The sequence below is a fragment of the Hyperolius riggenbachi genome, chromosome 10, assembly GCF_040937935.1.
Source record: "Hyperolius riggenbachi isolate aHypRig1 chromosome 10, aHypRig1.pri, whole genome shotgun sequence".
In the NCBI taxonomy this organism is placed as follows: domain Eukaryota; kingdom Metazoa; phylum Chordata; class Amphibia; order Anura; family Hyperoliidae; genus Hyperolius; species Hyperolius riggenbachi.
In genome coordinates, this window is record NC_090655.1 from 46,716,829 (window position 1) to 46,788,917 (window position 72,089).

The 72,089-nt window shown below is 44.3% G+C and overlaps 2 protein-coding genes and 1 pseudogene across 2 annotated transcripts; all 3 read right to left on the minus strand.

The window, feature by feature from the left end:
- Positions 1-8,371: 8,371 nt before the first annotated feature.
- Positions 8,372-9,295, minus strand: LOC137536662 (olfactory receptor 5AP2-like; annotated as a pseudogene).
- Positions 9,296-23,657: 14,362 nt separating this feature from the next.
- LOC137536663 (olfactory receptor 5F1-like) lies at positions 23,658-43,120 on the minus strand. Its single transcript, XM_068258903.1, has 4 exons — positions 42,848-43,120; positions 42,095-42,194; positions 24,265-24,848; positions 23,658-24,002 (listed from the first exon to the last, which is right to left on the minus strand). Exons 1-4 carry the CDS (start codon positions 43,118-43,120, stop codon positions 23,658-23,660), a joined length of 1,302 nt encoding a protein of 433 aa, XP_068115004.1.
- Positions 43,121-65,431: 22,311 nt separating this feature from the next.
- LOC137536664 (olfactory receptor 5AP2-like) lies at positions 65,432-66,349 on the minus strand. The gene has a single exon (XM_068258904.1). The coding sequence runs from the start codon at positions 66,347-66,349 to the stop codon at positions 65,432-65,434; it is 918 nt and encodes a 305-aa protein (XP_068115005.1).
- Positions 66,350-72,089: the final 5,740 nt, after the last annotated feature.

The following is a 72,089-nucleotide window of genomic DNA, read 5'->3' on the forward strand; positions in this document are numbered from 1 at the left end:
CTTAGGGGGAATATGACTGGTGAGTTTCGGGCCCCTAGGCCAAAGAGGTCATAGCCTAGGGTCACAAAAACCTGTTTATTTGGGCTATTTCAATGGTGGCGAGTCTGACGTACATAAATCGCAGCAATGGCCGTTAGCAACATCTGAATCTCACGAAATGTCTCATGCAGGTAGAAGACATATTGTTAGACTTGGATTCCAAAGATGGGGTCTCTACATCTCTGCAAACCAGAGTTACAGGGCTCCAAAATTGGTAAAATCCCCCATAGGCTTTCATTGGGCCTACTATTTACCGTTCCAAAATCTCACACCATTTCAAAGGGCAATGGCTCAGCAGTGGCAAAACTCACCAGTCATGATCCCCCTAAGAGTCCCTACAATGCTAGAAAATTTGCCACTGCTGAGCAATTGCCCTTTGAAAAGATGTGAGATTTTGGAAAGTGAAATAGGGAGGCAATGGAAGCCTATGGGGGATTTTACCAATTTTGGACCCCTGTAACTCTGGTTTGCAGAGATGTAGGCACCCCATCTTTGGAATCCAAGTCTAACAATATGTCTTCTACCTGCATGAGACATTTCGTGAAATTCAGACGTTGCTAACGGCCATGGCTGAGATTTATGTACATCAGCATAACTACCATTGAAATAGCCCAAATAAACAGGTTTTTGTGACCCTAGGCTATGACCTCTTTGGCCTAGGGGCCCGAAACTCACCAGTCATGTTCCCCCTAAGGGTCTCTACAATGCTAGAAAATTTGCCACTGCTGAGCAATTGCCCTTTGAAAAGATGTGAGATTTTGGAAAGTGAAATAGGGAGGCAATGGAAGCCTATGGGGGATTTTACCAATTTTGGACCCCTGTAACTCTGGTTTGCAGAGATGTAGGGACCCCATCTTTGGAATCCAAGTCTAACAATATGTCTTCTACCTGCATGAGACATTTCGTGAAATTCAGACGTTGCTAACGGCCATGGCTGAGATTTATGTACGTCAGCATAACTACCATCGAAATAGCCCAAATAAACAGGTTTTTGTGACCCTAGGCTATGACCTCTTTAGCCTAGGGGCCCGAAACTCACCAGTCATGTTCCCCCTAAGGGTCCCTACAATGCTAGAAAATTTGCCACTGCTGAGCAATTGCCCTTTGAAAAGATGTGAGATTTTTGAACTGTAAATAGGAGGCCCAATGAAAGCATATGGGGGATTTTACCAAATTTGGAGCCCTGTAACTCTGGTTTGCAGAGATGTAGGGAACCCATCTTTGGAGCCCAAGTCTAACAATATGTCTTCTACCTGCATGAGACATTTCGTGAGATTCAGATGTTGCTAACGGCCATTGCTGCGATTTATGTACGTCAGACTCGCCACCATTGAAATTGCCCAAATAAACAGGTTTTTGTGACCCTAGGCTATGACCTCTTCGGCCTAGGACTGCATTGAACGCGACCCACGCATTGTGCGCATTCTGGACAACACCAATTACTGTTTATTGTTTATTGAACCTCTCATCTGTATTACATTTATGACTGCATGGCGACAAAATGCAAATTGCTATCTGCACGCTTCTTGTCCTCATGCAAAGCCTGGGTTGTTGTGTCTCAAAGCGTGGCCTTCTCCTCCTGCGCCGTCCTCCTCCTGTTCCATCACGTGTGCTGCTACTGGTGCTGGGTTAGCGTTACCGGTCCCTTTTCCTGGAACCTCTTATCTGTAGTACATTTATGACTGCATGCCGACAAAAAGCATGTTACCTGTGCAAAGAAAACAGACATTTCCCACATTTAAAAGACAGTTTTCCCTTTGAAACTTTAAAATCGATTTTCTCAAAAACTATAAGCTCTTTTTGCTAATTTTTTTTTTCCTCTTGTACCCACTCCCAAGGTGCACATACCCTGTAAATTTGGGGTATGTAGCATGTAAGGAGGCTTTACAAAGCATGAAAGTTCGGGTCCCCATTGACTTCCATTATGTTCGGAGTTCGGCTCGAACACCCGAACATCGCGGCCATGTTCGGCCTGTTCGGCCCGAACCCGAACATCTAGATGTTCGCCCAACACTACTACTTACATTTAAATCACCAAATAATCTGGGCCCTGGATACATGAAAGAAATGTTGCAGCTGCGGAGCAATCCCCGCAATCTCAGATCCACAGGTTCTAATAATCTAGTCATACCCAGAGTCCACTTGGAAACTTTTGGTCCCAGAGCCTTTTGTCATGCTGCTCCTACATTTTGGAACTCCTTACCTCAACAGATCAGGACAGCTCCATCTCTGGACGTGTTTAAATCCAGACTGAAAACCCACCTGTTCAGTTTGGCATTTGCAGAAATATAACTTTTGTTGTGTGAATACTTCATCCTACTTCCAACTAATGAATCTGAGAGCCTAAGTGCTTTGAGTCCCATGGGAGAAAAGCGCTATAGAAATTGTATTGTATTGTATTGTATTGTATAAAGCTGAAGCTGCGCCCGGGCTGGATCTTTCAACAAGACAATGACCCTAAACACTGCTTAAAATCCACTAAGGCATTCATGCAGAGGAACAAGTATAATGTTCTGGAATGGCCATCTCAGTCCCCAGACCTGAATTGAAAATCTGTGGTGTAAGTTAAAGAGAGCTGTCCATGCTCGGAAGCCATCAAACCTGAATGAACTAGAGATGTTTTGTAAAGAGGAATGGTCCAAAAAACCTTCAACCAGAATCCAGACTCTCATTGGAACCTACAGGAAGCGTTTAGAGGCTGTAATTTCTGCAAAAGGAGGATCTACTAAATATGGATTTAATTTCTTTTTTTGTGATGCCCAAATGTATGCACCTGTCTAATTTTGTTTAAACAATTATTGCACACTTTCTGCACACTTTCTTTAAATCCAATAAACTTCATTTCACTTCTTAATTATTATGTGTCTCCTATATGATATATTTAACTGACATTTTTTATCGTCACAACCAACGATTTATACGGGAAAATCATGACAAATGACGATTAACAAGGTTGCCCAAACTTTCGCATACCACTATATGTTGAGGAGAATAGTGGGTACAAGTAAAAGAAAGTCCTCGTAGTTTTTGAGAGAATCAATTTTAAAAATGCAAAGCAATAATGGTTTTTAAACTCAGACAGTTTAAAAACCATTTTTCCTTTGCATTTTTAAAATTCATTTTCTCAAAAACTACAAGGTCTTTTTGTAATCCTTTTTTGACTTATACATATTTTCCTTAACATACGTAGCGACTTTGGTGGTAATAGCATCTATGGGGGCTTTGCTATTTACCACTGAAGTCAGCACAAAATTACGCAAAATTACGAATGATTACAATTACAGCATACATGAATTGTGATTTTTACCTGAAATTTTGTATTATGAATTTGCATTGTAATTGGGAATTTCGATGCCAGATTACATCTATGCAAAATTTGTGCTCATCATAAAATTTTGCATTAATGATAACAATTAAAAACAATGTTCAGCACTTATAGGGCTTGATTCACTAAGACAAATAGCATGCCTAATCAGAGATAACACTCCTTATCAAAGTTATCACGCCTTATCAGAGTAGCATAGGGAGCACTATGAACTTATGCCTGCTAATTGGCAACTCCACTCGTCCTGCCCTGAGCCCCTGAGGGTTCGTATCGCTCGCTATGCTACTCTGATAAGGCATGTTAACTTTGATAAGGCATGCTAACTTTGATAAGGCATGCTATTTGTCTTAGTGAATCAAGACCTTATACTTCTACAGACGTCATGTGTGATCATAGTCAATTCAAGCACAGCTGTAATGAATGATCAATTGGTGTAAGAAAAGCAAACACATTGGGCTTGATTCAGAAAAGGGTGCTAAGTGTTAGCACATGCAAAGTGGCTTTTCACTGGCGTGCTAACATGCTTTGCACGTGCTAAGTAGTTAGCACACGCAAACTACTTAGCACCGTAGTTAGCACATGTAAACTACTTAGCACCGTAGTTAGCACATGTAAACTACTTAGCACCATAGTTAGCACATGTAAACTACTCAGCACCCTAGTTTTTAAAAAAAAAAAAATCAGTGTTTATTCAACAAAAAAGGAAAAAGAACAGAAAAGGAACATATGACAGAATATGCAGTGTAGCAGTGCGCCTCCTAACTTTTCCAACAGTAACTTCAGCATCAATTATCACTGTGGAAGATGAGAGGTATTGTTAACAATAATATAATGATCGTCACATAATATATAGAGCTCTAATTGAATTAAAATTTCCAAATATTCTATCTTTTACAAGATCATAATTAGCAAGACCAGGGGTATCTAACCATGGAGCTTAGCACCCTAATTAGCATGGTGCTAAGTAGTAGTTTGCATGTCCTAACTACGGTGCTAAGTAGTTTGCATGTGCTAACTACGGTGCTAAGTTTGCATGTGCTAACTACGGTGCTAAGTAGTTTGTATGTGCTAACTACTTAGCACCCTAGTTAGCACGTCCAAAGCCTTTAGGCGTGCTAACTGGGTTAGCACCGTTTACTGAATCGAGCCCATTCTGTTCTGCGAATTTTCCTCCATGTAAAAGTCAAACAACACTGAGCCAAATTCTTGACCTGTATCGGCCACCTTGCTTGGGAAAAGTTGAACTTTCATCTGTGAATTACTTTTTTTTGCATTCTTGATAACTATACAAGAAAAAGCACATTGAAATCACGGTGATATTAAGAAGTGTTGTCTCAGTAAAGCATGTCTGCCAGCACTGTGAATGGCTGAGAGCCCTGCGCTCCAATACTGACATTATTTTATTTTCTTTATCCAGCCCTCGGGGTCCCAATTGTGATGCCTTGCATACTTTCTCAGCAATTACAGAGAATCTCTAAGGTTTCCTAATTAAAGGGAATCTGAACTGAAAATAAACTTATGATATAATGAATTGTATGTGCAACAATGGAAGAATGTTCCGCTACACCGTGGGTAGCGTATAAAAGATTTATTTGTTTTTATTGACACATCAGAAAATACACACAAGGCTCACGCGTATCGGAGCTCGTAATGGCTCCTTAATCATAGCCAACATACACAGAATCATCACAAGTTTAAGTAGTCAAGTGCCAGTCCATAAAGGGCGTGGCTATTACTCTTAAAGTGACATGTACAAAATACATATAAAATGGCGTAGCCAATATACAAAAGTAGAAAATTTATTAAAAAACCAGTGATGTTATGGTTCAGCATCAAGACATATAGACAGGTTGATTATATATGTGACATAGCTCAGATGACACAAAAATAAGACATCGTGACTGTCAAGGAAGTATGGGGATATAAAGAGTTACAGATAATGCAGCAGAGAAGAAGAAGGAAGCATGAGGCAAAGGGAAGCAAACCCTATATTTACAAGGATTCAGTTCCTAATATCATAAGTTAAATTTACATCAAGTCTCGAATTTAATCCTGTAGGTATACGTGTGCCCAGCCTCCAAATCCATAAAGCCTCCCGTTTTAATAAACATCTACGTAAATCTCCCCCTCTAGGTGAATGTACTACTCTGTCAATCCCTTGGAAGATGGGACCAGCTAGGTGTATTAGGAATGAGGCTTATGTCACCCAGGTTTCCAGCGTATTCAGACACTTTTTGAAGGAACACCAGGGTGACATGAGAAGTTTCATCTTCCAAGGGAAAGTTTAGCACACAAAAAAAATCAGTAGAAAGTGGTCTTTTTTCCTAATGTCTTTAGGATCCACCTATTAATTGCGCTGTGACTGAGTAAAGGCTGTCTTTTGTACTTCACATACCATTCTCTCAACAGTCCTCATTCAATTCACTTTTTCTTCTATTTTTTCTCCTAGGTGAACTTTTCACACCTCATCAATAAAATGTCTTTTAAGCCTCCACCAAGCAAGAAACTACTCCACAAATACACCCCATGACCCCACAAAGCAACGCATTTCACAGGTGCAATCCTGCTTCATTAGGCAGTAAATGGAGGCACTTAGTCCTCATGGTGCCCATACATGGTACAATTTTTTCATTTTTTTTCGACTAAATAATTTCATTTGATTATCCCATTAGATCGAATATACAGATTTTTCCAACATGTCTGATCAGATTTTTATTGAAAAAAATGGTATAATCATTTTTTTTCTTGATCGAAAAAAATAAATCTGATCGTTTTGGATGAATAAATGGGAAAATTGAATGTTTTTATTGTACCATGTATGGGCACCTTTAGACTGGCCTAAGCTTTTTTTTTTACTCCGTTTACTGCCTGATGAAGTGGGATTGAACCTGCCAAACATGTTGCTTTGTGGAGCACTTTTACATGTTTTTACCCTACTTTGGTGCCTTGTCTCATTGGTAAATCTGTAAGTGTATGGCCAGCTTAATACCTTTAGCCATAGACCCTGAACAAGCATGCAGATCAGATGTTTCTGACTAAAGTCTGACTGGATTAACCACATGCTTGTCTGTGTGATTCAGACACCACTGCAGCAAAATAGAGCAGCAGGACAGCGAGGCAACTAGTATTGTTTTAAAGGAAATAAAAGTGGCAGCCTCCATATCCCTCTCAGTTTAGGTGTACTTCAAATAGCTTTAACTATTAGGGGGTCAAATAAATTGTTTGCAGAGTTTAAAGAGACTCTGTAACAAAATTTTCATCTCTTTTTCTTCTATCCTACAAGTTCCTATACATATTCTAATGTGATCTGGCTTACTGCAACATTTTTTACATGCCCCCTCTGTGAAATAACTCAATGTATCTTCATTCTGTCGGTTTTGTCGCCTTCTTTCTGGAAGGGGCTGTCTCCTCAGTCAGTAATGAATACATGCTATGCACGCCCCTTCCATGCCCTCCCGTGTGGTGTATTTACATTGCACCTCCGTTCTCTTAGCTTTGTTTCTGTGAGGTAGATGAGTGAGGGAGCTGCGGAGACAGAGAGTGTGACAGGCAGAGGCTGGGAGAGCCTGTGTAACGAGCTGCAGGCTCTGATGAACTAGCCTGTCACACTTCATTGGATCACAGCGGCAGGGGGGAGAAGGTAAATACTGACTTCACACTATACGTCTGGCTGCAATACTTGTGAGGTTACAATGCATAATCTTTGTTTCACAGCCTCTGCCTGTCACACTCACTCTCTGTCTCCGCACCACCCCTCCCTTCTCCACCTCACAGAACACGCTGAGAACGTAGGATGTGTAAACAGCTGGCTCAGAGAAGGCAGCTGATTATGGTTCCAGCAGCACGAGAGGGCATACAGCACATGCTCTAACCTGAGCTCCTCTCGTGCTGAGATGTCCAGCAGACTGACCTACTTCCGGTTTTGGCGGCCATTTTTTTTTGTTTGTAAACAAACTTTATAAAACAGTTTTTTATGATGTTTAATGTGGCGGGGAGGGCCGAAATTAGGACAGAGGGGAATAGGAGATTTCCCCGAACACATAGGTATGTTTTTTTATGCTGCATTTTTTAAATACAGATTCTCTTTAAATAACTCACTATCTACTGAACCAAAAATAAATACTCGACTACAATATGAGTAGTGTATACATTTACAAACCCAGTCCCTTATTTTGCTATGTTAATGGAAAGCAAAATTTACAGGCGCAAAATGGGAAAATCTCTGTGAACTATTTTCCATGTTCATCATTTCTGCTCATCACTGGTCATTAGTGATGGTCATGTCTAGGAGAACTCATGGAGAAGCAGGTGATCAGTTTGGTCAGGTGATAGATATGTAAGTGTGTGTTTTGTTAGTCATGATCATGTGTTTAAGCAAGATGTGATCACAGCAAATAAGAGCTTTGCTAATCATCAGCTGACCAAACAAATCCCATGCTTCTCCTAGACATGACCATTACTACTGTTCATTGTTGAAATAACTTGTACCCAAGAATTATATTCAATAGCATACAGTAACCATGTATTATTTATCACTATTTTATCGTTCATTTAAAAAGAAACACATTATACAGAATTGCATATCAAAGTAGAATGATAGGTTCATTTTCAGATGTGTTAGCTCTTAAAGAGAATCTGTACTCTAAAATTCTTACAAAAAAAGCATACCATTCTATTCATTGTGTTCTCCTGGGCCCCTCTTTGGTGTTTCTGCCACTCCCGTCTGCAATCCTGGCTTGTAATTGCCAGTTTTAGGCAGTGTTTACAAACAAAAAACATGGCTGCTAACTAGAATGTGACAGGTTCAGAGAAGCGCTGTCTGTGAGTCATACACGCAGCATACAGAGCCGGCAGGGGGTGTGGAGGGGGTGTGCATAGCTTCTCCCTATCACAGTAGAGCAGCACATTCCTGCCTGAGCCGACAAAGCTGGCAAAGGAAAGAACATTAAATTATATAACAGAGATATTACAGTGATTGTGCAACAGACCACATTAGAACAAATTTTGTTACAGAGTCTCTTTAAAATATTTCAAATAACTCTTTAAAGCATTAGTAACCTCAGCATTCCTAAAACTATAAATCAGAGGGTTTAGCATCGGTATAAGTATACTATAGAAGACTGATGCCACTCTGTCCTGCTGCAGTGCATAGCTAGAGGAGGGGTGAAAATACAAAAAGAAGACAGCCCCATAGAAGATGCTGACTGTAGTGTGGTCATATGAGAGGCACATGTGTTGAAGCTTTTATATTTGCCCTGGGTTGACTGGATCATCAAAATAGCCAGAATAATGTTGGCATATGAGATAAGGATGAGGATTAGGCAGCTTGTGGTGACCAGGCCTGCTAATAACGTCAGAATAGCTACGTTCATGGATACATCAGAACAGGACAGCTTATAAAGTGGTGGAAGGTCACAGAAGAAATGATCAATAATGTTGGACCTGTAGAAGTTAAGTTGGAACATCAGTACAGTGTGCACAAGAGCATTAACCAGGCCTCCAAAATAAGCAGCAACCACCATACGGAGGCACAAGATGTCACTCATATTAATTCTATATAACAATGGACTGCAGATAGCCACATACCGATCATAGGCCACAACTCCAAGAAGAAGGCATTCAATGGTTCCAAAAGACCCAAAGAAATACACTTAACGGGCACAACCAACAAGAGAGATGGTCCTGGTTTCACTTAAAAAGTTCCTCAGCATTTTAGGGGTGACAGATGAAGAATAGGTAATGTCCACAAACAAAAGCTTGCTCAGGTACATGGGCTTGTGAAGATGCCTGTCCACAATAGTTAGAGTAACATTGCCGGTTTTACTGATCATAGTTGTGATGTAAACAAGCAGAAAATAGGACAACTAGAGGAATCTTAAGCTCAGCCTTGTTTGTAAGCCCTGTGAGGACAAATTCTGAACTCTTTTTCATCTTCAAAAAATGTTCTTCATCTGTAATAACAAACACAATTCATGCAAATATTTTTGAACAGTGTTAATCAGCCAGAATGTTTTCACATTTATACACAAAGTAAATGCTGCCTTTGGCTTCAGATCTACTGATGTGGCAAACTGATTTGCTCAACAAACTTTTATAGAGGTCCTGTGAACCAATTAATATTGCTTTTCTCCAAATGACAGGAAAACGTTTGAAACTGCCAGTTGCTTGCGTGTTTTTGCATAATTTCACCCATGCACAAATTTTTGTCATTATAATTGGTTTTGTGATGACATTTTTGGTATTACGAGTATTTTTCAGGATGAATTCTTATATAAAACATGAAATTGCGATTTCGTGTTACCTGTAACTTCGTGTGATTTTTTTACATGTGAAATTATGAATTTTCTGATAACTACAAACTACAATTTTGTGTAAAAATTGAAAATTGTGTGTCGTAATTACGAAGATGCGAAATGTTGGCTCATCATTACCAGCAAGTGCAAATTTTAAACAAAAGCTGTCTATACTGAGATACAAATGATCAAAAAACTGGTACTTCCTTAGAAATTAAACTTTATTCAGGACAACAAGAAACCCAGAAGCCGACATTTTGGACCATGACCAGTCCTTTTATCAAGGCAAGATTGTTCAATGGCACACATCTAAAAAATAGAGATTTTTCCCCAGAAACTTCCCCGTGTGTATCTCTGATTCTCCTACCAGCATTGTTCTCATTAATAGGGCAGCACGGTGGCGTAGTGGTTAGCACTCTCGCCTTGCAGCACTGGGTCCCCAGTTTGAATCCCAGCCGCGTGGGGGGGTTGAATCCCAACCACTATCTGCACGGTATTTGTATGTTCTCCCTGTGTCTACGTGGGTTTCCTCTTGGCACTCCGGTTTCCTCTCAAATTCCAAAAATATACAGATAAGTTAATTGTCTTCCCCTAAATTGGCTGTAGACTACAATACATTATCTACATAATACATACATAGACATAGGACTATGGTAGGGATTAGATGTAAGCCCCTTAGAGGGACATTTAAGTGACAAGACAATATATACACTGTGGAAGACATCAGCGCTATATAAATACTAAAAAATGAGTATGGTGAGAATTTAGTATGGTCGGCTTTCCCTGGCCTTTTCTTGGTATCTTTTGTTTTTGATATGGTTCTGAGCAACAGACAGATATCATTTTCTTGATTTCCATCACTTCAGGCATTTGGTGCTTGTAGTAGAACAGAGTAATTAGCCACCTATGAGCATGTCACTGGTTAGTTGATAGAGGCATGGTACTTTTGTCACCACATCCCTGGCAAACTGATAGTGTATCATGATGTCACGTGCTCCACATTCATTATCTATGTAGATATTTTTTTAAAGAACGTAGTCTAATTTTGTGGATGTCATTGGTGCTGGCTCTGCTTTCATGTATATCTGCATTTGTCCCACACCCCCATGGTTCCCATAGGGTCATAACACAGCAAAGCAGAGGCTTGTACAGCTTTATTACACTTGTGGTAGCACTTTCATATGATAATTTTGGTTCATATCTGTTTGTCTATTGTTATTTTCTAATTTTTGAAACAATGCAATTTAGCAATCTTGCCTTGATAAAGGGACCGGGCTTGGTCTCAAAACATTGGCTTCTGGGTTTCTCATCTTGAATAAAGTTTAAGTTCATAAGGACGTGCCAGTTTTTTTAATGACTGATTCTCACGGGAGGCACCGTCCTCCTAAATTGAGCATGTCTATCAAGTACAGTTGTAATCCCATTAGAAGGTGCAAGACATAAACTAACATTATTGAGATATAAGTGATTCTTATTTGTTGGATCTCAGTAAAAACCTACCAAGAAAGGGAGGGAGAGGTATTTTGTCTTGTTTCAGTGCAACACACTGCTTTTCATCATATAGTTGGGCTCAGTTCATATTTTGGGAGTACAAACCTTTTTTCATCTGCATTTTTGGCATTACCACCCCCTCCCCCTTTCCCCCCATTCAACTTGCTATAATCTTCCCCTTTAATGTAAGACCATTCCTGATGCTTAACCCTTGCCTCCTCCCTTAATGATTACCTCCTTACTACCAAAAGTCTTTCCCTGAATGCCAGAAGCATAAACTTAAGCTCTACACAGGACAAAACCCTTCAACCAGCATGAAACTACCTTCCTAACTAAAAAAATATATTTGACCTTAACTTTCTAACAGAGGGTCACTAGGGTTGGCGTAAACTGGTGTGGGAACTTATGGTGTCACCCATCTCCTCCCCATGGACCTCCTCCCATAACAGATGAAACAAAATCAATAATGTTTTTGTAGTAGTATTACTCATAAATTAACAAATGTAATGATAATAGTGGTGATAAATGATAAAGAGAACTAGCATCATTAGGCAGCATGTGCTTCAAATAATATAAGTTAGCAGCATATCCCTCAAATAACAGAACTAAGTAAACTTTTCCTCAAATTACATAAATAGGCAGTATGAGCATATCTCCAAAATAGTTTAATGAACATGTACCCCAAATTACATAATTTAGCAGCATGACTCCTAAATAACATCATTGGATGTATCTCCCCAGTAGTGAACCTTATCCTAGTAAATTACTCCTGGCCTGACTTACAGTGGAATGCGAAAGTTTGGGCAACCTTGTTAATCATCGTGATTTTCCTGTTGTTATGACAAAAAATGTCAATTAAATATATCATATAGGAGACACAGACAGTGATACTTGAAAAGTGAAATTAAGTTTATTGGATTTACAGAAAGTGTTCAATAGTTGTTTAAATAAAATTAGCCAGGTGCATAAATTTGGGCACTGTGGTCATTTTATTGATTCCAAAACCTTTAGAACTAATTATTGGTATTCAAATTGGCTTGGTAAGCTCAATGACTCCTGGCCTACATATGCAGGTGAATCCAATTATAAGAAATAGTATTTAAGGGGGTCAATTGTAAGTTTCCCTCCTCTTTTAATTTTCTCTGAAGATTAGCAGCATGGGGGTCTCAAAACAACTCTCAAATGGCCTGAAGACAAAGATTATTCACCATCATGGTTTAGGGGAATGATACAGAAAGCTGTCTCAGAGATTTCAGTTGTCTGTTTCCACAGGTAGGAACATATTGAGGAAATGGAAGACCACAGGCTCAGTTTAAGTTAAGGCTCAAAGTGGCAGACTAAGAAAAATCTCGGATAAACAGAAGCGACGAATGGAGAGAAAAGTCAGAGTTAACCTATCAGACCAGCACCAAAGACCTACAACATAATCTTGCTGCAGATGGAGTCACTGTGCATCTTTCAACCATTCAGCGCACTTTACACAAGGAGATGTTGTATGCGAGAGTGATGCAGAGGAAGCCTTTTCTCCGCCCACAATACAAACAGAGCCGATTGAGGTGTGCTAAAGCACATTTGGACAAGCCTGCTTCATTTTGGAATAAGGTGCTATGGACTGATGAAACTAAAATTGAGTTATTTGGGCATAACAAGGGGTGTTATGCATGGAGGAAAAACAACATAGCATTCCAAGAAAAACACCTGCTACCTACAGTAAAATATGGTGGTGGTTCCATCATGCTGTGAGGCTGTGTGGCCAGTCCAGGGACTGGGAATCTTGTCAAAGTTGAGGGACACATGGATTCCACTCAGTAGCAGCAGATTCTGGAGACCAATGTCCAGGAATCATTGACAAAGCTGAAGCTGCACCGGGGTTGGATCTTTCAACAAGACAAGGACCCTAAACACTGCTCAAAATCCACTAAGGCATTCAATTAGAGGAACAAGTACAACGTTCTGGAATGGCCATCTCAGTCCCCAGACCTGAATATAATTGAACATCTGTGGTGTGAGTTAAAGAGAGCTGTCCATGCTTGGAAGCAATCAAACCTGAATGTACTAGAGATGCTTTGTGAAGAGGAATGGTCAAAAATACTTTCAACTAAACCTGGTCCAGACTCTCATTGGAACCTACTGGAAGCATTTAGAGGCTGTAATTTCTGCAAAAGGAGGATCTACTAAATATTGATTTAATTTATTTTTTGTGGTGCCCAAATTTATACACCTGCCTAATTTTGTTTAAACAATTATTGCACACTTTCTGTAAATCCAATACACTTCATTTCCTATATGATATATTTAACTGACATTTTTTATTGTAACAATCAATATATATAATTTATACAGGAAAATCATGACGATTAACAAGGTTGCTCAAACAGTCGCATGCCACTGTAAATGGGTTATCTGCACTTACTCAAATACCCTAATAACTCACATATCTTTAGCTCCATTCACTCTCACTTGGGTGGCAGCATTAATTCACTATGGTGTTTGGCATCTCCTGGTGTTTGCCTCCCCTATTGTTCAATTACTGAGGACAAGGGGAGGAAACCAGAATATGCCATTGCCATGCACCACAGTTGATGAATGCTGACAGATTGAGCGGGACTAAGGCCGCAGCATTGCCAGAATATGCAAATATGTGTGGACACCCAATCCAGGCCACCCCAAACTCTCATAAGGTGAAAATTTAGGAGTTTAGTTGACACCAAGTCATTAGCAGGTAGACCAACAAAAAATTCAGCCAGAACTGCTGGTAGAATTATTTGAGATGGAAAGAAAAGGCCACCTATAACTTCAGCTGACATCAAGGTATCTCTACAGAAAAGTGATGTAGATGATTCAAGATGCACAATAACTAGGCAGTTGATGGCAAATGGGCTACATGGTCAAGTTGCCAGAAGAAAGCCATTACTGACCCTCTTAAAATATGCCAGTAGTAGAGTGTTGCATGTGTTAGTATCAGTAAAAGCAAAAAGTTTTGAATCAGGATACCATTTATTGGCTAACTTAGAGAAATATAAAAAGTAAGCTTTCGGTTAATATGCCTTCTTCAGACTTCCATCTTTCCTACATTAACAAGATGTCAAAACCCACAGTTTATGTACACTGGACATTCAGAGTAGAAATATTATTTTGCAAATATAAACAAATGTCATTGGACGCCCTAATTACAACTTCAGGAGGGTCTCACAGGGATGCTAGGTAATTTATGACAAATGGATAAGACCACTTGTTTGTTAAACCATCACATACCACAGACTTTATGTGATGGGGAGACATCGTAAATCCAGAGTTCAAATGTTGCTGGAGCTTAATGCTAGTGTAATGAAAATCTATGGATAAATTCATATTACCAAGGGACGGTGCGCCTGAAGTCCACAACTGGACGTGCTTCCAAAACTTTGTTACCACGCGTATCTGTGTCGACGTGCAGCAGACCGGAAGTCATGTAAGTCTATGGCCGTGTGTGTTATGTGGGTCAGTTACCTGTACTGATGTACTGATAATCTTATTCAAAAAGGAAAAAAATCCTGAAAACTCCCTTAGCGTGAACAAGCCCTTACAGAGCATCTGCTGATGTTTCCTAATTAACCACTTGAGGACTGTAGTGTTAAACCCCCCTAAAGACCAGTAAATTTTTCATTAAATTGGCCACTGCAGCTTTAAGTACACCTGACCTGAAGGTATATAAAGGCTGCCATATGTATTTCCTGCGGATCTCTTTAGCTGACGTAGGGTCTGAATCACACACTTGAAACAAGCATGCAGCTAATCCAGTCAGACTTCAGTCAGAAACACCTGATCTGCATGCTTGTTCAGGGTGTATGGCTAAAAGGATCAGAAGCAGAGGATCAGCAGGACAAACAGGCAATCAGCATTGTTTAAAAGGAAATAAATATGTTTGCCTCCTTATCCCTCTCACTTCATATACTTCTCACTTCAGGTGTGCTGTAACCAGTTCACCACTAAGGGTTTTTTCCCCTTATGGACCAGAGCAATTTTTACCCTTCGGTGCTCCTCCCATCCATTCACCAAGAACTTTATCACTACTTATTGCAACAAAATGATCTATAGCTTGTTTTTTTTGCCACCAATTAGGCTTTCTTTGGGTGGTACATTTTGCTAAGAATTATTTTATTCTAAGTGTATTTTAACCTCCCTAGCTGTATTGACGGTTATACAAAACATGCTGTGAACAGTATTGACGTGCATACACGTCAATACTCTCCTGCACGGTCGTTAGTGGTATAGCATGGAAATGGCTGCTCGATCGAGCGGCCTTTCCATGTCAGTGCACAGAGACTGCCTCCGTGAACAGTGTGCGAGCCGCCGATCGCGGCTCGCACGCATAATGTAAACACGCGGGGAAGGAATCCCCGCTGTTTACATCACACGGCGCTACTGCGCAGCAGCGCCGTGACGTAGATCGTCGATCCCCGGCCTCTGATTGGCCGGGGATCGCCGGCATCTGATAGGCAGAAGCCTATCCTATCAGGGGCAGGACGGATATCCGTCCTGCGCCGCTCAGAGGAGAAGGGAGAGGGAGGGAAAGCAGGGGAGCCCGGAAAATGCTGCGGAGGGGGGCTTTGAGGAGCCCCCCCGCAAATCAATAGTAGCCGGCGGCAATCAGACCCCCCCTGCAGGACATCTCCCCAGTGGGGAAAAAAGGGGGGAAGTCTGATCTCCCTGCCACATTCCTGATCGGTGCTGCAGGCTGTAGAGCCCACACAGCACCGATCATTGCTAAATCCCCTGGTCCTTAAGGACCTAGGGCTTTCTACCCCTTAAGGACCGGCCACTTTTTTTCCATTCAGACCACTGCAGCTTTCACGGTTTATTGCTCGCTCATGCAACCTACCACCTAAATGAATTTTGGCTCCTTTTCTTGTCACTAATAAAGCTTTCTTTTGGTGCTATTTGATTGCTCCTGCGATTTTAACTTTTTATTATATTCATCAAAAAAGACATGAATTTTGGCAAAAAAATGATTTTTTTAACTTTCTGTGCTGACATTTTTCAAATAAAGTAAAATTTCTGTATACATGCAGCGCGAAAAATGTGGACAAACATGTTTTTGATGAAAAAAAACCCATTCAGTGTATATTTATTGGTTTGGGTAAAAGTTATAGCGTTTACAAACTATGGTGCAAAAAGTGAATTTTCCCATTTTCAAGCATCTCTGACTTTTCTGACCCCCTGTCATGTTTCATGAGGGGCTAGAATTCCAGGATAGTATAAATACCCCCCAAATGACCCCATTTTGGAAAGAAGACATCCCAAAGTATTCACTGAGAGGCATAGTGAGTTCATAGAAGATATTATTTTTTGTCACAAGTAAGCGGAAAATGACACTTTGTGAGAAAAAAAAAAAAAAAAGTTTCCATTTCTTCTAACTTGCGACAAAAAAAAAATGAAATCTGCCACGGACTCACCATGCCCCTCTCTGAATACCTTGAAGGGTCTACTTTCCAAAATGGGGTCATTTGTGGGGTGTGTTTACTGTCCTGACATTTTGGGGGGTGCTAAATTGTAAGCACCCCTGTAAAGCCTAAAGGTGCTCATTGGACTTTGGACCCCTTAGCGCAGTTAGGCTGCAAAAAGTGCCACACATGTGGTATTGCCGTACTCAGGAGAAGTAGTATAATGTGTTTTGGGGTGTATTTTTACACATACCCATGCTGGGTGGGAGAAATATCTCTGTAAATGACAATTTGTTAATTTTTTTTACACACAATTGTCCATTTACAGAGATCTTTCTCCCACTCAGCATGGGTATGTGTAAAAATACACCACAAAACACATTATACTACTTCTCCTGAGTACGGCGATACCACATGTGTGGCACTTTTTTGCACCCTAACTGCGCTAAAGGGTCCAAAGTCCAATGAGTACCTTTAGGATTTCACAGGTCATTTTGAGAAATTTCGTTTCAAGACTACTCCTCACGGTTTAGGGCCCCTAAAATGCCAGGGCAGTATAGGAACCCCACAAATGACCCTATTTTAGAAAGAAGACACCCCAAGGTATTCCGTTAGGAGTATGGTGAGTTCATAGAAGATTTTATTTTTTGTCAAAAGTTAGCGGAAAATGACACTTTGTGAAAAAACACAATTAAAATCACTTTCCGCTAACTTGTGACAAAAAATAAAATCTTCTATGAACTCGCCATACTACTAACGGAATACCTTGGGGTGTCTTCTTTCTAAAATGGGGTCATTTGTGGGGTTCCTATACTGCCCTGGCATTTTAGGGGCCCTAAACCGTGAGGAGTAGTCTTGAAACGAAATTTCTCAAAATGACCTGTGAAATCCTAAAGGTACTCATTGGACTTTGGGCCCTTTAGCGCAGTTAGGGTGCAAAAAAGTGCCACACATGTGGTATCGCCATACTCGGGAGAAGTAGTACAATGTGTTTTGGGGTGTATTTTTACACATACCCATGCTGGGTGGGAGAAATACCTCTGTAAATGGACAATTGTGTGTAAAAAAAATCAAAAGATTGTCATTTACAGAGGTATTTCTCCCACCCAGCATGGGTATGTGTAAAAATACACCCCAAAACACATTATACTACTTCTCCCGAGTACGGCGATACCACATGTGTGGCACTTTTTTGCACCCTAACTGCACTAAGGGGCCCAAAGTCCAATGAGTACCTTTAGGATTTCACAGGTCATTTTTGTTTCAAGACTACTCCTCGCGGTTTAGGGCCCCTAAAATGCCAGGGCAGTATAGGAACCCCACTAATGACCCCATTTTAGAAAGAAGACACCCCAAGGTATTCCGTTAGGAGTATGGTGAGTTCATAGAAGTTTTTATTTTTTTGTCACAAGTTAGCGGAAATTGATTTTAATAGTTTTTTTTCACAAAGTGTCATTTTCCGCTAACTTGTGACAAAAAATAAAATCTTCTATGAACTCACCATACTCCGTACGGAATACCTTTGGGTGTCTTCTTTCTAGAATGGGGTCATTTGTGGGATTCCTATACTGCCCTGGCATTTTAGGGGCCCTAAACCGTGAGGAGTAGTCTTGAAACCAAATGTCGCAAAATGACCTGTGAAATCCTAAAGGTACTCATTGGACTTTGGGCCCCTTAGCGTACTTAGGGTGTAAAAAAGTGCCACACATGTGGTACCGCCGTACTCAGGAGAAGTAGTATAATGCGTTTTGGGGTGTATTTTTACACATACCCATGCTAAGTGGGAGAAATATCTCTGTAAATGACAATTGTTTGATTTTTTTACACACAATTGTCCATTTACATAGAAATTTCTCCCACCCAACATGGGTATGTGTAAAAATACACCCCAAAACACATTATACTACTTTTCCTGAGTACGGCGGTACCACATGTGTGACACTTTTTGCAGCCTAGGTGCGCTAAGGGGCCCAACGTCCTATTCACAGGTCATTTTGAGGCATTTGTTTTCTAGAATACTCCTCGCGGTTTAGGGCCCCTAAAATGCCAGGGCAGTATAGGAACCCCACAAGTGACCCCATTTTAGAAAGAAGACACCCCAAGGTATTCTGTTAGGTGTATGACAAGTTCATAGAAGATTTTATTTTTTGTCAAAAGTTAGCGGAAAGTGACACTTTGTGAAAAAAAACCAATAAAAATCAATTTCCGCTAACTTTTGACAAAAAATAAAATCTTCTATGAACTCGTCATACACCTAACAGAATACCTTGGGGTGTCTTTTTTTCTAAAATGGGGACACTTGTGGGGTTCCTATACCGCCCTGGCATTTTACGGGCCCAAAACCGTGTCAGTAGTCTGGAAACCAAATGTCTCAAAATGACTGTTCAGGGGTATAAGCATCTGCAAATTTTGATGACAGGTGGTCTATGAGGGGGCGAATTTTGTGGAACCGGTCATAAGCAGGGTGGCCTTTTAGATGACAGGTTGTATTGGGCCTGATCTGATGGATAGGAGTGCTAGGGGGGTGACAGGAGGTGATTGATGGGTGTCTCAGGGGGTGGTTAGAGGGGAAAATAGATGCAATTAATGCACTGGGGAGGTGATCGGAAGGGGGTCTGAGGGGGATCTGAGGGTTTGGCCGAGTGATCAGGAGCCCACACGGGGCAAATTAGGGCCTGATCTGATGGGTAGGTGTGCTAGGGGGTGACAGGAGGTGATTGATGTGTGTCTCAAGGTGTGATTAGAGGGGGGAATAGATGCAAGCAATGCACTGGCGAGGTGATCAGGGCTGGGGTCTGAGGGCATTCTGAGGGTGTGGGCGGGTGATTGAGTGCCCTAGGGGCAGATAGGGGTCTAATCTGATAGGTAGCAGTGACAGGGGGTGATTGATGGGTAATTAGTGGGTGTTTAGGGTAGAGAACAGATGTAAACACTGCACTTGGGAGGTGATCGGACGTCGGATCTGCGAGCGATCTATTGGTGTGGGTGGGTGATCAGATTGCCCGCAAGGGGCAGGTTAGGGGCTGATTGATGGGTGGCAGTGACAGCGGGTGATTGATGGGTGGCAGTGACAGGGGGTGATTGATGGGTGGCAGTGACAGGGGGTGATTGATGGGTGATTGATAGGTGATTGACAGGTGATTGACAGGTAATCAGTGGGTTATTACAGGGGAGAACAGATGTAAATATTGCACTGGCGAATTGATAAGGGGGGGTCTGAGGGTAATCTGAGCGTGTAGGCGGGTGATTGGGTGCCCGCAAGGGGCAGATTAGGGTCTGATCTGATGGGTAACAGTGACAGGTGGTGATAGGGGGTGATTGATGGGTGATTGATGGGTAATTAGTGGGTGTTTAGAGGAGAGTAAACGCTGCGCTTGGGTGGTGATCTGATGTCGGATCTGCGGGCGATCTATTGGTGTGGGTGGGTAATCAGATTGCCCGCAAGGGGCAGGTTAGGGGCTGATTGTTGGGTGGCAGTCACAGGGGGTGACAGGGGGTGATTGATGGGTGATAGGTGATTGGCAGGTGATTGACAGGTGATCAGTGGGTTATTACAGGGAAGGATAGATGTAAATAATGCCCTGGCGAATTGATAAGGGGGGGTCTGAGGGTAATCTGAGCGTGTAGGCGGGTAATTGGGTGCCCGCAAGGGGCAGATTAGGGTCTGATCTGATAGGTAACAGTGATAGGGGGTGATTGATGGGTGATTGATGGGTAATTAGTGGGTGTTTAGAGAAGATAACAGATGTAAACAATACATTTGGGAGGTAATCTGACGGCGGGTTTGCGGGCGATCTAATGGTGTGGGTGGGTGATCAGATTGCCCGCAAGGGGCAGGTTAGGGGCTGATTGATGGGTGGCAGTGACAGGGGGTGACAGGGGGTGATTGATGGGTGATAGGTGATTGGCAGGTGATTGACAGGTGATCAGTGGGTTATTACAGGGAAGAACAGATGTAATGAATGCACTTGTGAGTTGATAAGGGGGGGTCTGAGGGCAATCTGAGCGTGTGGGCGGGTGATTGGGTGCCCGCAAGGGGCAGATTAGGGTCTGATCTGATAGGTAAAAGTGACAGGTGGTGATAGGGGGTGATTGATGGGTGATTGATGGGTAATTAGTGTGTGTTTAGAGGAGAGAATAGATGTAAACAATGGATTTGGGAGGTGATCTGATGTCGGATCTGCGGGCGATCTATTGGTGTGGGGGGGTGATCAGATTGCCCGCAAGGGGCAGGTTAGGGGCTGATTGATGGGTGGCAGTGACAGGGGGTGATTGATGGGTGATTGACGGGTGATTGACAGGTGATTGACAGGTGATCAGGGGGGATAGATGCATACAGTACATGGGGGGGGGGTCTGGGGAGAATCTGGGGGGTGGGGGGGTGATCAGGAGGGAGCAGGGGGCAGGGGGGGTATAAAAAAAAATAGCGTTGACAGATAGTGACAGGGAGTGATTGATGGGTGATTAGGGGGGTGATTGGGTGCAAACAGGGGTCTGGGGGGTGGGCAGGGGGGGTCTGATGGGTGCTGTGGGCGATCTGGGGCGGGGGGGGAGAAAATCAGTGTGCTTGGTGCAGACTAGGGTGGCTGCAGCCTGCCCTGGTGGTCCCTCGGACACTGGGACCACCAGGGCAGGAGGCAGCCTATATAATACACTTTGTAAACATTACAAAGTGTATTATACACTTTGTATGCGGCGATCGTCGGGTTAACATCCCGCCGGCGCTTCCGTATGGCCGGCGGGATGTTGCGGCGAGTGAGCGGCGACAGGCGGAGGCGGAGGATCGCGTCACGGATGACGCGATCGCTCCGCCCATGCCCAAACAAGGACCGCCGCATTTTGTCAATACGGCGGTCCTTGCGGCGTCTGCTTCCCGGCCGCCATTTGTCTATACGGCGGTCGGGAAGTAGTTAAATGGCTTCAGCTATTAGGGGGAACATGTATTTTTGTAGAGTGCAACTAATTTATAATCTACTGAACAAAAAAAAATTCAATACAATAAGGGTTTTGTAATCCTTTAATTTGCTATTATAATAGAAAGTAGAATTTACAGGAGGAAAAAAACAGGGAAATTCCTGTAAACTAGATATTCCATGTTCATCAAACTTGCTGCTCACTACCGGGCCGGCCATAGGCCTCAATTCACGGAGCATTATCAAACGTTTATCAAACACTTTATCAAACGTTTGATCATTTACCTCATGGGTAAAATCTCATTTTAAATTCACTAAGGTGAATGTTTTACAGATAAAACGTTCAACAAATATATAACACCTTAGTGAATTCAAAATGAGATTTTACACATGAGGTAAATGATCAAACGTTTGATAAAGTGTTTGGCAAACGTTTGATAATGCTCCATGAATTGAGGCCATAGTCGAAATAACTTGTACCCAAGAATTATATTCAGTAGCATTACCCTTTATTATTTTTCACAATTTGTATCTTCTTCTTTTTAAAAAAGGAAGAAATTATACAGCATTGCATGAAACAGTAAAGTGATGGGTTATTTTTCAGACGAGTTAGGGCCGGCTCACACTATAGAGGGTGCAAAACCGAAACGGTAAGCGTTCCATCTGTTTTGCATCTGCTTGCAGAATTGACACCATCCGCTCCGTGTCTGCTTGTTCACTTCGATTACATATCCTGCATCAATCAAGTCCACCTATACACATCGCGCTCACCTGTTCCACTGTCGCTTGGTCCATCTATATTCGGCCCGAAGGCCAGCAGGAGCATGGGGCTCTCAATGAGCTGCATTGGGCCAATTCTCCCTTGCAGCAGGGGAGAATTTTAATTGATCGACCATGAACCAATGTGAATCCCCCCTCTTGCTGAAGGATTCCCATTGGTCTTTTGCAGCTTAAAGAGACTCTGAAGCCTCTTTAAAAATCAGTTTTAGCTCCTATTTATGTTTAGGATCTATGCCCGACCTAAAACACCGCTATCCCGCAGCTCCCCTATTTTTGCCCTGGGGATTTGAGGGTGATAAAACCCTAGTTCAGCCGCGGGATAGCGGCGTTTCAGGTCAGGCATAGATCCTTAACATAAATAAGAGCTAAAAACTGATTTTTAAAGAGGCTTAAGAGTCTCTTTATTGGAGATTCCCATGCTTCTGCCGGCCACCGGGTTGCGTATGATAGAATGAGCGGTGGAGATTGGCGGCGGAACACATGAATATTACTTCACAGCAGCGATCTAAATGGGCAAAGCGGAAATGGCAACTAGCCTAGTGAGAACGGACAGTGTTCATTCTCATAAGCTTTCATTGCATATGTTTTCCAATCCAGTCAGGAAAAATATGCCAAGTTCGGACTATGCTTTCCGCTCTGTGCTAGCGTTTCACAGCAAGCAGATCCATTTTAACAAGTGGAAGCAGATCCTATTTTTAATATTAGGATCCACTTTCTGCGCTAAGCCAAGTTTAACCCCTTCCCGACTGCCTAACGCCGATATGCGATGGGAAGGTGGCACCCCCAGGACTGCCTAACACTGATTGTCCTGGAGGCGTAGTTTAGCAGGGAATGTGCGCATGTGTGATCATTCCGTGCAGGGATGCAGAGCTCCGTGATCAGCCTGCCAGCCGTGGTGGCAACTGGCAGACTGTTTGGGGAAAAAAAACGTTTTTTTTACCTTTGTACAGCACTGCGATCTAGCGCAGCGCTGTAAACGGGACAGCCCTGTCACTTAGTTGTCCCTTCGAGCAGCTTGCAATCTAAGCCCTCTCATAGGCTGATGCCTATGAAAGGAGAGGGAGTGGACGGATTGCCGTCCAGGGACAATTTAGAGGGGGAAGGGGGGAGTGGGACTATAATGATTTTTAAAAAACAGTTTTTATTTTTTTTAAAAATGAACGATCGCAGCAGCAATCAGAGACCACCAAAAGAAAGCCCTGTTAGGGACAAGAAAAGGAGGTAAGATTCATTTGGGTGGTAAGTTGTATGGCCGTGCAGTGAGCTGTTAAAGGTGCAGAGTGCTGAATTTTGAAAAATCACCTGGTCACTAGGGAGGTGTAAACCGGTGGTCCTCAAGTGGTTAATAAATGTCCCGAATGGATAGGTTTTTTAAGCAAGTGTAAACCGGCCCTTAGCCTTTAAAATATTTAAATGAACTCTTTAAAGCATCAGTAACCTCAGCATTCCTAAAACTATAAATCAGAGGGTTTAGCATCGGTATAAGTATACTATAAAAGACTGATGCCACTCTGTCCTGCTGTGGTGCATAGCTAGAGGAGGGGCGTAAATAGATAAAGAACACTGTCCCATAGAAGATGCTGACTGTAGTCATATGAGAAGAGCATGTGTTAAAAGCTTTATATCTGCCTTGAGTTGAATGGATCTTCAAAATAGCCAGAACAATGTTGGTATATGAGATAAGGATGAGAATTAGGCTGCTTATGGTGATCAGATAGAAAAACAAGGCAAGCTTGGGCTCCACGTGTCAACAAGGAATACAAAACTTTATTAAATACACAAACTGACAGGTTCTCCTCAGGAACAATACTATGTCACTGGTCAATTGCCAACAATACAAAAGTTTAAAAACAGGAGCATAGCAGATCGTTTCATGCATCAGCTGTAACAATTGTATACCTGCTTCAAATGCAATACATGTATGGCGTGACAAAAAACATGCATCCGCTTATGGTGATCAGGCCTGCTAATGAGATCATAATAGCTAAATTTATGGATACATCAGAACAGGACAGCTTGTAAAGGGGTGGAAGGTCACAAAAAAAATGGTCGATAATTTTAGGCCTGCAGAAGTTAAGTTGGAACATCAGAACAGTGTGCACAAGAGAATTAACTAGGCCTCCAAAATAAGCAGCAACCACCATACGGAGGCACAAGATGTCACTCATGTTAATTCTATATAACAATGGACTGCAGATAGCTACATAACGATCATAGGCCATAATTCCAAGAAGAAGGCATTCAATGGTTGCAAGACACACAAAGAAATACATTTGAAGGGCACAACCAACAAGAGAGATGGTCCTGATTTCACTTAAAAAGTCTTTCAGCATTTTAAGGGTGACTGATGAAGAATAGGTAATGTCCACAAATGAAAGGTTGCTCAGAAAAAAGTACATGGGCTTGTGAAGATGCCTGTCCACAATGGTTAGGGTAACAATGCCCATGTTACTGATCATAGTTGTGATGTAAACAAGCAGAAATAGGGCAAACAGAGGAATTCTAAGCTCAGTGTTGTTGGTGAGCCCTGCAAGGACAAATTCTGTCACCCAACTCTTGTTCATCTTCAACAAATGTTCTTTATCTGTATTAACAAACACAAATCATGCAGATATGTTTAATAAACCAGAGACCTTCGGAGAAATGCGATGAACCCTGTTACTCAGTCAAAATTACTTACATTTTCAAATTTATACAGAGAGTAAATGCTGTCTTTGGCTTCCAGATCTACTGATTTAGCAAACTGATTTGCTCAACAAACTTCTATAGAGGTCCTGTGAACAACTTTATATTGCTTTGCTCCAAATCACAGGAAAACTTTTTAAACCGCCAGTTGCTTGCCTGCTGTAATGCTAAGCTTCTAGTTTCAGTAGAGTCCTAGCTTAGACAAGCATGCAGCTGGTGGAGTACTTGCGCAGAAGGTCATTAAGGTAGAACTAAACTTTCCTAGAAAGAAAAACAATCCCCGTATTTTTTCAATCCTCACTTAGAGAATAATAGGGCATGTTTTGAGCAGGAATCTTCCTTACTGAACTTCATTGCATTCTTCACAGCTCTAAATTAAGTCTGCACTGCACCAGGCCTAGCAAGTGCCCATTTTAAACAAAATCTGTCCAGGGATATGAACTGGGAACAAAAGGAAGACTGATATGTAAGTGATCAAAAAACTGGCACTTATATATCAACTTAAAGAAGTCTGTCAAAAAGGGAGAAAAAAATTGGAACCAGGAAACTACAGTGATTTAAGTTTAACATCAGTTGTAAGGGGCACTTTACAAATTCACAGAGCACAGAATAATTACATTACATTTAATCAACATATGTTTACTATAGATAGGTCTAAACTGATGAGCATTCACAGTGTTTATGAACTGTAAATGCAAATCTAGAAACTGGGAGAGTAGTATACTTGGACTTTGCAAAAGAGTTTTGACACTGTTCCCCATATTAACTGATGCAGCAACTAAGTGACAGAAGGCAGAGTAGTGGTATTACAGATTACAAGCCAGATGCTGAGTTTTAAGAAATGATGTTGTGTAAAACACAGCATTGATTCACTATAATAATAATATTTTTTTTTTAAATCAACACTTAAATACTTATACAGACATGTGGGAACACAGACAAATAAAAACAAGCACATTTGTAATAGCCAATTGATGTTAAAAACAAGTCTAACCCTTTCTGCGATGCTCAAGAGTGAATCATCAGAAGTCCGTTCTGTGTATATTTCTTTCCAGCTCTGTCTTCATATAAAAGTCAAAACAACAGAATCAAATTCCTGTCCTGAATCAGCTACCTTTGTAAGAGGTTGAACTTGATGGACGAATGTTGTTTTTCCAATCTAGATAACTATTTTACTGGGGAAAGTAAATTCAAATCACGGTGATATTTGGAAGTGTTGTCTCAGTAAAGCATGTCTGCCAGCACTGTGAATGGCCGAGAGCCCTGCTCTCCATACTGACATTGTTTTATTTATTTTTTTATCCAGCCCTCGGGGCTCCATTTATGATGACTTGTAGATTTTCTCTGCAATTACAGAGCATCTCTGAGGTTTCCTAATTAAGATGAAACGAATGTTAATTTTTATTTTTATAGACACAACAACAGATATTGCACAATTCAAAGGAAAATGTGAAGAAAAATACTATTATATTCATGTTCTCCAATTTAAAAAAAAATAAAAACTTTTTCACAAAGACATATTTTGAGCAAAAAAAAATAAATACTTTTTGGAGACTGTTCTCTCTGCGATTATGGAAATCTCTAATTTAAGGGAACCTGAACTGAGTAAAAGTATTTAAAATAAACACATGATGTAGCTGCAAATGAATATTACATACTTACCTCACCATCAGTTCCTCTCAGAAGCTCACCATTTTCTTCGTACAGTGATCCCTTCCAGTTCTGACAAGATTTTGTCAGAACTGAAATATACCAGTTGCTTTCAATTATATATCAGCTGCTGTCAGTTACAAATTAATGTGTAAGGTAATGTCAACGTTTCCCTATGGCCAGGGGCGCCTTTAGCCATTTTGTCACTCCAGGCGAGAAAACCTGTGCCCCCCCCTCCAAGAAAATATTAGTAATGCGGCAATGTTTCACCAGAAAATAATCGTAATTTGGCAGTGTTTCACCTGAAAATAATCATAATGCGGCAGCGTTTCACCTGAAATTACACTTTTTGTGGCAGCGTTTCACCAGATAATACAAGTAAATGCTGCAGCGTTTCACCAGAAATTCCGCGTAATGTGGGCAGCGTTTCACCAGAAAATATACATAATTTGGGCAGCGTTTCACCAGAAAATACACATAGACAGGGCTCCTCTCCCCCCCCCCTTCCCATTAGTTCCCCCTAATAGCCCTGATACCTGCCTGCACCTATAAGAAAAAAAACATTTACTTACCTGCAGATGACTCCTCTCCCGGCCTCCCTCCAGCGCGCAGCAGCTCCCTTGATGATCTTCGTATAGCAACACCAGCTGCAAAACTCCAGCGCTGACAGGCAGAGCAGGGCTACAGGAAAATGGCGTCCGAAACCCTGCACTGGAGACACAAATAGTCTCCAGTGCAGGGCTTTGGATGCCATTTTCCCATAGTCCTGCTCTGCCTGCTGAAACCCCTAGACGCAGGCTGCAGAAGTGAGCTTATGGGCTGCGGTCTATCAGACACCGCAAGCCATTTCACCACCTGGGGACACGCCATCTGGCGTAGGTCCATGCCCCCGCCCCGCACAGCACTCGTGACTGTCTCGTCACGGCAGAGGGGGATGGAAGGAGGAAGAAGGGGACAGGAAGAGGCACAGGGAGACAGAAGGAGGCACAAAGGGAGACATAAGGAGGTACGGAAGGACAGAAGGAGGCAGAGTGGGACTGAAGGAGGAACAGGGGGCAGAGGTAGTACAAGGGGACAAAGAAAGGCAAAGGGGACATAAGGAGGCACAGGGGGACAGAAGGAGGCAGAGGTGGCACAGGGGGACTGAAGAAGGCACATGGAGACAGAAGGAGGCACAAAGGGAGACATAAGGACAAATAGGGGGTCAGACATGGCACAAGGAGACAGAAGGAGGCACAAAAGGGACATAAGGAGGCACAAACAAGGAAGCAAGGATGCACAAGGCACAGAGGTGGCAGCTGCCTGCAACTTACGCTAAGTAGACGCAGCAGAAGCAAGTAATAGAACACCCACGGGGGAGGGGCTTAGTCTGGGGCTGGGCTTAATTTGGGGGCAGGGCTTAATCCAGCAGTATGGCGCCCCCCAGAACCAATGGCACTCCAGGCAATGGCCTGTACTGCCTATGCCTAGAGGCGCCCCTGCCTATGGCTTAAAATGGGTGATATTACAGTTTAACAGTGTTCAGACCAGGTAGCTGTTGTAGGGTAATGGCCATTTTCAAAATGGAGGATGGAGAATTCCATCAATCACAGTGGACAAATGGGACGCAGGAGAGGAGAAAGAGATTGATGAGCAGACCACATGGGAGGTAAGTATGATGTGGGTATGGTTATTTTGACTTTTATTTTCAGTTCAGGTTCTCTTTAAGCTTATTTTTTTTTCAAATCAGTTTTACTCATTTTTATAGACACGACAGATATAGCATCAATTCAAAGGAAAATAACTGTACAAAACATAATATTATATTCATTTATGTCTGCTTTTAGCAAAGATTGGGAGAGTTTTCACTACCCAAAAATTTTTTTTGCAAAAAACATTGTAGAAAGTAGATATCTTATCACCTGTCTTTATTATCCACCCATCAGTTGGACTGGAAGTATGGCCTGTCTGTTGCTATCCGTCTACCTCCTACCAACATGTACAAAAAATGTTGTTTCTACTTTTATAGCCACAGCAGTTGGCTATAAAAAAAAAATAGCTTCAAATAACTCACAATCTACTGTGCTACATTATAAGTTTACAGGTGAGATAGGGATCCTCAGACTTAGGGCCATATGCAATTTAATTTTTCACCTGACTTTTCTCCTAGGTGATATTTTGAAACTTGTCAATAAATTGATTTTTAAACCATTAGCAAGCAAAGAAATGCTCAAAATAATTTTGATAGTACTTTTTACCTACTTTTTGATACTTTTTCCATTGCAAAGTGCAAAATGTTATTTTAAATGGAAGATGAATTTTTTGCTCCTAGGAGAAAACTAAGGAGAAAAAGTGAATTGCATATGGGCCTTAGTGTTCAAAAAAGCCAGTAATATTTATTGAAGATACAAAAAATACATGTACATCCACAGGATCAGCTAACACGTATCGGGCCTACAATGCACCCTTAGTCATAGATACAATGCACCTGAAAGGCAGGTGGGATCTTTATAGGTAGGTGGAGACGTGCCTCTGCCCTCCCAACATAAAATGCAACCACCTGATTTAAAGAAACAGATACATGTTCAATTTATTACATATCACAGTGTGAGTAGATAAAAGCAAACTATGGGCCATATGCAATTCACTTTTCTCCTAGGAGATATTTTAAAACTTGCCAATAAAATCTGTTTTAAACTACCAGCAAGCAAGAAAATACTCAAAATAATTTTGCAAGTACATTTTCATCTACTTTTTAGTACTTTTTCATTTGTAAAATGCTGAAAAGTTATTTTAAAAAGAAGTTGAAAAATTATCTCCTAGGAGAAAACTCAGGTGAAAAAGTGAATTGCATATGGCCCTATATCTCTAAAAACACCAATATTACAAAATGTAAAAAAATGTTATAACCACCTGTCTGCCTGAAAAGAAAAAAAAATAGAAAATTAATTAAATCAAATAAGTCATGTATACATCTGGAAAAGCATGAAATAAAGATAAAAAAATAGATATAAAAATAAAATATAAAAATGAATACAATCATGCGCGAGACTCAGGTCCCCATCAGGTATTCAGACCCTCTGCAGCACGGATACACATTAAATTAATCCAGAAGGCCCCTCGGTGAAGAAGGAGCCTTTGAAGATCACCCCCTCTCATGGGGCAAAGTACCCTCTCTACTCCCTGAAAAATAAAGGTCATGTCCTCTTCATGACATAATATTAAAGCGGATCCGAGATGAAAAACGAACTATAACAAGTAACTTGTCTATATATCTTATCTAAAATTTAGATAGTTTACACAGCAAATCTAGCTGCAGACAGCTTCAACAGTTTATGATTATTTATTCCTGTGATACAATGAGAGTGTCCATGTTCTGTTTGTCACATTACACACAGGCAAGCTGATCTGCATTTCCAGCCCTCGGCCTGTGAAAACCTCACTCCCCCCTCCTCCCCTCTGCCTCTGAAATTTCTGGATAGTAACCTCCTCCTCCTCCTGGCCAGACTAAGCTCCCATAAGCCCTTGTCACTAAGGCTCAAAGTGTCAAGGCACTCTGGAGAAGCTGTGGGCGAGGCTTGTTTATTTTATAGGAAATTAGAGTATTAAAACAAAACATAAAAAGTATTTGGTTTGAGGAATGCCCTATAAACTATATGAAAGGAACACAATTATGCAATGAGTAAAAGTTTATCTCGGATCCACTTTAAATGCTTTGAAACTGCTGTTTTTTGGAAAGTTTTCCAGTTTGCTCCTCCATAACGTTCTGCGATACATGCTCTAAGATTTTTGACTTGCGCAATTCACGTATTGCAGATGAAAAAGTGTGCATGAGATTACATAAATAATGTATTCTGTATCGCAATTCACATGTGTGATGGGAAATGATTTGTTAGCAGAAAAAGAGAATACAGAAATTCCCTTCTGATGGTATCTACCATAATGACAGGGTGAAAACCTGCAGGGTAGGGACGGTCCGAAATACCCATTTCCAATTCTGCGGAAATTCTGATTTCCCCCAATGCCAATTTTCGTTTTTCCCGATTTCTGTTTTTCCAATTTCTGAGGAGTGTTTTATTAGTCATTTTTTGCATCAGAGAATGCAAAAATTGAAAAAAAAAATCGGGAAAACAGAAATCATTTGTGATTGTTCTAAAGTTACCGTGGTGATCTGGTTTTTGCTGAAAAATTCTGCATTGTCTGATTGGTCCAATGCTTCCAAATTCTGTGATTGGACTAAAATTAGTTGCCGTTATTTACTGTTCGCCCTCCAGGTGACCATGTACCCTGAAGAAAAGACATAATTCGGCTGCCAGCTATTGTTGGCAGCCAAATTATGCTGTTTTAAAGTAATTTCACAGCGCCCAAATTACTGTCTGAGTGCCGCTTTAGCCGTTATTATGGCCTATGGCGGCGTCAAATTCTCCAGTGCTTTTTTCCTTTCTTTCGCTCCTGCTGTGCTGGTTGAGGGCCAAAAATACATAAAGAAGAGAATCTTATAGAAGATACTGACTGCAATCATATGAGAGGCACGTGTTTTGTATCTGCTCTGGGGTGACTGGCTCCAGTCCTCAAGATAGCCAGGACGATATTAGCATATGAGATAAGGTATAGGCAACTCATTGCAATCAAGCCACCTAAAGGAGCGTACACACTTGTGACAAATGTAGCTCGTCGGGGACCAGGACCAATCCCCTTGGGCGGCATCGCTGGGCTAGGCTGTACAGAGCAGACACGTAGGCTGTACAGAGCAGACATGTAGTTAGCTGTGTAATTGACAATGCATTCTGTAGCTATGCATGGGGATGGAGGGATGACAGTGTGTACAAGGCTTAAGGTAAACAGAACACCTAAGTTTATAGAATGAAATAAATCTGCAAGGCACAGCCAATAAAATAGATAGTCTTGGATTCACTTAAAAAATCAGCATTTTAGGCTAGACAGGTGAAGAATCTCTTTCTATAAGTGACTATAAAGCCTAAAATAAACACTGCATGTACCTTGTTTTATTAAAAAGTTATAATGGGCCTGATTCACAAAGCGGTGCAAACTGTTAGCACGCTGGTGAAATGCCCCTTATCATGCCTAAACTCAGTTTAGGCATGATAAGTTTAGGCATGATAAGTTTAGGCGTGATAAGTTTAGGCGTGATAAGTTTCGGCATGATAAGTTTAGGCATGATAACTATAGCACCAACTGGGTTAGCACCGCAGTGCACAGCTGATCAAAAGTTTTGCACTAGCAAAGTCTGGTGCGCAAAACGTCGCATAGAGTTCAATGGCGCTGCTTTGCGCACGGGACTTTGCGATCTAAACTTATCTAAACTTATCACGCCTAAACTTATCACACCTAAACTTATCATGCCTAAACTTATCATGCCTAAACTATTATCATGCCTAAACAATCAAGAACAATATTTAAGATGTTTTGTGTTTAACTGTCAAGAGAAAGCAGAATATTTGTCATTTGCTAAATTTGCTATTAATAATTTGTCAAACAGTTCTACTAAGTTGTCACCATTTCAAATTGTTTATGGGGTCAGTCCAAGATTCTGTTCTCTCTCTGGTCCATGCTCTAAAATTCCTAGTCTGGAAGAATGGGTCACTCATTTCCCAGATGTTTGGAAACAGGTACAGGAAAGTTTAGAGGTTGCTGTTAAATGTCAAAAAACCTTTGCTGACAAGCATCGTTCTTCTGAGCCAGAATTTGTTCAAGGGGATTTAGTTTGGGTGTCTACTTGGAATATTCCACTCCGACAGCCTTCAACTAAATTATGGCCTAATTTTATTGGTCCTTATTCAATTTCAGAGAAAATTAATCAGTTCACCTATAGAGTTAAATTACCTTCTTCCATTAGAGGAGTTGATTCTTTCCATGTTTCCCTTCTAAAATCTGCAGCCACTGTTGATTTGTCAGAAACTCCACCTCCTCCAGTCGAGGTTGATGGTGAACAGGAGTATGAGGTAGAGAAAATTTTAGACTCCCATCTTGTGAGAAATTCTCTCCGGTTTCTCATTGAATGGAAGGGTTATGGACCAGAAGAGAGATCTTGGGTTCCAGCTAAGCAGGTACATGCCAATCGTTTAATTAAAGAGTTTTATGCTAAATTTCCTGATAAAACAATAGTGGGAAAACTATGGGATATCAACCCTAATAAATCTCACTTGTCTCACCTATAGGTAATAAACATATACTGTATATATATACAAGGATAGGGAGCTCTTAGTATAGCAATAAGATCAATTTATTAATTAACATGACATTTTGTAAATAACACAATAATAATAGTAAAAAAAAAACCTCTTAAAAACAATTGGAGCATAAGTTAGGGTGCTGTAGTAGTTCAACCTTGGAGTGCACTCCTTTTAAGGGAACTGAACATATATACACATTTGATTATCTTTAGGCCCAAAATTGTATAATTATGCTTCAAGGTGTAGATGCCGACCAAAGGATGGTATATGTACAGATGGCCCGAACGGTTCACCGGCGAACGGTTCCAGGCGAACTTCCGTGGGTTCTCGATCGCGGAGAACCGCGAACTTTACCGGAAGTTCGATTCGCCCCCATAGTGCACCATTAGGGTCAACTTTGACCCTCTACATCACAGTCAGCAGGCACATTGTAGTAGCCAATCAGGCTACACTCCCTCCTGGAGCCACTCCCCCCTTATAAAAGGCAAGCAGCGCCGGCCATTTTAGTCACTCGTGTGCCTGCAGTAAATAGAGAAGGGACAGCTGCTGCAGACTCTCATAGGGAAAGATTAGTTAGGCTCTTGTAGGCTTCTTAGCTTGCTCCTTGCTGATTCTTATTGCTAAAATAGCACCCCTCAACAGCTCTTTTGAGAGCTAATCTTGTTCTTGTGATCTATTTTTTTTTCTGTGTGTCCCACTGACACTTGTGTTGCATAGACAGCCTTGATAATTCATACTGTGTGTGCTACTGCCAGGCCCAGCACATTCAGTGACTACCTGTGTGTGTGACAGGTGCACATTGTAATAATACCCATTACTGCATATACCTACCTACCTGTTGTTCACAGTGCACCCACCTACCGTCGTGATTGCACGCAGTGTCACTGTGTCTGTCCGGTACCTTTCTGTGTGACAGGTGCACATTGTAATACCCATCACTGCATATACCTACCTACCTGTTGTTCACAGTGCACCCACCTACCTACGTGAGTTGAGCACACGCAGTGTCACTGTGCACGTCCACTACCTGTCTGTGTGTGACAGGTGCACATTGTAATACCCATTACTGCATATACCTACCTACCAGTTGTTCACAGTGCACCCACCTACCGACGTGAGCGCACGCAATGTCAATGTGCCTGTCCACTACCTGTCTGTGTGGGACAGGTGCACATTGTAATACCCATTACTGCATATACCTACCTGTTGTTCACAGTGCACCCACCTACCTACGTGAGTTGAGCGCATGCAGTGTCACTGTGCCTGTCCGCTACCTGTCTGTGTGTGACAGGTGCACATTTTAATACCCATTACTGCATATACCTACCTACCTGTTGTTCACAGTTCACCCACCTACTTACGTAAGTTGAGCGCACGCAGTGTCACTGTGCCTGTCCGCTACCTGTCTGTGTGTGACAGGTTCACATTGTAATACCCATCACTGCATATACCTACCTACCTGTTGTTCACAGTGCACCCACCTACCTATGGGAGTTGAGCGCACGCAGTGTCACTGTGCCTGTCCACTACCTGTCTGTGTGTGAGACAGGTGCACATTGTAATACCCATTACTGCATATACCTACCTACCTGTTGTTCACAGTGCACCCACCTACCTACGTGAGTTGAGCGCATGCAGTGTCACTGTGCCTGTCCGGAACCTGTCTGTGTGTGACAGGTGCACATTGTAATACCCATCACTGCATATACCTACCTGTTGTGTTCAGTGCACCCACCTCATCACTGCATATACCTACCTGTTGGTGTTCAGTGCACCCACATACCTACGTGAGTGCATGCAGTGTGATATAACACTCCGTGCATACCTGTTAACTGCACCTGTGTGACTGCACATTGTATTAGTCAAGTCAGTGCATACCTTTCACTTCTCCCCCCCCCCCCCCCCCGATATGGACAAAACTGACAAAACAGGAAGAGGCAGAGGTAGAGGCAGACCCAGAAGAAGGCCACCCGGCAGGTCTGTGTGAGGTCGTGGTGATGTGATTTTGTGCGGCCCTGGACCAATGTACAGTGCTCAGAAGAAGGCACGTCCCATCAACTCCCAAGATTGTCAGGACGTGGTTGACTATTTAACACAGAACACTTCATCTTCCGCAGCCACCAGCGCTACTCCAAGTACCACATACACTACATTTGACAGTTCGCAGGAGTTATTTGGTGGGGAAATCACTGATGTGCAGCCATTATTGTTACAACCAGATGAAGGCGCGAAGCAAGTTACACCACCTCATATGTCTGAGTTAGGCGACACTATGGATGTAAGGTGTGAGGAGGAGGATGATGAAGTACCTGCTGTGCAGTTTTGGAGGTGTCTGAGGCAAGCGAAGCTGGGCAGGATGATTATGATGATTATGATGATATGGATCCCACATGGGTTCCTAAGAGACAAGATGACCAAGGGGACAGTTCAGAGGGGGAGTCAGAGACGAGTAGGAGGAGACGAGTTCCTGAAAGAAGCAGGGGGAGATCGTCGTCAGAAACAGCTTGTGGCAGTGTCCAGCGCCATGTACCGCCACCTATGTACAGCCAGCCAACATGCCCTTCAACGTCAGCTACTGATGCCACCGTAGTGCCATCACCCCAGGGGGGCTCAGCGGAAATTTTTTAATGTGTCTGCCTCAGATCGGAGCAATGCCATCTGTTCTCTCTGCCTCCAAAAATTGAGCCGTGGAAAGGCCAACACCCACGTAGGGACAAGTGCCGTTCGAAGGTACATGGAGAAAAGGCACAAACTGCAATGGGAAGAGCACCTGAGCAAAAGCAGCACACAAAAGGAAAGCCACCTTCCTTCTCCTCTTCCTCCTTCAGGTGCAGCATCTTCAGCCGTTTTCTCCCTTGCACCTTCACAGCCACCCTCATTCACTCCACCTCTGCCCTTGAGCGGAAATGTTAGCTCGCCAGCTGTTACCATTCCAGCTGGTGGACTCTGAGACCTTCCATAAATTTGTGGCCATTGGGACACCGCAGTGGAAGATACCAGGCCGCAATTATTTCTCAAAAAAGGTGATACCCAAACTGTACAGTGAAGTGGAGAGGCAAGTGGTGTCATCTCTGGCACACAGCGTTGGGTCAAGGGTCCACCTGACCACGGATGCCTGGTCTGCCAAGCACAGCCAGGGCCACTACATTATTTACACAGCCCATTGGGTCATCCTGGTGACCGATGGCAAGCAGGGAGTATGTGGTTGTGCAGTGGACCAACTTGTGACACCTCCACGGCTTGCAGGCAGGCCTCCTGCCACCTCCTCTCCTTCTCCTCCTACTACATCCTCTTCGCTATCGTCCTCCTCCTCCTCCTTAGCTGAATGGCAGTTCAACTCTACTGGTGCTGTGATCTCCTCTCCAGCTACACAGCCCCATCTCCCCAGGGCCTATGCTGCATGCCAGGTACGACAGTGTCACGCCATCTTAGACATGTCTTGCCTCAAAGCGGAGAGTCACACTGGACCAGCTCTTCTGACTGCTCTTAACAAACAGGTGGATCAGTGGCTGACCCCGCACCAGCTGGAGATCAGCAACGTGGTGTGTGACAATGGCAGCAATCTCCTTTCTGCTTTGAATTTGGGAAAGCTGACACATGTACCCTGCATGGCACATGTGCTGAATCTAGTAATTTAAAGATTTGTGTCAAAGTACCCAGGCTTAGAGGAAGTCCTGAAGCAGGCCAGGAAGTTGTGTGGGCATTTCAGGCGGTCTTACACGGCCATGGCACGCTTTGCGAACATTCAGTGGAGAAACAACTTGCCGGTTAGACGCTTGATATGTGTTAGCCCGACTCACTGGAATTCGACCCTGGTCATGTTCTCTTGCCTGCTAGAACAGGAGAAAGTCGTCACCCAGTGCCTGTACAATTACAGTAAAAGGACACAATCTAGGGAGATGGGGATGTTCTGGCCCAACAGCTGGACACTGATGCGAAGTGCATGCAGGCTCATTTGAGAGGTGACCAACCTGGTGAGTCGCAATGAAGGCACCATCAGCAACTTGATCCCGTAAGCTTACTTCCTGGAGTGTGCCATGCGTAGAGTGGTGGATCATGTGGAGGAGCATGAACAGAAAAAGTTGTGGGACGAACAGTTGTGGAAGCAATTTTCAGAACCAGATGTTTCCTCAACACGGCAGCACAGGGGGGGGGGAGGAAGAGTCGTGTGGGGAAGAGGAGTCAGACTCGGATGATGAGGAAGGTGTTTCTTTGGAGGAGGAGGCAGCGGTAGAAGAACAACCGCAGCAGGCGTCGCAGGGGGCTTGTGCTGCTCAACGTTCCCATGGTATTGTTCGTGGCTGGGGGGAGGAGGAAGACTTACCTGACGTCACTGAGGAAGAGCAAGAGGAGGTGGATAGTACGTCTGGATCCAACTTTGTGCAGATGGCGTCTTTCATGCTGTCCAGCCTGTTGAGGGACCCCCGTATAAAAAAACTCAAGGGGAATGAGCTGTACTGGGTGGCCACGCTACTAGACTCTCAGGTATAGCACATGCAGAACAAGCTGGCAACTATGCATCACAATGTGTTTAAGGGTGATGCCACAGCACAACGCAATAAAGGTACCACTGCCAGCAATTGTTCTACCATGTCTACGCAGGCAAGGACAGGACACTCCAGTGATCTTATGGTGATGTCGGACATGCGGACATTCTTTAGCCCAACGCCTCGACTTAGCGCTTCCGGATCCACCCTCCACCAATGCCTGGACCGGCAGGTAGCCGACTACCTGGCCTTAAGTGTGGATGTAGACACTGTGAGCAGCGATGAACCTTTGGACTACTGGGTGCGCAGGCTTGACCTGTGGCCAGAGCTGTCCAAATTTGCCATCCAACTTCTGTCCTGTCCTGCCCTGCCTCAACCATCCTGTCAGAAAGGACCTTCAGCGCAGCTGGAGGCATTGTCACTGAGAAGAGAAGTCGCCTAAGTCACAAAAGTGTTCAGTACCTCACCTTTATCAAAATGAATGAGGCATGGATCCCGGAGGACTACTGCCCGCCCGAAGACTAAGTCAGTCCCCGCACAAGCATCTCTGCCTGCACGCTGTGTGACTGGCTGCCTGCCCCAAGACTAAGTCGCTACCCACACAGCACCTCTGCCCACAGGCCGCTTGACTGTCTTCTTCACCACCACCAACATGGTCCAGGACTCCAGGCGGATTCTTGAATTTTTAAGCAGCGGCCGCTATAATAATTTTTCTGGTGCGTGTACATGCCTGCCTAATTTTTCTGGCTGCAGTGCAGCTGCAACAACAAAACAAAAGGCATGTACATGTGCCCATTCCCCTTCGTGATCATTACCTTGCCGCGGTGAAGGGACATGCGTATCACAATGAAGCAATGACCGCCGGCTATATGAGTGTCTCGGGGGGTGGCACACCAAAGATAATAAGGTTGTTGCTTTATTGTGGAAAGACCAAATTTGATCAGCTAGACAGTCACTGTTCTGTCATTCAGCTACCTCAGCCCAGCACCATATGGGCTGGAAAGCCACCATCACCTGCACTCTCATCATGGTGTGCACCAGTCCAGCATGGCCGTCACTACACAAACAGCTGTTTGCAGTCACTGCATGCCTTTTACTGCATCTTTGACTGCACATTGTATTATACCTGGCAGTCAGTGCATACCCTTCTCTTGAATGGATGGCAGACTTGCCCTCCATAACAGATTCTCGTTACAGATAGTACAGTCTCTCAGTGTCATCTACAGCAGGGCTTTGAAAGTCCTCCTTTTGGTCACTACCTTGGGACGTGCATGCCATGCCTGCTGCCTTCCTTGGATGCATGGTAGCCGTTCCTGCTCCTTTGCCCACAGCGTGCCTGCTGCCTTCCTTGGATGTGTTGTGGAGGTAGCCGTTTCTTAGGCTCCCACTCCGGACCAGAATCGAACCAGGATTCCCCGGCCATTACCCTTGGTCACTCACAATGGCAGACTTGCCCTCCATAAAAGATTCTCATTGCAGGTACTGAACAGCAAGCAGAACAAGTATTTAAAAAAATAGATGTAAGCCTTAACAATGGTAGAGAAAGATCCATTGAAAGTTGATAAGGCAGTCAGACATTACCTGACGTCACTGAGTGAGGAAGAGCAATCTCGCCATGGTGCGCACCAGTCCAGCAGGGCCATCACTATGCAAACAGCTGTTTGCGGTGCGTTACAGTGAGTTTGGTCTGTCAGTGTGAAGCAGTACTATAATTACAGTCCCTGATTGATGTATACACATGTAAGATGTTTTTAAAGCACTTTAGGCCTGCAATTTAGCATTCAATGTGATTTCTGCCCCTAAAACGCTGCTTTGCATCCAATCCAGATTTTTCCCCGGGACTTTTGGCGTCTATCCCACTCCGCCATGCCCCCTTCCAGATGTTAAACCTCTTGAAACATCTTTTCCATCACTTTTGTGGCGAGCATAAATGTTTCTAGTTTTCAAAGTTCGCCTCCCCATTGAAGTCTATTGCGGTTCGCGAAAGTTCACGCAAATCAAACGTTTGGCGAAGGTTCACGAACCCGGTTCTCAAACCAAAAATCGGAGGTTCGGGCCATCTCTAGGTGTATGTCACCCCGTATACCGTGTTTGAGTATGCCTCTATGCAAACACATATACGCACTCATTACTGGCCTATTCAGGTCAAACCTCAATCAGCAGTGTGTATAGCCGTAAAGCTTTAGACTCACGTGACCGACAGGCAGGATCTGTTACTTGCCGCTGATGACTACTGACTGCTCCAATTGTTTTTAGGGGGGGGGGGGGTTACTATTATTATTGTGTGATTTACACAATTTCATGTTAATTAATAAGTTGATTATATTGCTATACTCAGGGCTCCCTATCCTTGTATACAGTGGGTTGCAAAAGTATTCGGCCCCCTTGAAGTTTTCCACATTTTGTCACATTACTGCCTCAAACATGCATCAATGTTATTGGCATTCCATGTGAAAGACCAATACAAAGTGGTGTACATGTGAGAAGTGAATCGAAAATCATACATCATCCCAAACATTTTTTACAAATAAATCACTGCAAAGTGGGGTGTGCGTAATTATTCGGCCCCCTGAGTCAATACTTTGTAGAACCCCCTTTTTGCTGCAATTACAGCTGCCAGTCTTTTAGGGTATGCCTCTACCAGCTTTGCACATCTAGAGACTGAAATCCTTGCCCATTCTTCTTTGCAAAACAGCTCCAGCTCAGTCAGATTAAATGGACAGCGTTTGTGAACAGCAGTTTTCAGATCTTGCCACAGATTCTCGATTGGATTTAGATCTGGACTTTGACTGGGCCATTCTAACACACAGATATGTTTTGTTTTAAACCATTCCATTGTTTCCTTGGCTTTATGTTTAGGGTCATTTTGCTGCTGGAAGGTGAACCTCCACCCCAGTCTCAAGTCTTTTGCAGTCTCCAAGAGGTTTTCTTTCAAGTTTTCCCTGTATTTGGCTCCATCCATCTTCCCATCAACTCTGACCAGCTTCCCTGTCCCTGCTGAAGAGATGCACCCCCTGAGCATGATGCTGCCACCACCATATTTGACAATGGGGATGGTGTGTTCAGAGTGATGTGCAGTGTTAGTTTTCCGCCACACATAGCGTTTTGCATTTTGGCCAAAAAGTTCCATTTTGCTCTCATCTGACCAGAGCACCTTCTTCCACATGATTGCTGTGTCCCCCACATGGCTTGTGGCAAACTGCAAACGGGACTTCTTATGCTTTCTGTTAACAATGCCTTTCTTCTTGCCACTCTTCCATAAAGGCCAACTTTGTACAGTGCATGACTAATAGTTGTCCTTTGGACAGAGTCTCCCACCTGAGCTGTAGATCTCTGCAGCTCATCCAGAGTCACCATGGGCCTCTTGACTGCATTTCTGATCAGCGCTCTCCTTGTTCGGCCTGTGAGTTTAGGTGGACGGCCATGTCTTGGTAGGTTCACAGTTGTGCCATACTCCTTCCATTTCTGAATGATCGCTTGAACAGTGCTCCGTGGGATGTTCAAGGCTTTGGAAGTCTTTATGTAGCCTAAGCCTGCTTTAAATTTCTCAATAACTTGATCCCTGACCTGTCTTGTGTGTTCTTTGGACTTCATGGTGTTGTTGCTCCCAATATTCTCTTAGACAACCTCAGAGGCCCTCACAGAGCAGCTGTATTTGTACTGACATTAGATTACACGCAGGTGCACTCTATTTAGTCATTAGCACTCATCAGGCAATGTCTATAGGCAACTGACTACACTCAGATCAAAGGGGGCGGAATAATTATGCACACACCACTTTGCAGTTATTTATTTGTAAAAAATGTTCGGAATCATGTATGATTTTCGTTCCTCTTCTCACGTGTACACCACTTTGTGTTGGTCTTTCATGTGGAATTCCAATAAAATTGATTCATGTTTGTGCCAGTAATATGACAAAATGTGGAAATGTTAGGCTGCTGGGGTACTGTTGACCTTCCCACTGCGGAGCGGACTACCTGAGCACAGAGTCTAAGTGACCACGGGTCTTCACCCACGACCCCTTGAGGGGGAAGAAGGACCACAACCCCTTGAGGGGGAAGTAGATTATTCGCTGCCTAGTGCCCACCAGGTTGCGCTCAGAATAATCCCGCAGTGGTTGGGAGAACAGCAGACACTAATGTGAGGAGAAGACAGGAGCAGGTCTTCAAGCCAAAGTCTAGTAACAAGCCAGGGATCAGGAGAGGTGGCAGACTGGAGATATCGGGGTCACAAGCTAGAGGTCAGGGCAGGCGGAGAAGATTCAGTAGTCGAGGTCACAAGCCAAAGGTCGGGGCAGGCGGAGATCAGAAGAATAGTCGAGGTCACAGGCCGGGGTCAAATCAGGAATCAATCAGGATATAACAAGAGCACTAGCACAACACCACAAACTGTCAGAACCAACAGCACTGCCATTGAGGGCAGTGCTGCTTATATACTGTGGGAGAATTGATCTTGGCGCCAGAATTAACGCTTGCGCATGCGCAGTGCGCAACACTCTAGGTGCGCGATAGACTGCGCACGTGCGCGCAACGGTTTGTGCGCATGCACGTACAGCATAACGCCGTACGCCATAAACCATGCAGAGGAACTACAAGACTCAGCGTGTTCGTGCACGCGCACTCTGATGCCCGCCAGGCCGGGGGGTATGACATTGCCCCCCCCCCCTACGGGCAACCTCCGGGTGCCTCCAGGAGCTGGCTTTTCAGGAAATCTTTGATGGAAAAGCCTAATTAGTCTTGCAGCATGAATATTTCTAGCCGGCTCTCATGAATTTTCTTCCATCCCAAAGCCCTTCCATTTAATCAGATATTGGATAGAAGCTCCCCGTCTCCTACTGTCTAAAATCTTGTCCACCTCATACTCTTCATTCCCATCCACTAAAATTGGAGAAGGTGGAGAAGTATCTCGGCCAGGAAACTTACTGGGCACAGTTTTCTTCAAACAGGACAGATGGAAGACAGGATGCACACGTAGGGAATCTGGAAGGGTTAACTTGTAGGCCACTGGATTTATTTGTTTCTCAACTGGGAAAGGGCCAATGAACTTAGGATCCAGCTTTTTAGAAGGGCAGCAGAGTCTCAGATTTGCAGTAGATAACCATATTAGCTGTCCAGGAACCAGATCTGAACCACAACTGCGATGACGATCAGCAAACTTCTTGCTTCTGATCTGAGCTTGTTCCAATGTTTCCTGCAATCTCTTGAAATTTTCTGTTAATTGGAAGAATCCTTTCCTGTATGCAAGTTACGTTAGAGCAGGTTTTAAGATCGGGGTGGAAAGTTGGGTGATAACCATAATTTGCATAGAACGGAGATTGATTGATAGCAAAGTGAACAGTATTGTTATAGGCGAACTCTGCGGTGGCTAACAGAGAAACCCAGTCATCCTGTGAGGCTGAAGAGAAACATCGAAGGTATTGCTCAAGAGTCAGATTTGTTCTCTCAGTTTGACCATTGGATTGTGGGTGGTAACCAGATGACAACGAAACAAGAATCCCCAACTTTTTGCAAAGCTCTCGCCAAAAACTTGGACGTGAATTGAACTCCACGATCAGAGACAATATCGGAGGGTAAGTCATGGAGTCTCACAATTTCTTTGAGAAAGACAGCAGTCTCTGCAGCTGTGGGAACACTCTTGAGAGGAAGGAAATGGGCCATCTTTGTGAGACGGTCAACCACTACTAGAATGGTAGTGTGGCCTTCAGAAGGAGGAAGTTCCACAATGAAGTCCAAGGCGATATTCTCCCATGGACGAGTAGGAACAGGTAAAGGGATAAGAAGGCCCCACGGCTTGCTACGAGAGCTCTTAGAGCAAGCACAGATCTCACACGACTGAACGTATTGGTGACAATCCTTTGCCATCTCTGGCCACCAGAAAGTTCTTTGAAGGAGTTCCTGAGTCTTGTTCACCCCAAAATGACCAGACAGCTTGTCATCATGGCAGACCTTCAGGACCGGGAGACGGGCCTCGGGAGGTACAAATAATTTATCGTGGTGGTAAAAGAGACTCCTGGAGGTCACTGAGAACTGTCTGCAGACTGTTTGATGAGATCAAGAAGACATGGTTGAAGTAACAAGAAATGCTGTGGAGAAAGGATAGTCTTGGGAATCTGGTCTGGAGCAGATTCGATCTCAAACATGCGGGACAGAGCATCGGGTTTAATATTCTTGGACCCCGGATGGAAGGTTACATGGAACTTGAACCTGGAGAAGAAGAGGGACCATCTGGCCTGTCGAGGTTTCAATAGTTTGGCTGTCCGGAGATATTCGAGGTTTTTGTGATCAGTGAAGATAAGAATAGGTTGTTCAGCACCCTCAAGCAAGTATCGCCACTCTTCAAGAGCTGCTTTAATGGCCAAGAGTTCCCGATCCGCTACATCATAATTTCTTTCTGATACTGAGAGTTTCCTGGAGAAGAAGGCAACCGGATGGAGGGTGGACTTGGGACCAAAACGCTGTGACAGAATTGCTTCGATGGCTATTTCAGAAGCGTCAACTTCCAGTACAAAGGGCTTAGCAGGATCAGCATGTTTCAGGATGGGTGCAGATGTAAAACAGGCCTTTAGTTGCTCAAATGCAGATTGGGCCTCTGGAAACCAATTAAACGGAGCATGAGTGCTGGTCAATTGAGTAACTGGGGCGACTATGCAAGAAAAGTTCCGAATGAATCTTCTATAGAAGTTAGCAAAGCCGATGAACCTTTGCACAGCTTTTCGGTCAGTAGGTACAGGCCATTCCAGAATGGCTGAGACTTTTTGATCATCCATCTCTATGCCTTGGGAAGAAATCTTGAGACCCAGGAAATGAATGCTTTCTTTATCAAACTCGCACTTCTCTGGTTTCGCGTAAAGTCCGTGAACACGAAGGCATGCAAGAATCTTCCTGACATGAATTCTGTGTTCCTCGAGAGAAGTAGAAAAGATGAGTATATCGTTAAGATAGACCATCATAAAGTTGTCGATAAAGTCTCTGAACACATCATTAACGAAATGCTGGAATGTGGCAGGGGCATTACACAGCCCGAATGGCATCACCAGATATTCAAAATGTCCGAACCGGGAACGAAATGCGGTCTTCCACTCATCTCCAGCACGGACTCTAACTAGGTTATAGGCACCCCGAAGATCCAGTTTTTAAAAAATCTTGGCAGTACGAAGTCTACGAAACAAGTCTGGCATAAGCGGCAAAGGATATCAATTCTTGATGGTGATATTATTCATCTCCCGATAGTCAATACAGGGTCTAAGAGAGCCGTCTTTCTTCCACACGAAGAAGATACCTGCTCCGGCATGTGAAGTGGAGGGCAGAATAAACCCCTTTTTTCAGGTTCTCCTCGATATAGTCCTTGAGTACCTTAGACTCCGGTTCAGAGAGGGGATAAACTCTTCCGAAGGGTATAGCTGCACCCTGTTGCAGATCAATAGGGCAGTCGTAGATACGATGAGGAGGAAGAACATCAGCTCCTTTCTTATCAAAGACGTCTAAGAAATCATGGTAGGCAGTAGGAATGAGATTGCTTCTCTCGGATTCCAAACAACAAAAAAGACTCCCGACTCGGGGAAAACAAAAACGGGCACAGTAACTTGAGTGGAAACTGACTTTACCCGTACTCCAATTAATCGTAGGGTTGTGTATGCTCAGCCAAGGCATACCCAGAATGACTGGAAACAGAGGTGACGGAAGTAGATCGAAACTCAGATACTCCTGATGTTCCTTGAAGATGGTTACCAATAGTGGAAAAGTCTCTGAGATGATGGGCCCGGAATGGATAGCCGACCCATCTGCCAATTGAATGGAGAGAGGACGAGACTTGTTGCAGATAGGAAGCTGGAGTTGCTGGGCCAACTGAAGGTCGAGGAAACAGGAACAAGCACCGGAATCAAGGATGGCCTTGATCTTTACGATCTCTCCTCTGGGTCCCTGCAACGAGAGGGTAAGAGGGACGTGAGAGGATGCAGGCAGGAAAGGAACCTGGTTCACCGGGACTGGAGAGTCGAGCTTACCTGTAGGTCTCACTGGGCAGTTCAAGCGGAAGTGTCCTGGGGCACCACAATAGAGACAGAGGTTGGCCGTTCGTCTGCGTAGACGTTCCTCTTGAGAGATCGCTGGCCGGGCTAAACCCAGTTGCATGGGTTCAGGCACATCAAGATCACTGGATGAGGCAGATTCAACAGAAGCAGGAATCGCTGAGGGTACAGAAGGCGACCAGACGGGTCGGAAGGTACCAGATCTCTCTTGACGTCTTTCACGGAACCTGCGATCAATCTGAATGGAGAGACTGATAAGTTCCTTCAGGGTTTCAGGTACACCCACTCTGGCCAGTTAGTCTTTCAACTGTTCAGAAAGGCCTTGTCGAAATTGGAACTTGAGAGCCCCCTCGTTCCAAATAGTATCCCCAGACCAGTGACGGAACTCGGTGACATAGTCCTCCACTGGCCTTTTTCCTTGTCTGAGGGATTGCAATGCCGTTTCTGCAGAAGCTCCCCGACCATTATATAACTCCGCCATAGCTTCAAAGAAGGTCGTGGTACTTGTAAGGGCTGGATGATGTTCTTCCACTAGTCGGAGTGCCCAAGCTTGGGGCTCCCCCTGGAGCAACAAGATTACAGCCCCAACCTTAATCTCTTCGTTGAAGTAAGTTCTTGGTAACAAAGTGAAATGAAGCTGACAGGCACTACGAAACAACCGGAACTTGGTACGGTCCCCCGTAAAACGATCAGGCAAGGGTAGTCTTGGTTCAGGTCTGGGGATAGCAGCTGCTTCAATAGGGGCTGGAACTGGAACCACAACTGGAACTGGAGCTGCGACTTGGGCGGGTACTGTCATCTGGGCACGCAGATGTTCTTGGATCTGAGTATAGCCTCTCTGGACCTCTTCCACTGAGATGCGTAACTGCGACACTAGTTCACACAGTTGATCCATCTGTGAAGGCTCTCCTCTAGTGTCCATTCTGGCTGTTGGTTACTGTTAGGCTGCTGGGGTACTGTTGACCTTCCCACTGCGGAGCGGACTACCTGAGCACAGAGTCTAAGTGACCAAGGGTCTTCACCCACGACCCCTTGAGGGGGAAGCAGGACCACAACCCCTTGAGGGGGAAGTAGATTATTCGCTGCCTAGTGCCCACCAGGTTGCGCTCAGAATAATCCCGCAGTGGTTGGGAGAACAGCAGACACTAATGTGAGGAGAAGACAGGAGCAGGTCTTCAAGCCAAATTCTAGTAACAAGCCAAGGATCAGGACAGGCGGCAGACTGGAGATATCGGGGTCACAAGCCAGAGGTCAGGGCAGGTGAAGAAGATTCAGTAGTCGAGGTCACAAGCCAGTGTTGCTTGCGAATTTTTGCCAAAGTCATTTTCACATCGAAAATCCCATTTTCGATTTCGCCAAATTTTCGCGAAAATAAGTACTATTTTCGTTTCAAAAGGCGAAATTTCGCCTGAGTATTTTCGCATTAATTTTCGCCTAAAGTCCGTTTTTTTTTCCGCATTAAATATCTAAGCCCCCTTACAAGCTAGAATCACCAAATTTGCAGGGTATATTAAGGAGATATGTGGGTACAAGAGAAAAAAATTTTTTGCAAAAAGACCTTATAGTTTTTGAGAAAATCGATTTTAAAGTTTCAAAGGAAAAAAGTTTACATTTAAATGTAGTAAATGACAGTTACTGTAGCAAACCTAGAGGTAGTGTAAAATTATTAATATCAAAATAAAGGGCCAAGTGCAAGTGCCATGGGCCAAGTGCAAACTGCCAAGTGCAAAGGGCCAAGTGCCAAGTGCCAGCGCAAAGGGCCAAGTGCAAGCGCAAAGGGCCAAGTGCAAGCGCGAAGGGCCAAGTGCAAGCACAAAGTGCCAGGTGCAAGCGCAAAGTGCCAAGTGCAAGCGCCATGTGCAAAGGACCAAGTGCAAAGGGCTAAGTGCAAAGGGCCATGAAAAGTGCAAAGGGCCGTTTAAAGTGTCAAGTGCAAAGTGCCATGTGCAAAGTGCCATGTGCAAAGTGCACTTGGCACTTTGCATTTGACACTTGCCACTTTGCATTTGACACTTTGCACTTGGCACTTTGCACTTTGCATTTAACACTTTGCACTTGGCACTTTGCATTTGACACTTTGCACTTTGAACTTGGCACTTTGCACTGGCATTTAACACTTTGCACTTTGCATTTGACACTTGGCCCTTTGCACTTGGCCCTTTCATTTGATATTAGTAAAGTTACACTACCGCTAGGTTTGCTACAGTAACTGTTATTTACTGCATTTAAATGTATACTTTTTTCCTTTGAAACTTTAAAATTGATTTTCTCAAAAACTATAAGGTCTTTTTGCAAAAAAAAATGTCCCTCTTGTACCCACATATCTCCTTAATATACCCTGAAAATTTGGTGATTCTAGTTTGTAAGGGGGCTTAGATATTAAACGCGAAAAAACGGACTTTAGGCGAATTTTCGCCTTTCGAAACGAAAATAGTACTTATTTTCGCGAAAATTCGGCGAAAAGAATATTTGCATTTTCGCTCATCACTGTCACAGCCAAAGGTCGGGGCAGGCGGAGATCAGAAGAATAGTCGAGGTCACAGGCCGGGGTCAAATCAGGAATCAATCAGGATATAACAAGAGCACTAGCACAACACCACAAACTGTCAGAACCAACAGCACTGCCATTGAGGGCAGTGCTGCTTATATACTGTGGGAGAATTGATCTTGGCGCCAGAATTAACGCTTGCGCATGCGCAGTGCGCAACACTCTAGGTGCGCGATAGACTGCGCACGTGCGCGCAACGGTTTGTGCGCATGCACGTACAGCATAACGCCGTACGCCATAAACCATGCAGAGGAACTACAAGACTCAGCGTGTTCGTGCGCGCGCACTCTGATGCCCGCCAGGCCGGGGGGTATGACATTGCCCCCCCCCCCCCCCTACGGGCAACCTCCGGGTGCCTCCAGGAGCTGGCTTTTCAGGAAATCTTTGATGGAAAAGCCTAATTAGTCTTGCAGCATGAATATTTCTAGCCGGCTCTCATGAATTTTCTTCCATCCCAAAGCCCTTCCATTTAATCAGATATTGGATAGAAGCTCCCCGTCTCCTACTGTCTAAAATCTTTTCCACCTCATACTCTTCATTCCCATCCACTAAAATTGGAGAAGGTGGAGAAGTATCTCGGCCAGGAAACTTACTGGGCACAGTTTTCTTCAAACAGGACAGATGGAAGACAGGATGCACACGTAGGGAATCTGGAAGGGTTAACTTGTAGGCCACTGGATTTATTTGTTTCTCAACTGGGAAAGGGCCAATGAACTTAGGATCCAGCTTTTTAGAAGGGCAGCAGAGTCTCAGATTTGCAGTAGATAACCATATTAGCTGTCCAGGAACCAGATCTGAACCACAACTGCGATGACGATCAGCAAACTTCTTGCTTCTGATCTGAGCTTGTTCCAATGTTTCCTGCAATCTCTTGAAATTTTCTGTTAATTGGAAGAATCCTTTCCTGTATGCAAGTTACGTTAGAGCAGGTTTTAAGATCGGGGTGGAAAGTTGGGTGATAACCATAATTTGCATAGAACGGAGATTGATTGATAGCAAAGTGAACAGTATTGTTATAGGCGAACTCTGCGGTGGCTAACAGAGAAACCCAGTCATCCTGTGAGGCTGAAGAGAAACATCAAAGGTATTGCTCAAGAGTCAGATTTGTTCTCTCAGTTTGACCGTTGGATTGTGGGTGGTAACCAGATGACAACGAAACAAGAATCCCCAACTTTTTGCAAAGCTCTCGCCAAAAACTTGGACGTGAATTGAACTCCACGATCAGAGACAATATCGGAGGGTAAGTCATGGAGTCTCACAATTTCTTTGAGAAAGACAGCAGTCTCTGCAGCTGTGGGAACACTCTTGAGAGGAAGGAAATGGGCCATCTTTGTGAGACGGTCAACCACTACTAGAATGGTAGTGTGGCCTTCAGAAGGAGGAAGTTCCACAATGAAGTCCAAGGCGATATTCTCCCATGGACGAGTAGGAACAGGTAAAGGGATAAGAAGGCCCCACGGCTTGCTACGAGAGCTCTTAGAGCAAGCACAGATCTCACACGACTGAACGTATTGGTGACAATCCTTTGCCATCTCTGGCCACCAGAAAGTTCTTTGAAGGAGTTCCTGAGTCTTGTTCACCCCAAAATGACCAGACAGCTTGTCATCATGGCAGACCTTCAGGACCGGGAGACGGGCCTCGGGAGGTACAAATAATTTATCGTGGTGGTAAAAGAGACTCCTGGAGGTAACTGAGAACTGTCTGCAGACTGTTTGATGAGATCAAGAAGACATGGTTGAAGTAACAAGAAATGCTGTGGAGAAAGGATAGTCTTGGGAATCTGGTCTGGAGCAGATTCGATCTCAAACATGCGGGACAGAGCATCGGGTTTAATATTCTTGGACCCCGGATGGAAGGTTACATGGAACTTGAACCTGGAGAAGAAGAGGGACCATCTGGCCTGTCGAGGTTTCAATCGTTTGGCTGTCCGGAGATATTCGAGGTTTTTGTGATCAGTGAAGATAAGAATAGGTTGTTCAGCACCCTCAAGCAAGTATCGCCACTCTTCAAGAGCTGCTTTAATGGCCAAGAGTTCCCGATCCGCTACATCATAATTTCTTTCTGATACTGAGAGTTTCCTGGAGAAGAAGGCAACCGGATGGAGGGTGGACTTGGGACCAAAACGCTGTGACAGAATTGCTTCGATGGCTATTTCAGAAGCGTCAACTTCCAGTACAAAGGGCTTAGCAGGATCAGCATGTTTCAGGATGGGTGCAGATGTAAAACAGGCCTTTAGTTGCTCAAATGCAGATTGGGCCTCTGGAAACCAATTAAACGGAGCATGAGTGCTGGTCAATTGAGTAACTGGGGCGACTATGCAAGAAAAATTCCGAATGAATCTTCTATAGAAGTTAGCAAAGCCGATGAACCTTTGCACAGCTTTTCGGTCAGTAGGTACAGGCCATTCCAGAATGGCTGAGACTTTTTGATCATCCATCTCTATGCCTTGGGAAGAAATCTTGAGACCCAGGAAATGAATGCTTTCTTTATCAAACTCGCACTTCTCTGGTTTCGCGTAAAGTCCGTGAACACGAAGGCATGCAAGAATCTTCCTGACATGAATTCTGTGTTCCTCGAGAGAAGTAGAAAAGATGAGTATATCGTTAAGATAGACCATCATAAAGTTGTCGATAAAGTCTCTGAACACATCATTAACGAAATGCTGGAATGTGGCAGGGGCATTACACAGCCCGAATGGCATCACCAGATATTCAAAATGTCCGAACCGGGAACGAAATGCGGTCTTCCACTCATCTCCAGCACGGACTCTAACTAGGTTATAGGCACCCCGAAGATCCAGTTTTTAAAAAATCTTGGCAGTACGAAGTCTACGAAACAAGTCTGGCATAAGCGGCAAAGGATATCAATTCTTGATGGTGATATTATTCATCTCCCGATAGTCAATACAGGGTCTAAGAGAGCCGTCTTTCTTCCACACGAAGAAGATACCTGCTCCGGCATGTGAAGTGGAGGGCAGAATAAACCCCTTTTTTCAGGTTCTCCTCGATATAGTCCTTGAGTACCTTAGACTCCGGTTCAGAGAGGGGATAAACTCTTCCGAAGGGTATAGCTGCACCCTGTTGCAGATCAATAGGGCAGTCGTAGATACGATGAGGAGGAAGAACATCAGCTCCTTTCTTATCAAAGACGTCTAAGAAATCATGGTAGGCAGTAGGAATGAGATTGCTTCTCTCGGATTCCAAACAACAAAAAAGACTCCCGACTCGGGGAAAACAAAAACGGGCACAGTAACTTGAGTGGAAACTGACTTTACCCGTACTCCAATTAATCGTAGGGTTGTGTATGCTCAGCCAAGGCATACCCAGAATGACTGGAAACAGAGGTGACGGAAGTAGATCGAAACTCAGATACTCCTGATGTTCCTTGAAGATGGTTACCAATAGTGGAAAAGTCTCTGAGATGATGGGCCCGGAATGGATAGCCGACCCATCTGCCAATTGAATGGAGAGAGGACGAGACTTGTTGCAGATAGGAAGCTGGAGTTGCTGGGCCAACTGAAGGTCGAGGAAACAGGAACAAGCACCGGAATCAAGGATGGCCTTGATCTTTACGATCTCTCCTCTGGGTCCCTGCAACGAGAGGGTAAGAGGGACGTGAGAGGATGCAGGCAGGAAAGGAACCTGGTTCACCGGGACTGGAGAGTCGAGCTTACCTGTAGGTCTCACTGGGCAGTTCAAGCGGAAGTGTCCTGGGGCACCACAATAGAGACAGAGGTTGGCCGTTCGTCTGCGTAGACGTTCCTCTTGAGAGATCGCTGGCCGGGCTAAACCCAGTTGCATGGGTTCAGGCACATCAAGATCACTGGATGAGGCAGATTCAACAGAAGCAGGAATCGCTGAGGGTACAGAAGGCGACCAGACGGGTCGGAAGGTACCAGATCTCTCTTGACGTCTTTCACGGAACCTGCGATCAATCTGAATGGAGAGACTGATAAGTTCCTTCAGGGTTTCAGGTACACCCACTCTGGCCAGTTAGTCTTTCAACTGTTCAGAAAGGCCTTGTCGAAATTGGAACTTGAGAGCCCCCTCGTTCCAAATAGTATCCCCAGACCAGTGACGGAACTCGGTGACATAGTCCTCCACTGGCCTTCTTCCTTGTCTGAGGGATTGCAATGCCGTTTCTGCAGAAGCTCCCCGACCATTATATAACTCCGCCATAGCTTCAAAGAAGGTCGTGGTACTTGTAAGGGCTGGATAATGTTCTTCCACTAGTCGGAGTGCCCAAGCTTGGGGCTCCCCCTGGAGCAACAAGATTACAGCCCCAACCTTAATCTCTTCGTTGAAGTAAGTTCTTGGTAACAAAGTGAAATGAAGCTGACAGGCACTACGAAACAACCGGAACTTGGTACGGTCCCTCGTAAAACGATCAGGCAAGGGTAGTCTTGGTTCAGGTCTGGGGATAGCAGCTGCTTCAATAGGGGCTGGAACTGGAACCACAACTGGAACTGGAGCTGCGACTTGGGCGGGTACTGTCATCTGGGCACGCAGATGTTCTTGGATCTGAGTATAGCCTCTCTGGACCTCTTCCACTGAGATGCGTAACTGCGACACTAGTTCACACAGTTGATCCATCTGTGAAGGCTCTCCTCTAGTGTCCATTCTGGCTGTTGGTTACTGTTAGGCTGCTGGGGTACTGTTGACTTTCCCACTGCGGAGCGGACTACCTGAGCACAGAGTCTAAGTGACCAAGGGTCTTCACCCACGACCCCTTGAGGGGGAAGCAGGACCACAACCCCTTGAGGGGGAAGTAGATTATTCGCTGCCTAGTGCCCACCAGGTTGCGCTCAGAATAATCCCGCAGTGGTTGGGAGAACAGCAGACACTAATGTGAGGAGAAGACAGGAGCAGGTCTTCAAGCCAAATTCTAGTAACAAGCCAAGGATCAGGACAGGCGGCAGACTGGAGATATCGGGGTCACAAGCCAGAGGTCAGGGCAGGTGAAGAAGATTCAGTAGTCGAGGTCACAAGCCAGTGTTGCTTGCGAATTTTTGCCAAAGTCATTTTCACATCGAAAATCCCATTTTCGATTTCGCCAAATTTTCGCGAAAATAAGTACTATTTTCGTTTCAAAAGGCGAAATTTCGCCTGAGTATTTTCGCATTAATTTTCGCCTAAAGTCCGTTTTTTTTTTTCGCATTAAATATCTAAGCCCCCTTACAAGCTAGAATCACCAAATTTGCAGGGTATATTAAGGAGATATGTGGGTACAAGAGAAAAAATTTTTTTGCAAAAAGACCTTATAGTTTTTGAGAAAATCGATTTTAAAGTTTCAAAGGAAAAAAGTTTACATTTAAATGTAGTAAATGACAGTTACTGTAGCAAACCTAGAGGTAGTGTAAAATTATTAATATCAAAATAAAGGGCCAAGTGCAAGTGCCATGGGCCAAGTGCAAACTGCCAAGTGCAAAGGGCCAAGTGCCAAGTGCCAGCGCAAAGGGCCAAGTGCAAGCGCAAAGGGCCAAGTGCAAGCGCGAAGGGCCAAGTGCAAGCACAAAGTGCCAGGTGCAAGCGCAAAGTGCCAAGTGCAAGCGCCATGTGCAAAGGACCTAGTGCAAAGGGCTAAGTGCAAAGGGCCATGAAAAGTGCAAAGGGCCGTTTAAAGTGTCAAGTGCAAAGTGCCATGTGCAAAGTGCCATGCAAAGTGCCAAGTGCAAAGTGCACTTGGCACTTTGCATTTGACACTTGCCACTTTGCATTTGACACTTTGCACTTGGCACTTTGCACTTTGCATTTAACACTTTGCACTTGGCACTTTGCATTTGACACTTTGCACTTTGAACTTGGCACTTTGCACTGGCATTTAACACTTTGCACTTTGCATTTGACACTTGGCCCTTTGCACTTGGCCCTTTCATTTGATATTAGTAAAGTTACACTACCGCTAGGTTTGCTACAGTAACTGTTATTTACTGCATTTAAATGTATACTTTTTTCCTTTGAAACTTTAAAATTGATTTTCTCAAAAACTATAAGGTCTTTTTGCAAAAAAAAATGTCCCTCTTGTACCCACATATCTCCTTAATATACCCTGAAAATTTGGTGATTCTAGTTTGTAAGGGGGCTTAGATATTAAACGCGAAAAAACGGACTTTAGGCGAATTTTCGCCTTTCGAAACGAAAATAGTACTTATTTTCGCGAAAATTCGGCGAAAAGAATATTTGCATTTTCGCTCATCACTGTCACAAGCCAAAGGTCGGGGCAGGCGGAGATCAGAAGAATAGTCGAGGTCACAGGCCGGGGTCAAATCAGGAATCAATCAGGATATAACAAGAGCACTAGCACAACACCACAAACTGTCAGAACCAACAGCACTGCCATTGAGGGCAGTGCTGCTTATATACTGTGGGAGAATTGATTTTGGCGCCAGAATTAACGCTTGCGCATGCGCACTGCGCAACGCTCTAGGTGCGCGATAGACTGCGCATGTGCGCGCAACGGTTTGTGCGCATGCACGTACAGCATAACGCCGTACGCCATAAACCATGCAGAGGAACTACAAGACTCAGCGTGTTCACACGCACGCGTGGAAAGACACGCGCACGCAACCTCTGATGCCCGCCAGGCCGGTGAGTATGAAAGGAAAACTTCAAGGGTGCCGAATACTTTTGCAACTCACTGTATATAAATTTCCTGATAAACCTCGTTTGGAGTGTTCGGAGATCACTCCTCGGGGGGGTAATGTCAGCAACTTACCTTCGGGATTCCTCGATGCATCCGTCGCCGCAGAGACCCGACCGGCTCCCACCTTTTCTGCTCAATGGTTGCTTATCGTGTGCGCATCCATAGCAACCAGGACGTGCAGAAAGCCTCCAGCAATGTTGCAGGGCCGGCGCATACCGGCAAGCGTTTGCCCTGTGCCCTCAGCTGCCAGAAAGTTAGTGCCAGCTGACATGAGTAGTCAGCTGACACTTAGGCAGGAATGTAAACTTGTGTCAGCTGAAACTCAGACAGATTCTATGTGTTGATTGGATTCTGTGATGTGTGGCCAGCCACTGATTGGTTGCATGCCTGTATTTAAAGCTTGCTGTGACACTTTGATGCTTCCCGTGATAACTTTGGCTGTGTGCTTTTGCTAGGTGTGATTACTTCTTTTGGATTTTTCTTCTGCCTGGAACCTGATCACTCTCTGTCTACCGCTTGTACCGACCCTTTGCCTGGAACCGGACCATTCTCTGTCTGCCGCCTGCATCGACCTTGGATTGTCTGACCCAGATATTGCCTGCTCTTACTGTACCTTGATACTTCTGACTTAACGTGTATGACCTTGGCTTGTTCCTGGACTTTTGCTAACTCCTGTTCTGGAGTTCTGGTGACTTACATAGTTTACTCTACGTTCAGCTCCTATACCTTGCACCTACAAGGCCTGGGTGTAACCGAAGTTGGGCAGGTGTTGCTCTTCACTAGTGTTGGGCGAACAGTGTTCGCCACTGTTCGGGTTCTGCAGAACATCACCCTGTTCGGGTGATGTTCGAGTTCGGCCGAACACCTGATGGTGTTCGGCCAAACCGTTCGGCCACATAGCCGAACTAAGAGCGCATGACCGAACGTTCCCCGAACGTTTGGCTAGCGCTGTGATTGGCCGAACGGGTCACGTGGTTCGGACCCGAACACGCTCTGATTGGCCGAACTGTCACGTGGTTCGGGTAAATAAATACCCGAACCACGTCATATCTCCGCCATTTGTCTGTGGGTTTAGCTTTGGGTAGGCAGGCAGGGTAGTTCGCGCTCCAGCCACGCTAGCCAGGGTCCCCCCAGTCGTGTCGCTGCTGGGAATAGTAGTACACCGCTCGCTCAGCCACACTATATAGCATTGTGTTTACTGCCACTCTGTGTACCACGCTCAGCCACACTATATAGCATTCTGTTTACTGCCACTCTGTGTCTGCTGGGAATAGTAGTACACCGCTCGCTCAGCCACACTATATAGCATTGTGTTTACTGCCACTCTGTGTACCTCGCTCAGCCACACTATATAGCATTCTGTTTACTGCCACTCTGTGTCTGCTGGGAATAGTAGTACACCGCTCGCTCAGCCACACTATATAGCATTCTGTTTACTGCCACTCTGTGTACCTCGCTCAGCCACAGTATATAGCATTCTGTTTACTGCCACTCTGTGTCTGCTGGGAATAGTAGTACACCGCTCGCTCAGCCACACTATATAGCATTCTGTTTACTGCCACTCTGTGTACCTCGCTCAGCCACACTATATAGCATTGTGTTTACTGCCACTCTGTGTCTACTGGGAATAGTAGTACACCGCTCGCTCAGCCACACTATATAGCATTCTGTTTACTGCCACTCTGTGTACCTCGCTCAGCCACACTATATAGCATTGAGTTTACTGCCACTTTGTGTCTGCTGGGAATAGTAGTACACCGCTCGCTCAGCCACACTATATAGCATTGTGTTTACTGCCACTCTGGGTACCTCGCTCAGCCACACTATATAGCATTCTGTTTACTGCCACTCTGTGTCTGCTGGGAACAGTACTACACCGCTCGCTCAGCCACACTATATAGCATTGTGTTTACTGCCACTTTGTGTCTGCTGGGAATAGTAGTACACCGCTCGCTCAGCCACACTATATAGCATTGTATTTACTGCCACTCTGTGTCTGCTGGGAACAGTACTACACCGCTTGCTCAGCCACACTATATAGCATTCTGTTTACTGCCACTCTGTGTCTGCTGGGAACAGTACTACACCGCTCGCTCAGCCACACTATATAGCATTGTGTTTACCGCCACTCTGTGTACCTTGCTCAGCCACACTATATAGCATTGTGTTTACTGCCACTCTGTGTCTGCTGGGAACAGTAGTACACTGCCGCTCACTCAGTCACCCCATTACTATATAGCATTGCTGGGATCTGTAGTACTCTGCTCACCCACCCATACCATTGTACTGCCAGTCACTGTGTATATTGCTGGGATCTGTAGTACTTCACTCACCGTCAACCACTATATAGCATTGCGTACTCTGCCAGTCAGTGTGTATATTGCTGGGATCAGTAATACTCCACTCAACGTCAACCACTATATGAGCTCACCATGAGTTCCTCAGAGACCTCCGCTGTGAGCAGCACTCCCAACAACAGCAACAGCCAACGCCCCACGCAAGCTATAACATCCACCCCAGTAGCCAGTGGTCAGCAGCAGCCCTCCCCGGAGGAGAACGTTGTGTCCATCGGTCCGGCGCCAGAGCGATTATTGAGGGCTGCCATTGAGGAGATGATGGGGCCTGATGTGGAGGAGGAGGTCGGGCTCAGGCCAGCATCCCAAGTTAATGTTGAGGACGATGAGGGGTCTGTGTCTGGGGATGTTGGGGTGGCAGAGGTGGTGGGTGGGTCAGACTCAGGAGAAGAGTTGTATGATGAGGATGATGATCATCGGGACCATCTGTATGTGCCTCAGAGTCCGACCCCGGAAAACATGTTGTATCGTGTGTTTAGGTACTAAAATCTGCGTTCCCACTTCCCAGTACTGCCCGGGTCCACGGATCCATATAATGTTTTGGGCAGCACTATCAAACTGTGGTACTATGAGTGAGTTGCCATGGTCCTTCTGTGCTGTCACACTCACCGTCTGTCTGCAGATGGATTGTTCAACACAGCTACGCCATCTGACATGTAGTCCTTGACCATCTTCTCCAGGTGATTGGTGTTGGAGGACGTGGAACTGCCCGATTGCTGTTCTGTGGGCTGCTGCATGGGTGTCAGAAAATGTTCCCACTCCAAGGACACTGCCAATACCATTCCCTTTTGGGCACTAGCAGCAGCTTGTGTTCTTTGCTGCCCTCCTGGTCCTCCTGGGTTTGCTGAAGTCAGTCTGACGGCGTACAACTGGCTAGAGAAGGAGGAGTATGTCAATCTCCTCTCTAAAGTCTCCATCCTCAAGGGCCTGCTGGAATTGTTCCATTTTTGACCTGTCTGACACTTTCTTCAATCAGTTTTTTAACATTGTGTTTGTATAAACTGGGTATAAACCCAGTAATTGGTGTTGTCCAGAATAATGAATAATAATGAATAGTGAATAATGCGCGGGCCGCGTTCAATGCAGTCTAGCATGAATTGAGCCATGTGTGCCAGAGAATCCTGCCAGACTCCTCTGTCTTCATGTTCTTGTGAGCGTTGTGATTGTTGTGATGCACCATATTCGTCACCAGCATCACTTTCTTCCTCTTCTGCTGTCCATTCCCGCTAAATTGTGGAAGTCCAACGTGCACCGCTCTGTCCCTCAGCAGTGGGGGCATCCAATTCCTGCTCCAACTCCAGCTGTTCCTCGTCCTGTTCTTTGTCATAGCTGGGACCAGCGTTTCCTGAGGCAGGTTGCCTGATGTTGGTATCATCACGCTGATCGTTTTCATCTTCAGATTCCCCCACTTGCATCATGCCAGCGGTTTCCATCTTCAACATTGATTTCTTCAGTAAACACAGCAGTGGTATTGTAATGCTGACTGTAGAGTTGTCACTGCTCAGTCACAAGCAACGTGGATTGCTCAAAATTTTGGAGGACTTGGCAGAGATCCAACATGGTGGCCCAATCAGATCCACAGAAGCTTGGTAGCTAGCTGCTGGAATGCGCCTCGGCACTGCGCAAAAGCGTGCTAGCATGTGCAGCATAGAATTCCAGCGCGTAGGGAGGGACATCACCCAGCGAGCGATGGTGCGCTAGATTGAAGCGCTCCTGCATCTCTTGGTGAGTCCTTCAGAAGCGGTACTGGACTTTAAAAAATGTTGTTTTTTTTTCCTTCAACAGAAGATCTGCCACGTTGGAGTGAGGAGGACGCCGCCGACCCCGACACCAAGCTGAACCCCGGCGAACTCCAAGCAGAGGATCTTCAGGAACCCTCAAGGCTTTGAGCAAGCTGAGGAGGATCAGCAGTCCCGACGAGACCTCTCCTCATATGTGACTGTGTGCAGTGGAGTAGAGCTCCCCAGAACAACCTCTCACTTGTCACTTTGTCACTGGTCACTTTGTCACTTTGTCACTTTGTCACTTGTCACTTGTCACTTTGTCACTTGTCACTTTGTCATTTTGTCACTTTGTCAGTCACTTTGTCACTTTGTCACTTTGTCACTGGTCACTTTGTCACTTTTCACTTTGTCACTTGTCACTTGGTCACTTGGTCACTTGTCCAGATGATCTCGGTACACCTCCTGCGATTCAAATTCCTGCACACATTGCTCTGGGATTTGGGTGTGATGAATGATGCATCTAACTGGCCACCGGAGGCAATTAAGGCCTTCAAAACATTGAAAGCAGCTTTCTGTTCCGCCCCCATTTTGTGTCATGTTGAGTTGTTGACGTCATGTTCATCCTCGGCCTCGCCTTGCATTTCAGTGCGAGGTGCATTTTCCACAGAAAAAGGTTGTGAATCCGGGCACAACATTTGTGGCTGTTCCATTGACCTTTCACAGGTAGAAGATTGTGGGGGTGGGAATAGCTCCTCCGAATAGCCCATTGTGTCCTGAAAACTACTCATTGCATTGCTTTGCGCACGCATTTTTTTGTCCTCATGCAAGGCCTGAGTTGCGCCTGAAAGCGTGGCCTTCTCCTCCTGCGCCTCCTCCTGTTCCATCACGTCTGCTGCTGCTGGGTTAGCGTTGCCGCCCAGTCCCTGTTTATTGAACCTCTTATCTTTATTACATTTATGACTGCATGGCGGTACAAAGCATGCTATTCGCACGCTTCTTGTCCTCATGCAAGGCCTGGATTGTTGTGTCTCAAAGCGTGGCCTTCTCCTCCTGCGCCTCCTCCTGTTCCATCACGTGTGCTGCTGCTGCTGCTGGTTTAGCGTTGACGCCCGGTCCCTGTTTATTGAACCTCTTATCTTTATTACATTTATGACTGCATGGCGTTAAAAAGCATGCTATCCGCACGCTTCTTGTCCTCATGCAAGGCCTGGGTTGTTGTGTCTCAAAAACCATGGCCTTCTCCTCCTGCGCCTGCTCCTGTTCCATCACGTGTGCTGCTGCTGCTGGGTTAGCGTTACCGGTCCCTTTTCCTGGAACCTCTTCTCTGTATTACATTTATGACTGCATGGCGACAAAAAGCATGTTACCTGTGCAAAGAAACATGACATTTTCCACATTTAAAAGTTTTTCCTTTGAAACTTTACAATCAATTTTCGCAAAAACTATAAGCTCTTTTTCAAATATTTTTTTTCCTCTTGTACCCATTCCCAAGGTGCACATACCCTGCAAATTTGGGGTATGTAGCATGTAAGGAAGCTTTACAAAGCATGAAAGTTCGGGTCCCCATTGACTTCCATTATGTTTGGAGTTCGGCGCGAACACTCGAACATCGCGGCGATGTTCGACGAACGTTCGCGAACCCGAACATCTAGGTTTTCGCCCAACACTACTCTTCACCTCCCGTTCAAGCGGGGATGCGCCACATAGGGTGAAAAAGGTGGTGGTAGATTGGGGCATAGGAGCTGAGCTGTGAGCTGATAACTTGCCAAGCCTGACAGTTGGGTGTTTTAGGAGCTTCAGTAGTATGCCAAAATCAGCACAAGCTTTGTAAAACATCTGTAGTTATTTGGGAAGCATTACAATGTATGGGTACAAGAGGATCCAAAAATGCAACAATTATAATACCACTAGTTCAGTGATCTGCAAACTTGGCTCTCCAGCTGTTAAGGAACTGCAAGTCCAATGCATTTGCCTTTATGAATCATGACTGTGGCTGTCAGACTCCTGCAATGCATTGTGGGACTTGTAGTTCCTTAAGAGCTGGAGAGCCAAGTTTGCAGATCACTGCACTACTTCATAATGGTGGGCAGTAGCAATCTAACAAAACACAATGTGCAGCACCAGTCAAAAGTTTGGACACACCTTTGTCACAATTGTAAAGGAACACACATGTGCCCATATTCAATGCCTTTTTCTTCTTTGTATTCTCCAAGTTAGTATTTTTAAACCTTGTCAATAAAATGCTCTTTAACATCCCCCTCCCCCCCCCCCCCCCGCCTCCGCCCCCAGAATAAAACACACAAAATGATTTTGATAGCACTTTTTGTACTATTTTTGGTTCTTATTTGAATTGCAAAATGCTGAAAAGTTATTTTAATGAGAAGATGAAAAAGTATCACCTAGGAGTAAAACTCCAGTGCAATATCGAGTTTTGGAGAGGCACACCTTACCGTAGGTGATTTGGGCGCATAGCAAGGATGCAAAAGCACACATCAATCCAGCATGAAAAAATCCAAGTTCCGCTAGCACACCAATGTCAATTTTCCAGAATGTTTATTCCTTATTGTATGCACAACATGACAATTGTTTCGGGGCCACGGAGGGTCCCCTTCATCAGATAAGGTGCAGACATACAACTTGTCTTATCTGATGAAGGGGACCCTCCGTGGCCCCGAACCAATAGTCATGTTGTGCATACAATAAGGAATAAACATCCTGGAAAATTGACATTGGTGTGCTATCCGAACTTGGATTTTTTCTAGGAGAAAAACTCATGGGCCCTTATCCAATAAATTTTTCTCTTGAGTTTTCTCCTGGGGGATGATTTTTCATTTTATATGAAAACTAACTTTTCAGTACTCAGCAATTTAAAAAGTACTAAAAAGTAGATACAAAAGTACTATCAAACAAATTATTATTATTATTATTATTATTATTATTATTGTTATTATTATTATTATTATTATTATTATTATTATTATTATTATTATTATTATTATATTTATACACTTATTGTAAGTAATTTCCTGTTTGGTGGGAGCTTTACAGTATTTTATTGGGTAAGTTGAAAATATCATGTTAGAGAAAACTCCAGAGAAAAGTTAATAAGATATGGGCCATGGAATTATTTAGTAAATAATAAAAAGAGTTAAACAAACAAAATCATTATATTTTTTAGATTTAAAGTAGCTTTGATCACACCTTTGCACGCTTTTTGATTTTTTTTTCAGTAAGCTTCATGATGTAGTCACCTAGAATTGTTGTTCGTTCAACAGTCTTGAAGGAGTTCACAGAGGCTTGGAGTGTTTGTTGGCTGCATTGCCTTAACTCCACAGTCCAACTCAGATCAAACCCTTTAAGTTTTGTTTGAAGCGGACCCAAACTCTTGCACAGCTCACAATTAAAAGTCTTTATTCCATATATACCGTATTTTGCGCCGTATAAGACGCTCCGGAATATAAGACGCACCCAGGTTTAGAGGGCAAAATCCAGGGAAAAAAAAATATATACTAAACCTGGTGCGTCCATATTCCAGGAGAGTCTTATACATGTTACCCCTCAAATGTTGTCCTCATGCCTCCAACATTGTTTCCCATGTCTGCCCTAAGTGTCCTCCTGTGTCCCATTGTCTCCCCATGTGTCCTCTGTGTCCCTCATACATGCCCCATGTGTCACCCATGCCTGCCCTATGTGTCCCTCATGCATGCACTATGTGTCCTCTGTGTCCCCAATACCTGCCCCATGTGTCCTCTGTGGCAACCCTGCATGCCCTCTGTGTGTCCCTCATGCCTGCCCCATGTGCCTGTGTCCCCCATGTGTCCTCTGTGTCCCCCATGCATGCCCTGTGTCCTCTATGTGTCCCTCATGCCTGCCCGATGTGCCTGTGTCCCCTTGTGTTACCTATGAATGCCTCATGTCCCTCATGCCTGCCTTTTGTGCCTGTGTCCCTGTGTGTGTGTCAACTGTGGCTGCAAGTGATGTGTGCCTCTGCCCTCTCCCGATGCCTGTTAAGTGTGTGGCTGCGTGTCCCCCGCGAGTGTATAGTATGCCCGCTCCCTCCGTGTTCCTTATCTCCCTCCCCCATGTGGTTGCTGGCCCCCCCGGGTGTTAATCTGCAGCGGGCTTACCTCTCCGCCATGCCCGCGAGGATTGGAGACTTCCATCACAGCCGCGCATCTCGCTCTAGTGATCGGCATGTGATGATTGCGTCATCATCACATGTCGATCACTAGAGCGAGATGCGCGGCTGTGATGGAAGTCTCCAATCCTCGCGGGCATGGCGGAGAGGTAAGCCCGCTGCAGATTAACACCCGGGGGGGCCAGCAACCACATGGGGGAGGGAGATAAGGAACACGGAGGGAGCGGGCATACTATACACTGGCGGGGGACACGCAGCCACACACTTAACAGGCATCGGGAGAGGGCAGAGGCACACATCACTTGCAGCCACAGTTGACACGCACGGGCAGGGAATTCCCGACGTGGCGGCGGGTCGCGGTCCGTATCGGCGGGCGTTTATATGTCGGGGATTCCCTGCCTTTGCCGTATAAGACGCAGGGACTTTTCCCCCCTTATTTTTGGGGAGAAAAAGTGCGTCTTATACGGCAACAAATACGGTAGTTGCTGACAAAATGCAGTTCTCTGTAGTCTGTGTTTGTTTAGGCAGTTAACCTGTGTAATTATTTCTTATCAGCAACTGTTAATAGACTGCATGAGAACTCTACCAGTGTTGTTTCCTAATTAAGCTCATGTTGCTCATGTTTTTTTTTCAAATCAATGTTACTAATTTTTTTATAGACCCAACAGATATTGCACAAATTAAAAAGAAAATCTGAGGAAAAACACTATTATATTCATTTTCCTCCTCTTTTAGCAAAATGTGTAAACTTGTTTGCAAAAAAAAACAAAACATTGTGCAAAGTGGTCTTCTTCCCTAATGTCTTTAGGATTCACCCATCCTTTGGGCTGGTAGTCTTGGGTCTTTTGTGCTTTACATAACTTTCTCCTAACATGTACAAAAATGTTGACTGCAATGTAAATAACTTCCGCTACTATAGAACATAAGGCTGTCTACCTCCAACTTGAAGCCAGGCTCTCCAGAAACAACATCCTTGACCCTCTTCAATCTGGCTTCAGGAAATATCACAGCTGTGAAACAGCCCTCACCCAGATTTGCAATGATCTGCTCATTGCAAGAGACAAGGGTCAATGTTTCATCCTGATTTTGCTCGACCTCTCAGCGGCTTTTGACACAGTCGATCATGAAATCTTGCTCAACAGGCTACAAGAGTACTGTGGCATAGATGGCATTGTTCTCCGGTGGTTCAACTCCTTCCTGGCTGGCAGAACACAAAGGGTAGCCTTAGGGCCCTTCCTCTCCAACCCTGTACCACTAAAATACGTTGTACCTCAGGGCACAATATTATCCCCTTTACTGTTCACCATATACATGCTGCCACTTGGAGAAATCATACAAAAACATGGCCTGACATATCATTGCTATGCTGATGACACCCAGCTATATTTGTCATTCAAACCTGACGTCACAGACCCTACTCAACAAATAAACGCATGCTTAGCTGAGCTTCAGGAGTGGATGAATAATAATTGGCTAAAACTTAATGCTGACAAAACGGAGGTTCTTGTTATCGAGGGCCAGGGCTCAACAGCAAAGCAGCCCCAGTCTCAACCAACACCGCTAAGGATAGGGAGCTCAGACCTGAACAACTCAGACTGTGTGCGCAGCCTGGGAGTACTGATTGATGGGAAATTAAGCTTCAGGAATCAAATCTCAGCTGTTGTGAAACATTCCTTCTTTCACCTAAGGAATATTGCAAGGATTAAACACCTAATTCCTTCAGAGGATCTTCCAACCCTAGTTCATGCCTTCGTCACATCAAGGTTAGACTACTGCAACGTCCTCTACACAGGCCTGCATAAGAAAGACTTACGCCGCCTGCAATTAGTACAGAATTCCGCCACAAGGCTGTTAACGAGCCAACCCCGCCATTGCCACATAACACCAACCCTGAGCTCACTCCACTGGCTACCGATAAAATGGAGAATTCTGTTTAAGATTGGCTTACTGGCATTCAAATCCTTGCACAATCTGGGCCCTGGATACCTGAAGGACTTGTTGCAACTACATCACACCCCCCACAATCTTAGATCAAAAGGACGTAACACCTTGGTCACCCCCAGAGTCCACCTCAAAACCTTTGGAGACAGAGCCTTTTGTCATGCTGCCCCTACACTTTGGAACTCCCTGCCACACCCAATCAGGACAGTTTCATCCCTGGAAGCATTTCAGTCTAAACTGAAAACCTACCTCTTCAGTCTGGCATTCATGAACATCTGACTATCTCCTCTGTAACTCAACCCAGCCTGCAACCCTGTATTAATCTGAGACACAGCTATGCGCTTTGAGTCCTGTGGGAGAAAAGCGCTTTACAAATGTTATTGCATTGTATTGTATTGTATAACATTTTTGCAGAGTTCAAATAACTTAATCTATTGAAAAAAATATTTTTTCACTACAATGTGAGTACTATTATTATTTATTGTATTTATAAAGCACTGCAAAAATTGATAAATTGATTAAAATACAAGGTAGGACATACAAGGAGCTCACAACAAATAAATAATAACCGTATTTAAGTGTCTTTGGTTAAAAAAAAAAAAAAAAAAAAACGAAAAATGGGGAAATTTTCTATGTTTGTCAAACTATCTACTCCCCACTGGTCATTGCTGAAATAACTTGTACCCAAGAATTAAATAGCATAACCCTTTATCTTTATCTTCTACTTAAAAAAGGAACACATTATAGAGCATTGCATGATAAAGTAGGACGATAGGTACATTTTCAGAGGAATTCGCTTTTAAAAATATTTCAAAGAACTCTTTACAGCAACCTGAACCTCAGAATTCCTTAGACTATAAATCAGAGGGTTTAGCATCGGTATAAGTATACTATAGAAGACTGATGCCACTCTGTCCTGCTGTGGTGCATAGCTAGAGGAGGGGCGAAAATACATAAAGAGGACAGTCCCATAGAAGATACTAACTGCAGTTAAATGAGAAGTGCATGTGTTAAAAGTTTTATGTCTGCCCTGAGATGACTGGATCTTTAAAATAGCCAGAACAATGTTGGCATATGAGATAAGGATGAGGATTAGGCCGCTCATGGTGACCAGGCCTGCTAATAATATGAGAATAGTTACATTTATAGATACATCAGAACAGGACAACTTGTAAAGTGGTGGAAGGTCACAAAAGAAATGATCAATAATGTTGGACCTACAAAAGTTAACTTGGAATACCAGTACAGTGTGCACAAGAGCATTAACCAGACCTCCAAAATAGGCAGCAACCACCATACGGAGGCACAGGATGTCACTCATGTTAATTCTGTATAACAATGGACTGCAGATGGCCACATAGCGATCATAGGCCATAACTCCCAGAAGAAGACATTCAATGGTTGCAAAGGACCCAAAGAAATACATCTGCAAAGCACAACCAACAAAAGAGATGGTTCTGTTTTCATGTAACAAGTCTCTCAGCATTCTAGGGGTGACTGATGAAGAATAGATGAGGTCCACCAAAGAAAGGTTGCTCAGAAAAAAGTACATGGGCTTGTGGAGATGCCTGTTCGCAATGGTCAGAGTAACAATGCCCGTGTTACTTATCACTGTTGTGATATAAACAAGCAGAAATAGGAAAAACAGTGGAATCCTAAGCTCAGTCTTGTTGGTGAGGCCTGCAAGGATGAATTCCATGACTGTACTCTTGTTCATCTTCAACAAATATTCTGCATCTGTTTATTAAAAAACAAAATTTCTGCAGATACTCTTTAATGATACAGATGTCTTCAGTGAAATGCAATGAGCCCTGTTAATCAATCAAAATGATTCTGTGAAGAAACGCGGAAAAGCCGCCGCATGGACGCAGGATGAGGCGGCTATTTCCGAGGCTGGCATAGTGGAACGTGGAGAAACCGCCGTGTCTGACTGGTCAGCTGACATTTCCACCACTTTTCATTGGTCCAGCACTTAAGGGTGGCGCTGGAGAGCGCTATAGTATATATACTGGGTGCTGGTCATTTCTCTGGTGTCTGGCGTTGCGATCACTACGTGGTAGCACTCAGGCCTTGTCTGTTTCTGTGTTGACGACCTGGCTTGGCCGACCTCGAGAACTAGCCTTACTGTTAGAGGCAGTTCCCAGATCTGTTAGTGACACCCGCTCATTGATGTCACTCACGCTCTGTCCTTCCCACATTCTGCTTAGCTCCTCCCCCGGGAGAGTCTAGGCTTACGGAAGGAGCATACTTCTGTGCAGTATTCCTTACTGCCTCTGTACCTACTCCTTAGGTACAGTCCACTAGTGTTACTGTTACACCCAAACACTCACTTCTCTCTCAGGTGTCCAGAGGTTAGTAGATATATCTGATTATCGGTGATACTGCAGATCATCAATAATCGGGTATATTCTGCATTCTCGGTGATACTGCAGATCACTGGTAATCAGACCCTCTCTGTGTTACACCGATCGTTACAGATTCCAGAATTATTATGATCCAGCAGACCAAAATCTACAGAAAGTAAATGTTGCCTTTGGCTTCGAGATCTACTGACTTGGCAAACTGATTTGTTTAGCAAACTTTTTAGAGGTCTTGAGAATCACTTGATTTTGCTTAACTCCAAATTACATGAAAACCTTTGTAATTGTCAACTACTTGCCTATAATGCTAAAACTAAGTACCCATGGTAATATGGACCGGAAGTCTGCACAGAGGAATGATCTTAATGATTGTTCATGATGTGGTCGGTCATGATGGTGGTTCAAAATTAATGATCGTCGCAGATAGTCTGCCATCGTCAAACAGCATTTAACACATTTTTTTAAACTATGTTACACGATATCATGAAAATGATAGTTTGTCACAAAAATATCAGACAAAATATCTTGCCATTGGTATGGACCTTATGGTTTGGGCTTCAGTAGTGTTTGAGTCACAGTTGCAACAAGCCTGCAGTTGGTGGAGTATTTATGCATGTGTGCAATAAAGTGGAACTAAGCTTTCTAAACAAAAGAAAAAGACCTTTCCCATAAATCCAGTCTTCAGTAACTCCTCGTGTAGAGCAGAATAGGACATGTTTTGTGCCAGGAAACCTCCTTACTGAACTACACTCTTCACAGCAGTGGAAGTGTGACACCTGGGCACTGGGCATAAGTGATTGAGGCTCCAGGTGAAAGTGGCGATTAGGGTTGGAAAGTCTGGGGACATGTGGAGGGAAATGTGGGGAGGGCGGACATCGTTCCTCACTTCCTTTCCTGTGTCCCACTGCAGAGTATGGCACAGTGATGTGGTTCATGTGTGAATCTCACCTTATCCCGATGCATCCACATTCTTCGGCAGCTGGCCACTCACTCTACTCTCTGTTTCCTGAATGTCGTGTAATCACATGCAGAGATTTGGACTGCAGAGCAGCTGGCTGCCTAGGAGCATGGTGGCATTAGGATCAAGGGAGATTCACTTACAAGCCATGTCACTGCACCCTACTCTGCAGGGGGACACATGAGGGGGCTCATGGAGAGGGTAAAAGGACTGATGTCGGACTCCTTTCACGTGGGGTACCACTTGACCACCAGGCAACCTATATGGGGATGGGCGTACCACCAGACAACCAGGGATGTCACGTGGGGGTACCACTAACGCGCCATCCTCTCAAAGGCCCCCTCCAAAAAAATGTGGTGGTCTGTAAATAATCAGCACCACAATGAGCAATTGCACATTTTAAAGAAAAACTGTGCAGAAATATCCTCTGGGAAAAAAATAAATACTGACTTATCTATTATTCCTATTTGCTGGACCTTAGTAAATGCCTACTAAGTTAGCCCAAGAAAATGAGGTACCTTGTCTGGTTTGAGTACAATACAGTGCATTTCATCACTTAGATGGGGTCAGTTCATATTTTTAGAGTACAAAGTGTTTTAAATCTTTCCTCTAAATTGTTCAATATTCCCTAATCGCCCCTTTAATTTAAGACCATAACCTTCTCCTTGTTTATGAATCCTTCCTTACCACTAAATCTCTTTACATGAAGCCCTGTAGCATAACTTAAACTCTCCCAAGCTACAAACTTCCTTCCTATCCCCTATCCCCTAATTTTAACTTCTTTGTGACTGCCTAACCCCAATTAGCCAGCCGCCACAAGGTGGCTCCCCCAGGACGCCTAACGCTGATTGGCGTCAAGTCCAGGAGAGGAGATTAGCAGGGAACATGTGCAGAAGCGCGTCCCTGCTTGAGTGACGGAGCTCTGCTCGTTTATTTTTTTTTTTTTAGTCTGCTAGCAACAATCACCACTGGCAGACTAAAAAAAAAAAAATGGTCAGCGCTGTATAGAGATGGCTCGAACCTCCAATTTTCATTTTGTGAACCTCGAACTCGAACTTCTGAAAAAGTTTGCGAACCTGCAAACTTTTCAACTGCAATAGACTTCAATGGGCAGGCAAACGTGAAAAACTACAAACACTGTTTCTGGCCACAAAAGTGATGGAAAAGATGTTTCAAGGGGGGCATGGCGGAGTGGGATACATGCCAAAAGTCCCGGGGAAAATTACAGATTTTATGCACAGTAGGGTTATAATCCCTAAAAGGCAGAAATCACATTGCATTGCTAAATTGGAGGCCTAAAGTGCTTGAAAAAATCTTGCGTGTGTATACATGGATCAGCAGTTAGTGTAAGGTAGTGTACTGCTTCACACTGACAGACTAAACTCACTGTGTAACGCACCGCAAACAGCTGTTTGCGTAGTGACGGCTGGGCTGAACTGGTGCGCACCATGGCGAGAGTGCAGGCCATGGCGGTTTTCAAGCCCATATGGTCGCCGGGCTGAGGTATCTCAATGACAGAACAACAGTGACTGTCCAGCTGATCGAATTTAATCTGTCTACAATGAAGCAACAACCTTATTATTTTGGGTGTGCCCCCTCAACACACTCATATAGGTCATTTCTTAATTGTGATACGCAAGCCCCTTCGCCGCAAGGTAACGATCACGAAAATTAATTGACACACGTACAGTGCATGCTGTTTGTTTTGTTGTTGCAGCTGCAGTGCAGGCAGATAAATTAGGTATGTACACACACTAGAAAAATTATTATTATGTTTGGTAGCAGCTGCTGCTAGCAGCAGCAGCCATAAAAATTCAGGAATCCACCTGGAGTCCTGGACCCTTTTGGTGGTGGTGGAAAAGGCAGTCAAGCGGCCTGCAGGCAGAGAAGCTGTGTGGGGACTGACTTAGTCTTGGGTCAGGCAGTCACACGGCATACAGGCAGAGATGCTGTGTGTGGGGACTGATTTAGACTTCGGGCAGGCAGTAGCTCTCCAGGATCATTCATTTTGATAAAGGTGAGGTACTGAACACTTTTTTGACCTGACTGCTGGTGGTATAATACAATGTGCAGTCACACAGGTGCAGTGAAAAGGTATGCAGTGACTGCTGGTATTCAATGTGCAGTCACACAGATGCAGTGAAAAGGTATGCAGTGACTGCTGGTTGTATAATACAATGTGCAGTTACACAGGTGCAGGAAAAAGGTATGCGCTGACTTCTGCTATAATACAATTGTGCAGTCACATAGGTGCAGGGAAAAGGTATGCACTGACTGATGGTGGTATTGTATAATACAAAGTTCAGTCACACAGTGGCAGTGAAAGGTATGCACTGAATGTGCTGGGCCTGGCACAGTACAACAATTAGCAAGGGCCAGTTGCGACACACAGGGCTGTATATGCAGAGTGTCAGTGGCACACACACAAAAAAAACACATCAGAAGAACATTAGCTCTCAAAAGAGCTATTTTGGGGGTGGTTTTCATCAACAAATATCAGCAAGGAGCAAGCTAACAGACCTCCTAACTATCGCTTTCCCTATCTCTCCAATGTCTCTCCCTTCTCTCACTAATACAGCAGCACACAGAGTGAGAACATGGCCGACGCTGCTGCCTTTTATAAGGGGGGGGGCTTCAGGAGGGAGTGCCGCCTGATTGGCTGCCATGTATCTGCTGACTGTGATGTAGAGGGTCAAAGTTTAGCCCAATTATGTAGTATAGGGGGTTGGTCGAACTCGCTAAGTGTTCGCAGTTCACCGCGAACTCGAACCAGCTAAGTTCGCGTGAACAAGTTCTCCAGTGAACCGTTCGGGCCATCTCTAGCGCTGTACTGGGGACAGCCCTATTACTTGGCTGTCCCCTGGAGACACAAACAAAGCAATTGCTCTCATAGGCTGATGCCTTTGACAGACGATCGCAGAGATTAGCTGTCGGGGGGAGGGAGGGAGTGGGGAGGGATAAATTATAAAGAAAATAAACATTTTATACAAAAATAAGATACAATAAAATTAATTAAAAAAAATACTGATCACAGCAGCAATCAGATGACACCAACAAAAAGCTGATGGTGGCAATAAAATGAGGCAATAATCATTTGTGTGCTAAGTTCTGTGGCCCTGCAGTGAGCTGTTAAAGCTTCAGTGGCCTGAATTGTAAAAAAAAAATAGCCTGGTCACTAGGGGGGGTGTAACCCTGTGGTCCTTAAGTGGTTAACCAAAAAAACAAGCATTCCTGATTCCTAACCTCAGCTTTGTAACAGAGGCATCACTTGAGCTAGTGTCAACCAGTGTGGTAACTTAAGGTTCCACCCCTCTCTTGCTCATCAAGCACCTCTCATCCCATATTAAACTAAATCAATAAAAAATTTTACTCATAAATTAAGAAATGTAATGTAATTTATTGTTTTTATAAAGCTCCAACATATTACGCAGCGCTGGACATTAGTTTAGGTTACAGACAATATTTAGGTGTGAGGAAACGCAGAAAAGCCGCCGCGTGTACTGGCGGCAAGGCGGCTGATTCTGCGTCCAGCGCGGCGATTTGTCCGCAGCAGCGTGCGTCTGGTGTGGCTGGGTCTGTTAGTTCACACAGGCTGAGGAGTAGTGTTGGGCGAACACCTAGATGTTCGGGTTCGCGAACGTTCGCCGAACATCGCCGCGAACGTTCGCCGAACATCGCCGCGATGTTCGGGTGTTCGACCCGAACTCCGAACATAATAGAAGTCAATGGGGACCCGAACTTTCGTGCTTTGTAAAGCTTCCTTACATGCTACATACCCCAAATTTGCAGGGTATGTGCACCTTGGGAGTGGGTACAAGAGGAAAATTTTAACAAAAAGAGCTTATAGTTTTTGAGAAAATCGATTTTAAAGTTTCAAAGGGAAAACTGTCTTTTAAATGCGGGAAATGTCTGTTTTCTTTGCACAGGTAACATGCTTTTTGTCGGCATGCAGTCATAAATGTAATACATATAAGAGGTTCCAGGAAAAGGGACCGGTAACGCTAACCCAGCAGCAGCACACGTGATGGAACAGGAGGAGGGTGGCGCAGGAGGAGAAGGCCACGCTTTGAGACACAACAACCCAGGCCTTGCATGAGGACAAGAAGCGTGCGGATAGCAATTTGCGTTTTGTCGCCATG

Excerpts from the sequence above, each read along its gene's own strand:
- LOC137536663 (XM_068258903.1), bottom strand. The coding sequence starts at position 43,120 with ATGGCAAAGGATTGTCACCAATACGTTCAGTCGTGTGAGATCTGTGCT. Across the intron at positions 24,849-42,094 it reads GGTGGACAAGATTTTAGACA|ATAAAGAACATTTGTTGAAG; the intron begins GTAGGAGACGGG and ends TTGTTAATACAG. Across the intron at positions 24,003-24,264 it reads ACAAGCTGTCCTGTTCTGAT|CCCAAGCTTGCCTTGTTTTT; the intron begins GTATCCATAAAT and ends TGACACGTGGAG.
- LOC137536664 (XM_068258904.1), bottom strand. The coding sequence starts at position 66,349 with ATGAACAAGAGTACAGTCATGGAATTCATCCTTGCAGGCCTCACCAAC.